This window comes from Rosa chinensis, chromosome 3 (genome assembly GCF_002994745.2).
Source record: "Rosa chinensis cultivar Old Blush chromosome 3, RchiOBHm-V2, whole genome shotgun sequence".
Classification (NCBI taxonomy): Eukaryota; Viridiplantae; Streptophyta; class Magnoliopsida; order Rosales; family Rosaceae; genus Rosa; species Rosa chinensis.
This window is the reverse complement of record NC_037090.1, coordinates 37708234-37780322: the sequence shown is the minus strand read 5'-3', so window position 1 is coordinate 37780322 and position 72089 is coordinate 37708234. Positions and strand designations below refer to the sequence as shown.

Below are 72089 nucleotides of genomic sequence, written 5' to 3'. Positions count from 1 at the left end.
ATGACATGATTGACTAGCTTTCTAGGGCTTGATTGCATGTTTGATAGAATTAATCTAGGTGCTTTCGCTTAGGTTAATTAGCATTGAAAGTAAAATATGGGAAATTGTTTGCTTTTGAACGTTTCACATGATCAACTCCTCTTGCATGACTATGATGAACAATGATGAACTTGAATCAATTTTAATCATGAGTTTCGAATTTGATCTTTGTTCTTGCATCCCATTTATATTTTTATGTTTTTGCATTTTAATTATTTTCTTAACTTAGTTTAATTTTCGAAAACCAAAAATCAAAAATCCCCCTTTTTCGTAAATATGTATATATTTTGTTATATTTTTTTGTAAATATTATACTTTGTTTTAATTTTAATTGTTTAATTGTTTGACAATGACAGGTGTACCCTCAATCCCCGGAATAGAACGATCCCTATTTACTTTATACTACTAATGACATTTCAGGGTTAAATTGGTCGCTCGATAAAAGCGACACCAATTTTTGGCGCCGTTGCCGGGGATTGAAAAATCATTTGTCATACTGTGAATATTTGTTTTGTTTATATGTGTGTTCGAAAAAAAAAAAAATTTACTTGTTAATTATTTTGTTGATAATTGTCGAAAATTAGTAGATTAATTACTTAGGTTGATTATTTATATTGTTGAATACGAATTTTAATTGTGAGTTGTAAATTAAAGAAGGAATAGGTGAAGTCGTGTTTATTAATATTGGCCTAAACCCCTTATTGGTACCTAGTCCAGGTCCCTTAAGGTTGAGGGCGGCCTTTATTAACATTCATTGAACTGTCTTCACACTTAGGACCTTTTATATCCAAGTAAGTATAGCCTATGTGGGATGGTGTCTAGGAAGGGGACAACGTTCATAACGGGTTCTTGGATTCAGAAGTGCATGCAAATGGGCGTAAACCACAATGTGGGAGTAGCCTATGCCAAAATGGATCCTACCTCTTGTGTTCGCCCTCCCCTACCTGGCCATTTCAGTAAGGTTGCCCAAAGGATGTAGGAGGGACTTTGTGTCTAGACGACTATACTTGGGCCGCACGTCCTCTTGATTTACCGCTTGGAATTTAATTCGAAATCAATGGTATTTATAACAAAAGAAAATGTTGTGATGCACCTAAGGTATATTGGATTAAACATAGTCTTGAAAAGGGTAGCTGTTTCAGCCCCATTGCACATCGAGACTCCCTGTTCCCGTACCTAAGTGTTGAAAATAATTGTAAAGAAAAGGAAAGAATAGAAGTAATTTTACTTAATTTCGTAAAAAAAAAAAAAAAAAAAAAAAAAAAAAAAAAAAAAAATTAATAATAATAATAATTAGATGTGAATAGTGACGTTTTGTTTGTTTGTGTGAAAGTTTTGTGTAAGTGGTGTCTAATCTTGTTAAACAAAGGAATTGTAAAGAATTAATTATAAATATTGTTACATTCTTGATTTATTATAAGTGTGTAAAATCGTATGAGTAGATAAGGGCCCTTTTGTTAATATTGGCCTTAACCCTTCATTAGTGCCTTTCTAAGGTCTTATGAAGTTGAGGGCGGCTTTTATTAACATTTGGAGGACTGTCTAACACATGAGTTCTTTTCAAGCTGAGTAAGGGGCATATAGGTGGTGTCTTAGGTTGAGACCCTGGGTGATGGGTTCAATTGGATCTCAGAGATACTATAGACCGTGCGTAAACCACAATGTGGGAGTAGCCAATAGGGGCCTAAACCTCAATGAGGGAGTAGCCTCCGTAGTGTCACCAAAATGAGTCCTCCCTCTCACTTACCTCTTAATCTGGCCATCTAGCCTTCTGAAACAAAGGAAAGTGACTTATGTCTAGGCGACTATCCCTAGATCGTAGCTCACCAATAGTAGTGGTTTCTATTGGGCTCGACTTACAACTTGTAATCAATTGAGATATTAACTTTATTTTGTAAAGATAATAAGATACTTGAACATAACCTCCACTTGTAAATTGTGTTGTTTTGTACATTTTATACTTGTATAAACTTCTTACGTGGTCTATTTGTGAAAAGATTGTGGATAGTTTGTAATTTGTACTTCTCTTTATACTTGTATAAATCATAAATAGTAAAGTCGTGAATAGTAACTTGTGAATAGTGACTCGTGAATAGTAAGGTTGATGTGTAAATCACTAATTTGTAATTAACTCACTTTATACTTTGCTAACTTCTTTGAATTTTGATGATGTTCAGGATTCCTATGAATGACCGAGCCTTTTAGATCCTCTACACTAAAGGAAATTGAAGCAAGGCTCGCTCGCTTGAAGGGTCCTTCACTTCTTGAGCAGACAAGCCCTTCCCCTTCGACACACAGAGGGTACATCTTTAACGAACAAGGGAAGAGGACCTACTGTTCTGAGGAGTCTACATCACCTACACCAAGTCCATCTCCTCCTTCACGTTCACCTTCACCGGTGATTTCGTCCAACCCTACACCACCACCTGAAGAAGTCGAAGAAGAGAGAATGGCATCTATTAGGGAACTTTCCACTGCAACTGTTGAAGGAGGACCCCCTACAGGCATAGTATACCCTCCCCCTGCAGCTGGAAGACAAGCAGAGTTTGAGCTAAAGAGTGGTTTGTTGCACAAGCTCCCTATCTTCCATGGACTTAATATGGAGGACGCTAACAAGCATGTTCGAGAATTTCAATCTGTTTGTGCAAACATGCAACCACAAGGGGCAGATGAGAACCTTCTGAAGATGAGAGCATTTCCATTCTCTCTAGCTGATAGAGCCAAGGATTGGCTATATGAACTTCCTGCAGGACGTATCACTTCATGGGAGACAATGAGAAAGGCCTTCTTGGAGAAATACTTCCCAGCTTCTAAGGTCATCACACTTAGAAAGAAGCTCAGTGGAATAGAGCAAGCCCATGATGAGTCCTATGCTGCTTACTATGAGAGGTTCAATTCCTTACTTGCACAATGTCCTCAACATCAGATGAAGGATGAGACCCTACTCACATGTTTCTATGAAGGACTCTTACCCTTGGAAAGGCAAATGTTGGATGCTGCAGCTGGAGGAGCTTTTGTGGATAAGTCCCCTACAGTTGGGAAGGAGCTGATAGCTAATCGTGCCTTGAACTCCCAACAATATGAGGGAGTAGGACACTCTACTCGTAGGGTGCATGAGATGAGCAAGAATACTGCAATTGAGGACCAACTGAATAAGCTTACTCTACTCATGAATCAAGTGGTAAGTTCCAAGGGACCAAGTGCAACAATAGCTTGTGGGGTATGCTCTATGCAAGGGCATGTTACAGATCAGTGCCCTCAACTTAATGAGAATGGAGGATGGGAATCTGCAAATGCTATTGGAGGATATCAAGGAGGATACCAAGGAGGACCTCAACGTCCTAGACATGATCCTTACTCCAATACGTACAACCCAGGATGGAGGGACCATCCCAACTTCAAGTGGACCAACAATGATAACGTTCAGAATCCTCTTGGTGGGAACTTCCAACGTCCTCAAGGGCCTTCATTCCAAGGATCATCTTTTCAAAGGCCCTACATGCCTCCGCCTCAACAGAACTCAGGACCTTCAATGTCTCACTATGACAAAACGTTGGAAGCCTTGACTAGTTCCACCCAGGCCTTGACAAACTCTACTCAAGCTTTGATTCAAGGACAACAGACCCACACTAAGGATATTGCAGATCTTAAGAAACAGATGGGCCAAGTTGTGGACTTCATGAGCAAGATTCATGAGACTGGGAAGCTTCCTAGTGGCACAATACCTAACCCTAAGGGTAATGTGGAGAATGCATCAGTTGTGACTACGAGGAGTGGGAGACCATTTGTGGACCCACCCAAGCAACCCAAGAAGGTCCAAATGAGCATAGAAATTGAGGAAGACCAAGAACCCACCAAGTTGGGTATTGAGAAGGACCCTGCAACGTCAAAAGAAGAGACCAAGGCATCCTCATCTTTAAAGGCAAAACCGGAAATCAAAGGTAATAATTCTAACTTATCAAATTCGGTTATTGCTAACCCTTCTTCTTCTTGCATGCCCTTCCCACGCAGGTTTGCCCAATCTAAGAAGGATGAAAGTGACCAAGCTATCTTGGAAACTTTCAAGAAGGTGCAAGTAAACCTACCCCTCCTAGAGGCCATCAAGCAAGTCCCTAAGTATGCCAAGTTCCTCAAAGAGCTTTGCACTACTAGGAGAGTAAACCGTGAAAAGGAGGTGGTAAAGGTAAGTGAGAATGTCTCTGCCCTAATTCAGAGGAAGATCCCTCCAAAGTGTAAGGATCCTGGAAGCTTTACCATTCCTTGTACTATTGGTAACTCTAGATTTAAGAATGCCATGCTAGACCTAGGTGCATCTGTTAATGTTATGCCCTACTCTGTTTATGAAACCCTAGGTCTAGGGGAACTTAAATCTGACAATGTTATCATTCAGTTAGCTGACAGATCCAATGCATACCCTAGAGGTTTGTTGGAGGATGTGCTTGTACAGGTTAACCATCTTATCTTCCCAGCTGATTTTTATGTATTGGAAATGGAGGACTCCCCTGTAAGTTCCACTCCATTGCTTTTGGGACGTCCTTTCTTAAGGACAGCTAGGACGAAGATTGATGTGTATGAAGGCTCTCTTACAATGGAGTTCGATGGTGACATTATTGGCTTTAACATCTTTGAAGCCATGAGGTATCCCCTAGAGGTTAATGATTGTTTTTCTGCTGACATTTTGGATGAACTTGCGCAGAAAATGTTTGATGTTATGCATGAGGATACCCTAGTCACTACCCTTGAGAGTGGGGTAGGCTATACAAAGGAAGGCGTCACCATCTCAGAGGACAAGTTGAAAGACACTTGTGAGAATAAAATCATTGAAAACGTCTCCTTCCTTGAGGCATCACCCTTTATAGGTAAGTCTGTTTCTCCATTGTCCATTCAGTTATCCACTAACAAGACTTTACCTTCAGTGGTCCAGGCCCCAGAACTTGAGCTAAAACCTCTTCCAGACCATTTGAAGTATGTCTACTTAGGGGACAAGGAAACCTTGCCAGTGATTGTGTCCTCTGCACTAACAACTCCACAAGAAGAGAAGTTGGTGGAAATGTTGAAGCAACACAAGACCGCCATAGGATGGACATTGGCGGATATCAAGGGAATCAGCCCTACAACTTGCGTCCACAGGATACTTCTAGAGGAGGGGTCTAAACCCACTAGAGAGGCTCAACGTCGTCTCAACCCTCCAATGATGGAAGTAGTGAAGAAGGAGGTTATCAAACTCCTTGATTGTGGGGTAATCTACCCTATTTCTGACTCCAAGTGGGTCTCTCCAGTTCAGGTCGTGCCCAAGAAGTCTGGGATCACTGTGGTAAAGAATGCTGATAACGAACTGGTGCCCCAAAGGACAGTAACAGGCCACAGAGTATGCATTGACTATAGGAGGCTCAACGCAACCACAAGGAAAGACCACTTTCCTCTGCCATTCATTGACCAGATGCTTGAGCGCCTAGCTGGACATGACTACTACTGCTTCCTGGATGGATACTCTGGTTACAACCAGATTGCAATTGCAAATGAAGATCAAGAGAAGACAACCTTCACTTGCCCCTTTGGAACGTTTGCCTATAGACGTATGCCTTTCGGACTTTGCAACGCTCCAGGTACCTTTCAGAGGTGTATGGTAAGTATCTTTTCAGATTATATTGAGAAAATCATAGAGGTATTCATGGATGACTTTTCAGTTTTTGGAAAGAATTTTGATGATTGTCTTAATAATCTGGAGATAATTCTGAAACGTTGCATGGAAACTAACCTTGTCTTAAACTGGGAAAAATGCCATTTTATGGTTAAACAAGGAATAGTTCTAGGACATATTGTCTCTGCTAGGGGTATAGAGGTTGATAAAGCCAAGGTTGATATTGTGCGTCACTTACCCTCTCCCACTTCTGTGAGAGAGATTCGTTCTTTCCTTGGCCATGCAGGTTTTTATAGAAGGTTCATCAAGGACTTCTCTCAGATTTCGAGACCCTTATGTCAACTACTCCAGAAGGATGTGCCCTTCCACTTTGACAAGGAGTGTCAAGAAGCTTTTGACAAGCTTAAGGAGTTGTTGACATCTGCCCCCATCATGTTACCTCCAGACTGGTCCTTGCCCTTTGAGTTGATGTGTGATGCCTCTGACTACGCAGTTGGAGCCGTTTTGGGACAAAGGAAGGAAAAGCTGCCCTATGCCATCTACTACGCCTCAAGGACTCTCAATGATGCACAAATGAATTACTCCACCACAGAGAAAGAGCTCCTTGCAGTTGTCTTTGCCCTTGAGAAGTTTCGCTCCTATTTACTTGGTACCAAAGTTACTATCTTTACTGACCATGCAGCTTTGAAATACTTGATGACCAAGAAGGAGGCGAAACCAAGGCTCATCAGATGGATCCTACTCTTGCAAGAATTCGACGTGGAAATCAAGGACAAGAAGGGTAGTGAGAACGTGGTAGCTGACCACTTGAGTCGTTTGGTGCACGCAGAAGACCGTCTCCCTCTGGTGGAGACGTTTCCAGATGAACAACTCTTTGGAATCCAGGTAAGTGAACCATGGTATGCAGACATTGTGAATTATATTGTGTCTAGAAAGATTCCTGATACCATGTCACGTGCTCATAGGGATAGGCTTAAGAAAACTGTTAAGCAATATGTTTGGGATGAACCTTATTTGTGGAAGTATTGCTCTGATCAATTGATTAGGAGATGTGTGCCTGAACATGAACATAATGCTATACTTTCTTTTTGCCACTCTAAAGCATGTGGGGGACACTTTGGGTCTAAGAAGACTGCGTTTAAGGTGCTAGAGTCTGGGTTCTATTGGCCAACATTATTTAGGGATGCACATGCCTATTGTTTAACTTGTGATAAGTGCCAAAGAACAGGAAATCTAGGTCCTAGAGATCAAATGCCATTGTCCAATATAATAACTGTTGAAATATTTGATGTCTGGGGTATAGATTTCATGGGACCTTTCCCTTCATCTTTTGGGTTTCTCTATATCTTACTTGCAGTGGACTATGTTTCCAAATGGGTGGAAGCAAAGGCCACTAGAACTAATGACTCTAAGGTTGTTGCAGATTTTATCAAGTCTAACATCTTTAGCAGGTTTGGAATGCCTAGAGTTCTCATTAGTGATGGAGGATCCCATTTTTGCAATCGGACGATTGAGGCTCTCTTGAAGAGATATGATGTCACACATAAGGTTTCTACACCTTATCACCCACAAACTAGTGGGCAGGCTGAGGTCTCTAATCGTCAGATTAAGGGGATATTGGAGAAGACTGTGAACCCCAACAGGAAGGACTGGTCCTTGCGTCTAGAGGATGCTTTGTGGGCCTACAGAACTGCATACAAAACTCCCATAGGTATGTCACCATATCGAATTGTCTATGGCAAACCATGCCATTTACCTGTGGAGTTGGAGCACAAAGCTTGGTGGGCTGTGAAGCAGTTCAACATGGATATGGATGCAGCTGGGCTTCATAGGAAGTTGCAATTGCAAGAGTTAGAGGAGATAAGGAATGATGCCTTTGAAAGTGCTAAAATTTACAAGGATAAGACTAAGGCATTCCATGACAAAATGATTCGAAGAAAGACTTTTGTTGTGGGTCAAAAAGTTCTTCTTTTCCATTCTCGTCTCAAACTCTTCCCAGGTAAGCTTCGTTCTCGTTGGATTGGACCTTTTGTTATCACTCATGTGTTTCCTCATGGAGCTGTGCAGATAAAGAGTGAACATACAAGCAACGAGTTCAAAGTGAACGGCCATCGCTTGAAGCCTTACTATGAGGCATTTGTGGAACATGAAGTGGAGGATGTACCCCTCCAAAACGTTCCAAACCCTGAGGATTAAATGGAGGTACAAGTCTAGGCTGAAAGACTATAAACATTAAGCGCTGCTTGGGAGGCAACCCAATTCTGAAGTAGCTGTGGAGGAGTCATCAACGCAGATTTGTTTTATCTCTCCCTTTTACTTCTCCAATTTTTCTTTATTTTGGTAGTCATTTTCGTAAATTTCATCCCTATATGCTTAAGTGTTTTATTGCATGCTTTTTATTGATTACATTGAGGACAATGCAATATTTAAGTGTGGGGGAAGGGATTTACACTTTTATCTTGAGTCATATATTGAAAAATACAAAAAAATTGAAAAATGTCAAAAATTTAAAAAATTTTTCGTTGCTTTTGTTTTTGTTTTGAGTCTTAGGATGCCCTTTCAACTGTCTAGGATGATTCTATATCTCTAAAATCATGACTAAAAGAGGATCACAAGATTGAGATGATTTTTAAACATGGTATTCTTTGGTTAATTGAGATATATGAAAAATGTGTGCCTTGTAGTGGATATGGATTCGAAAACTTTGGTACAGAATATGAGCATGTTAGGATGAGTTTTGATTCATATAAGCCCATGTGAGATAATTGAGCCATGTCCCTTTTTCTTGGAGTGAAATGAAAAATATATTCTTATTTTCTTGGCGATATTTTGATGATCTCATTATTCTTCATTTGATTGATTGCTTGCCATAGATTAAGTTTGATGGACTAGAGAATGCTAGAATTCACTCTTGTGCTTGTTGAGACGTTTGTCAATACATGGCCCTGATTCTGGAAGGGATAGAGGCATCTTAGGAATTACCACCATTGCCAAATAAACCTGTGTCCCCATTTGTGCCCGTCGTGGGACCCCCCTAGATAAGCCCCTTTGAGCCTACATTAAGCCTTTTCGTTCATCACCCTAAAATCCTTAACCATGAAGCTTAGTATAGTAACAACCCTACCCTTTGTTCTAAGAACTTAGTGGAGCTATCTTTTGAGACATACTACATGGGTTTGGTGCTAAGGATGGAAATTGAGAAGAGGTTAAAGTTCAAGTGTGGGGGTAGACTTGTCCATAAAGAAAAAAATATGTGAAAGCCGTGAAAAATGAAAAGAAAAGAAAAAATGTACGGCTAGAAAAGAAAAGAAAGAAATATTTATGGATTTTAGTCCCCCATACTTAGTGATTTTGGAGTTTACTTGGAAATGAAGGCCTATTAAAGAAAAATTTGACCTTTGTCCATTCACTATAGTTCAGGGGAAGTTTACAATGAAGATTGGGCCCAACATGAAGACACTAGGCCCCTTTTATGTTACCTCTAGGGGAAGTGACGTTTTTGCAATACCTTGGTGGATTTCTTGAGGTCTCTACATCTACATATGCTCTGCTAGGTTTTTAGGACACTTTGATAAATCCTTACCTTTCATTTCCTTAAACCTTAAGCCCTAGCCCCATTACAACCCTTGAAAAGACCTTCTTGATCCTTAAGATGGGACAGCCCTTGATGTGGAGATGAGTTACAAGAGTTGAACTTATGGCTTGGGTCCATCTGTGCAAGTAGTTGGTGTCCTTCATGAGATCTTTAAAGAAAATTATACATGTGCTTTCGTTTCTTGAATTATGTGATATACTTGCTATCTTTCACATATACTTGAGTGTATAAGCTTTTAAGCATTGCCATGATCTGAGAGAAGAAAGAGTGGATATAACTTGTGAGGAGTTGAATCATACTTGTTTGAAACATGCTTAACAGAAACCATCACCATTGTTTCAACCAAGTCCTACTTGTGTATATGTAAGTTATGTGTTTTAATTAACTCTCGAATGCCTAACATTGAATTTTGGTTAAGTGCTAATCTTGGTGTTATGAAAGTAAGAGATTGCTGAGACAAATAGTTGAAGGGCAATAGAGTCATTGTTTTTGTCAAGTCTTTAAATTTCGTTGAGTCTTAGTGTGTGTCTTAGTTTGATTTTGCTAAGGGACTAGCAAAAGCTAAGTGTGGGGGAATTTGATAGGAGCATTTTAATGCGACGTTTTAACTGCATTTCCCTACACTTTTCTGCGCCATTTCCTTGAAAAATCCCTGTTTGGGAAAGTTTCCATTCTTTGATTGGGAAAGTTCCTTATTGTAGAAAGTTTCCATTTTTGTCTTCATTTCTCATTTCTCATTTCTCATTTTTCATTTCTCATTTCTGGAAAGTTTCTATTTTTCATTTTTAGTAAGTTTCTATTTTCATTTTTTAGAAAGTTTCTATTTTAAGTATAGTTTCTATTTTCAGGACCTCCGAGCTAGAAAGTGGAAATGAACGCACGAATGGAAAGAGGAGCTTGCGAACATCAAGACGAACGAACATGAGAGAAAATGGCCCACACATTTGAGCAGAAATGAAGAAACAAGCTTTCCTAGTCCAACCAGGAAATCCTACAAAATGGAGGAAGGCTTCCCTAGCAAGTTTCCAACGCAACCATGAAAAAGAAATGGAAAAATATTGTGTTTTGCGTTGGAAAATGAGAAGGCTTGAAGATAAAGCAACGAGGCCCAAGAACTCTTTGGATTTTCGGCAATTTGGATAAAGGCCCATCAAAGCCCATGACATTAGGGTTTGTGACGCAAACCCTAACCCTTAAGATATGTTTGCCGTGAAATTGCATGAGAGAAACAAGGAAGAGGCGTCCAAAAATCAGAAAATAAAGAAGATTTTCTATGGAGATTTTCTAGGGTTATTTTTATGGAAATAAATCAAGAGATAAAACCCTAGAAGACCTAGCCGTCCAAGCCAAGAGGAAAACAAGGGGATGCCGTGCAAACCCTAGGGAATTCGGCAAAAGATAATGAAGAGAAAAACAAGGGTTTTGCCGTGAGGAAAAATCAGAAAAAATAAAGAGATTTCGTGGAGATTTCTTAGGGAGCTTTTAAAGGAAAGAGAATATGTGTTGAACACAAAAAGCTCTCAAAGGAGTCTAGGTTCGTCCCCCTTTATTCTCTAAGTATATTGTTGCCGAAATTGGTGAAGGAAATCAGAAAATATCTCTTTATATTTCGGCAAGATTATTTAGGGAATTTATATTGGAATTTTGTGATTGGTTGCACCACCTCATAGGGCTTATGTGGCACGAAATCATTGGAGAAAATTATGTGGAGGAAGCAAGAGATTGCCGTGAGCTTTGCTAGGGTTGTGGACGGATTGAAGACCTAGAAGCCGTCCCCTATATATTCCTCTCTTCTCTCAACGTCAAGGGTTCCGAATTTCCACACTTTTGCGTTTATACTTTGAGAAAATAATTCAGAAATCTCTCTAGCCTAGCCGTGTTCTTCTCCATCCTCTAGGGCAACCACGAAGTGCAAGCAAGGCCAAGGAAGAAGAAGACAAGCCGTGTACACCATCCACCCTCCACCTTGAAGATTGCTTTCGAAATTCAAGAGACCACATCATCACTTCATTCATCTCATCTCCATCACGGTGTAATCCGATTCTCCTTGTACCTTTGCTTTGTATTTTCGTTGGTTTTGCCTTAGTTGACACATATGTATGAACAAGTATTGTTTTCTGAAATTTTATGATGAATTGTTAATTTTCAGATTCATATATTGCGATTTATGGTTGCTTTTGTGTGAGTGTTTGATTAAATTTGCATGATAGAAATCTTTTGTATGATTATCTTGAATGGTTCGAAACATTTAGGGTTCTTATGTGATTGTTGCTACGAATTTGAGAACATGAATCAACTTTTTGGTTTTGTGTTCTTGAATCGATAAGTAGTAAAGGTTTTGTACAAAAACCGAATTTAATCAAAGAAGATTGCAATTAGGTGGACTTTTTCATACTAAGTTGCACATTTGAGTTGATAGCCTTTCTAGGTGTTTATTGCGTTAAATATGACATGATTGACTAGCTTTCTAGGGCTTGATTGCATGTTTGATAGAATTAATCTAGGTGCTTTCGCTTAGGTTAATTAGCATTGAAAGTAAAATATGGGAAATTGTTTGCTTTTGAACGTTTCACATGATCAACTCCTCTTGCATGACTATGATGAACAATGATGAACTTGAATCAATTTTAATCATGAGTTTCGAATTTGATCTTTGTTCTTGCATCCCATTTATATTTTTATGTTTTTGCATTTTAATTATTTTCTTAACTTAGTTTAATTTTCGAAAACCAAAAATCAAAAATCCCCCTTTTTCGTAAATATGTATATATTTTGTTATATTTTTTGTAAATATTATACTTTGTTTTAATTTTAATTGTTTAATTGTTTGACAATGACAGGTGTACCCTCAATCCCCGGAATAGAACGATCCCTATTTACTTTATACTACTAATGACATTTCAGGGTTAAATTGGTCGCTCGATAAAAGCGACACCACAAAGAAAATCTAATCTAAAATGCTAGATAATGCAAAACAATGGTAGTTGTCTAACTTATTTCGGTAATTCCAAAATAAATGTGACCAGGTGAGTAAAGAGATGTCGGTGGAGCAAGACTCGCTTAAGTACTACTAATCTCATAACCTTCCTAGACATCACACTTACTTTGGGTGAGCCTGCTTTGAAGAAAGAATAAGCCATTGGCATTTACTACAAAGTATATGAAAATTGCCTATTACATCTCTTGGAAAAATAAAGACTTAAACAGAATTGGCGATCTATTGATCCCAACCAGATTTGTAGTCTTCAACCCTTCACTCTATATCATCTTCTTGATCTTCTTGTTCCACATAGTGAGCTTCTCTTGCTTCACAATATGCTTTGTAGGCGGTGACAAGTTCTTCATGAGCTCTAAAAATGTGTGCCCAATGATCAGACACTCCACATCGAGAACATACATCTCTTTGCTCAGACTCCATTGATTGAGACGCTTTGAAAGCATCATTTAGATGGCTCTTAGTGTTTGTGGCGTCACCAACATGACCAGGGGCGTTGCCTCCTTCTTTCTTTCCACCTTAACCTCTTCGGTTCTGTGTTCGCCTATGTTGGCGATTACCTTCCCAAGTAGAGCGATTATATGGACTAGAACGTCCAGAAGTATCCTTAAGATTAGGGTTTCTCTCTTGGCGCCCTCTCTTTAAGGTGCGACTATAATTGGATTCCGGAATATGCTCTGTTTCCACGGATCTTGAATTATAGTTTTTCACAAGGATGTTGTCATGCTTTTCAGCGACATTCATAGCTCTAATGAGCTCATGAAACCTTGTGATCCGTCCTGCAGTAACCTCAATTCGATAGTTCTTAGCAACCATCAATGCAGAGACTGGGAAGGTAGAGAGAGTCTTCTCAATCAACATCGCATCTGTGATCTCTTTACCGCAGAATTCCTTAAGAATTTAATACGAAGTGTTTCCGAGTTGTAGTCAAGAACTGACTTGAAATCACAGAAGCGGAGGTTATGCCATCTCACTTCTAGGTCAGGAAGCAGGGAGTCACAGACGTTGCCAAATCTTTCTTCGAGTGAGACCCACAGCCTTCTGGGGTCTTCTTCATTCATACACTCGTATTGGAGCGAATTATCCATATGATGAGTCATTAAGATGATGGCTTTCGCCTTATTTTCCTCTAAGGCTGCTCTATTTGCTTCTAAAGCTTAAGCTTGCTCAATAGTTAGCACGTCCTGGCTAGGCTCGAGAATCGTATCCAGGATTCCATCGGCGTTGAGATGCTGGCGGACATCACGAACCCACCTGTGATATTCAGAGTCAGTTATTCCCTATGGAGCAAAGTCCAATTTGTTCAGGTTACTCATCCTGAAAGAGAACAAGAAATTATGGTTAGTTTCGGGGCGAAAAAGTCTACCACGAAAACAAATAAAATTTCTGAGCGTAGTTGCTTCCAAGAAATTAGGATTTTCCGAGCGTAGTCGCTTCCAAGAAATTCGATTCCAAGAGGGGTTGGATTAGATTGAAACAATGATGTTTGCGGTCGATCGTTTTATCTCAATAAACTCTAAGTTTGGAGGACTCTACAAGCTCTAAGCTTGGAGTGAGCACGAACCCCCATAGTTCGGCTTAATTTGATCTCCCATATAATGAAGAAAGGGGGGAGAAGAAGGGATGTTACAAATCCCCGAGAAAAGAAGAAAAAGAATGAAAAACTTCAAAAATGGGAACTTTTAGAAAAGTTTACCTTAAAAAGTTGCCTGAATCTGGTGGCCAAAGGTGGTGGCTAGGCTATGTAGGGATGCTGCTGGGTCGCTGTTGGGGCTGCTGCGGGATCGCTGTTGGGATGTCACGGGGATGCTGCGAAGATGCCGCGTGGCCTCGAGGATGCTCTGGGGATGCAGTGGGGCTGCGAGGATGCTGTGGGGATGCCGCAAGGATGCCTCGGGGCCGTGAGGATCCTGCGAAGGCAGCGAGTGAGCTTTGGGCTAGGAGGACAGCAGATGCAGGGCATGCTCGCGGGGAGCAGCGAGCGAGCGTGGGGCTGCGGGGGCAGCAGATGCAATTCGTGCTCGTGGGGTCTATGTGTCACGGGGTCGTTGGCTTGCTAGGTCGCAGGGTAGCGAGCTTGAGAACATGTTAGCGTTCGCAGGCGCTACAGGGGCAGCAAGGCTAACCAGGTAAGGTTAGTGATGAGTTGTGACGCGGGGGCAGCTGCGCGGTTTTTAGGGTTTCAGGATTAGGGCTTCATGCTGATAATGTGTTTTAGGGAAACGTTATTTGAGAGAGAATTGTTGTGTGTTCTCATTGATAATAGGAGCCTCTTTATAGAGGATTACGATGCATAGAATCTGAATTGTACAAGGAAAGGTAATCATACAATGAATGGATATCTCTAAGATATTCTCCGAGATTCTCTCTAATTAAAACTTTATTACCACTAGGTCAAGTAACCTAGAGTTTGAGTTAGACACACAAATAGAGATTTACTTAAACAATAAGTCATTTTAAAGTTTCCTTTTGGTTTTTCAAGTTTTGATGTAATAGTTCGAGTTGTTGTATGGTGGCCAACGAGGAAATATTTGAGTCATTAGGAAAAGGCTGGTGATCTGAAAAGGTAGGGTTAGTGTTTGATTTAGAATTGTTGTAGTTTAATTGGTTAGCTTAAGAGGTTGGATTACATTTTGGTAGAAAGGAAAAAGAAGAAAGGAAATATGCTTGATATGCACAAGATGTCCATTCAAATGGAATTATATACGTGACTCAAGGAACTGTCATTACTTGGCAAATTATTTTTCCTTTATAATCGAAACAATCACCATCGAGTTATTACCCCACCGAAAGTGAGATAATCAAGGTGTATCCACTTCGAAAATATGTTCATGTATCATTACTATATATACAGTTGCGTTTTTGGATACGGTTGATTCATTCTTGTTTTTTTTTGGGATGAAAAGAGAAATCATTCAATTGATTAACGATGAAGTTACTAACTTGCAATATAGTTGTTACAGTATAGTGCTTTTAGCCATATTCCAGGGAAAGTTACTAGGTTGACAAGCTGATTTTAATGTAGAATTTATTAACTAGGAAAATTATGCATATGGCATTTAGTGTGTTTTGAGGTGCGCCTTAGGCATGAGGTGTGGAGAGGCGCATTTCACCACAAGGCAACCTTTCAGAAGCATTTGCATCAAACAATGACTGAAAGGTGTTTGAGGCATTTTGAGGCGAACGAAGCGTCTGAAGTGGAACGTATATTATGTGTTTGTTTGTTTTTTTATATTGCAAAATGAGGTCGTTAGCAAAGTCAGCTTATAGGTGTAGGTTTTTCAAAGACCCTTATGTTTCTTTCACCTCACTAGAAGGCGCAATGAGGCATTATGTGATTGGTCGACATGATAAATACTTGTTGTTGATTAATTTTTTCCTGTTAGTTTTTTTTTTCCTTGTATTGAGCTCCACCGAAATGTCAATATCCTAAAAGCCCATACCAATCGTTTGGTAGACTACAAGCACCGAATAATTACTACATTAAAGATGCATGAATAAAATGTAAGTTTGCATCTAACAATCCATCCCCAATGAGCAAGACATGGAAACTTGAGTAATTTAAGATCATTATACTAAATGAAAACAATTTAGGGCTAGAAAAGAAAATCATATTTTGATTCCTTACTCTAGTGGGTAGCCTTTTACTTGATGATCATATGCCGACCTTGTACCTTAAAAAAAAAAAAAACAATTTTGACAATTAACATACCTCATGTCATCTACTAAACCTAAAAAGAAAAATCTTTGGAGACTCCAATCTAATATTATTGTTTGTGATTAAAAAAGAAACTTTTTTATTGTGTACGTAGGAAAAGATCAAATCAAACCAAGAAAGACGTGTGTGCAATCAACCCCTTTCCTTCCATGTAGATGCCCCAAAAATACCAAAATCCTAATCAAATTTCAATCCCTTAATTTCCCATTTAATCAAAATTAATAAGGCAAAACTCCCCAAAATTAATCATACTACCAAAATTAGAACCCCCAACCCCCCAAACCTATACCCTCGGGAAAGGTTCAAAAGCAAAGGTGTTCCGCCGGGCCCACTTGAAGCTTCGTTGATTGGCTTTTGATTGAAAACGTCAACCATTTTCCATAATTCTTTTTAAGAAAAGGTCAGTGGGGCTCATAATGGCCGCATTTACACCGCCAAGCACAGAATCACGGCCCCTCCTTCTCGTGATTTTTTATTACAATTTTACAACTCAGCAAACAACGCTTTTAAAAACCTTCCCATTTCTGCTTTTGCGGGGGCCTTTAATACAACGCAACTGCCACAGTCGTCCTCTTTCAACTCCTCCTCTACCCTCTTCTTCTTCTTCGTCCTACTTCTTCTTCCTTCTCTTTCTCTCAAACCTACCTAAACCACAGATTCAAATTCAAACACAGACCCACCAGACCCTTTTCTCACAGCATCACAACCCACTTTTTTGTTTTGACTATTTCCGACAGAAAAAAAAACCATGAAGCCTCCAAAACCGGCCTTCACGACCACTGTCTTGGTGGTGTTGTGTACTTGTCTCAGCTTGGCCGCCAGCTACGATCTGGCTTCCGACAGACAGGCTCTGTTGAGTTTCCGAGCTAGCGTTGGAGGCCGCTCGACGTTTTGGAATGTGACGGAGACCAACCCGTGTTCCTGGACTGGTGTGACGTGCGTGTCGGACCGAGTCACTGAGTTACGCGCTCCCGGTTGGGGACTCCATGGCCCGCTGCCTCTCGGTCTCGGCAACTTGACCAAACTCCAAGCCCTGTCTCTCCGCAAAAACGCGCTTTACGGCCCAATACCTCCCGACTTTGTTAACCTCGTCAATATGCAGAACCTCTACTTGACAGGTAACAGGTTTTCGGGTCCAATTCCTGACTTTATCTTCGGTTTGCAGAGCCTGGAGAGGTTGGATGTCTCTCAGAATAAGTTTTCCGGTGAAATTTCGACCGGGTTTAATAATTTGACGAAGTTGGTGTCCCTGCATTTGGAGGAGAACCAGCTTAATGGGTCAATCCCGGAGTTGGATATGCCCGCTCTTGGACAGTTCAATGTATCTTATAACCGGCTAAACGGGTCGGTACCCTCAAAGCTTTCCAGCTGGCCGGTGGGTGCCTTTGCAGGGAACTTGCAGCTGTGCGGGAAGCCGATGCCGGCCTGTAATGGGACTGAGATTGGGAGTGGGAGTGAGAGTGGGAGTAAGAAGAAGTTGTCAGGTGGAGCAATTGCAGGGATCGTGATAGGTTGCGTAATTGGATTTTTTATCATTGTTGCCATTTTGTACTTCTTGTGTGGAAGAAAGAAAAATGGGGAAAGGGGTGCTAATTATGTTGCGCCGCGGAGTGTTCCCGCGGTTGAAGTCCCAAAGAGATCATTGGATTCCGAGAGTTCGAATGCTGATTACTCTTCTGGCCAAAAAAGGAGCGTGAGTAGTAAGAACTTGGTGTTTTTTGGGAATGCGGTGAAGGTGTTTGATTTGGAGGATTTGTTGAGGGCATCGGCTGAGGTACTTGGGAAGGGGACTTTCGGGACGGCGTATAAGGCGGCTTTGGAAACGGGGGTGGCCATGGCAGTGAAGAGGTTGAAGGAAGTGACTGTATCGGATAATGAATTTAAGGAGAAGATTGATCAGATTGGGAATATGGATCATGTGAACTTGGTGCCACTCAGGGCTTACTATTATAGCAGAGACGAGAAGCTTCTGGTTTATGATTACATGCCTATGGGAAGCTTGTCTGCTCTTTTACATGGTGAGCATTTCTTTCTTGGCTTCCATTTGTTTCATTAAGTTTTTGCTGTTCTGTTAGTTGTTGCAGCTTTGCTTATTTCTGATTTTTTGTTTTTCTCCATATGGGATTTGGATCCTATAATGCAATTGTAGGCTATAGTCAAGCTGCCATTTTTTAGTACCAAAGTTCCTTATTCAAATTCAAAACCTGAAAACGAACTATATCTTATCAACATTGACAGCCCTGTTTCTGGATGAAACAAAAGGAACTAAAGGACTTGGATTTAAAAATAAGACTAAATTAGTTTTTAGAAAGAATGAGGAACATTAGATATATCTATTTGAAGTGGCTATATACTAAATATTTAAGATGAATTTGCATTTGTTGAACACTAGTGTTGGAAGCCATCTCTTAGGCATTTTCTTTTTTACATTGTAGAAGCATAATACCGAGTCACTTAAAGGTAATGGCTACATATTTGTAAAAAAGAATGTGTTTGGAGATGTGGCAGTAGTTCCCTGCCATGGTGCCTAATACAGTTGCAGTTAGTCCTACATCCCAGCAACAGTTCTATAAAATAAAAACCTGCTGTATGCCTTTTAATATCATATCATACTTTTAATTAGGTTGTGGTGGAGTCTTTTCATTAAAGGATTATTTTTCCGGCATGAAAAGATTGATCAGTTAAGTTGAACTTCTGGCACCTTTATTCTTAATAATATTTTGATGACATGAGTACCCTCCCTGTTTTCTGTAATGTTATTTTCATTAGAGGATCGTAAATAGTTAACATTTGCTTCTCATTAACAAATTATGACTTGTTGTATTCTTATAAAGTCATATGAACGCAACATGGTTACAGAGCACTATTGTAATTGTTCAGTTATTAATAAAGTTTCTAACTCTAGCATTGCAAAGGGTAAACAAAAGCAAAAGTTGAGATAAAAGTTCAGGGTTTTTTGCCATATAATGATAGACCCCATGTCCCATGACAAAAATGATGCTGAGGATTATTTTCTATCATTTCATTGCTTCAATTTTTCATAACAGGAAACAGAGGCTCTGGAAGAACTCCATTGAATTGGGAAACAAGGTGTGGCATTGCTGTCGGAGCTGCTCGTGCAATCACATACTTGCACTCTCATGGTCCCACAATCTCCCATGGAAACATCAAATCTTCAAACATTCTTCTCACTTCGTCTTATGAAGCTCGCGTCTCTGACTTTTGCCTTGCTCATTTTGCAAGCCCAACCGCTACTCCCAACCGCATTTCTGGTTATCGTGCTCCAGAAGTCACAGATACTAGTAAAGTAACCCAAAAGGCAGATGTTTACAGCTTTGGTGTGTTGCTATTGGAGCTGCTTACAGGGAAGCCTCCAACCCAATCCCTCATGACTGAGGAAGGAGTAGACCTTCCAAGATGGGTTCACTCTGTTGTTCGAGAGGAGTGGACTGTGGAGGTGTTTGACCTTGAGCTTCTCAGGTACCAGAGTGTCGAAGATGAAATGGTTCAGATTTTACAGATTGCACTTGAATGTACTGTTCAGTACCCTGATAAGCGGCCTTCAATGGCTGAAGTGACTAGCCAGATTGAGGAGCTTTATAGTGCCAGCTTGAAGCATGGACAAGATGAAAATCAGGTGGATGATGGGATTTCTCAGCAGTATTTCTTAACTGACACACACATCAAGTAAAGGATTGAAGAAAGTTCTGCATTCTTCCTGTGTTGCTCTACTTGTCAGGCTCAGGCATGATTAGTTATTTGTTTATTCTTGGTTTATCCTAAAACAAAATTACAGGCAGGATCCTCCTTTTCGCATTTTGGTTTTCACCTTCATACTTATTTTTCTTCTAGTAATATTCTTTAATCCTCCTTTATTTTACTCTTTATGTTGTACTTTTTTTATGCTGTATTTGGAGGGGGATATCAGTATTCTTATTTATGACGCGGTGGTCTGCGTTGCAAATTCTGAATATCAGAGTGGTGCTCTTGCCTCTATTCCATATGGCATTGTGCTCAATGCAACTTTTATATATGATTTAGAATGCTCTAGCGAGTATTTACCTTCATTGATATTTCATTTCAGCTTGTTTGAGTTTACTTGCCTCTATTTGGGTTAATGGAGGTACGGTGGTTTTTTCTTTCTTGATTTTACCTGGGACAGATATCTAAAAGTGCCTTAAATGGGATGAAAGTTTTATACTCCTTTGAAAAAAGGAAAAAAAATTAATTTTGTACCACGGCTAGTTGGAGAAAAACGAGATTGGGAGGAGATCATCTGTCCCTAAAATATTTGTGCCAATTACAACACGTTAGAGGTGGCAAACGGGCCGGCCCGGCCCATTTTAAGCGGGCCTAGTCGTGCTTCGTGCCGTGTTTGGGCCGGCCCATTTATTATCGTGCCGGGCTCGTGCCGGCCCATTTACTTAAACATTAAGCCCGGCCCGGCTCATGGCCCGAGCCCATATCGTTCCGGGCTCGTGCCGGGTCAATAACGGGCCGTGCTCGTGCCTACCCACTATAAAACACGATTTTAAAATCTTAATTTGAACAAATAAAAATAAAATTTATTTAACTATTTAGAAAATTAAAATAAATTAAGTTTTACAACGTTTTTCTTAATCTTAGCTTTTTAAGATTAGATTTCTAATAATTTTTTATATTCCACTATAAGAAAGAAAGAAAGAAAAAACTCAAAATATATTGTTTTTAGTATATTATTGTGAGATTAATCTTTATTAATATAAGGAAGATTTAATATCTATTATTTTTTCCTTCATTCTATAGTTGCATTATTATGAGATTAGTCTTTATTAATAAACATATATTTAATATTTAGAAAAAAATACTAAAAAAAATACTTATGTCAAAACAAGGATATAATGTTTTGTTTCATTATTTTGACAATATAAAAGAAAGCATTGGTGGAATTGTCATGAGATTTTAAATAAAAAGGTCTTATATTCAAATCTCATCATTGTATTTTTTTAATATTTTTAAAAACAAAATGAAATTTTGTATTTGTAACGGGCCGGCCCACAATATGTCGTGCTCGGGCCGGGCCGGGCCAATGGGCCAATATTCTTAGGCCCAGCCCGACCCATTATTTTAACGTGCTCGGGTCGTGCCGGGCCACTAACGGGCTTGGGCCGTGCCGGGCCGCTTTTAAGCGTGCCAGGCCCGTGCCGTGCTCGTGCTTTGTGGCCCGTTTGCCACCTCTACAACACGTGATTGATAATTTGACACATGCCCACTAACTTCACAAAAGGGTCATTCGGCCCTAGCCTACCCGGCCCGACTTTTGCACTTGGACGGGTTGGCTTGGCCTTTTTCCAAATAGGATAGGGTAAGGGCAATGAAACTGAAGCTCGCCTACAGAAGTCCTAATAATATATATATTTTGTTTTTCTAAATATGTTCATTTTTTTTATCCACATACAACTTATCCTTTTATTATTTTGTAATTGATTTAAGAAGCTTTATTTTCTTTATTAAACAACAAGTAATTTTGGAGATTTGAAGAGATAATTATTATATAGGGGAAATATCACCAATGGTCACTGAGTTATGACTTATTCGACACTTAACTCACTGTATTTTCAACAATATCACTTAACTCACTCAGTTTTACATTCGTCTTTCACTTAACTCACTGCCGTTAATTCTACCGTTAGAAGCCGTTAAAATTGAGGGTATATTTGTCAAAACACTTAAAAATCATTTTTAACTTAAAAAAACTACATTTATTAGATTTTTTTCAATTTTTTTAAATTTCTGAAATTTCTAATAAAAAATATTTTTTTAACTTAAATATAATTTGAAAAAAAAATCTTTTTAAAAAAAAGAAGTTAGAAATGCATTTTTTTAGTGTTTAGACAAATATACCCTCAATTTATATGTATTAGACTTTTTTCAATTTTTTAAATTTATGAGATTTCTAATAAAAAATGATTTTTTTAACTTAAATATAATTTGAAGAAAAAAAATTGTCTTTTTTTAAAAGTTAGAAATGCATTTTTTTAGTGTTTAGACAAATATACCCTCAATTTTAATAGCTTTTAACGGCAGAATTAACGACAGTGAGTTAAGTGAAAGACGGATGTAAAACTGAGTGAGTTAACTGATATTGTTGAAAATATAGTGAGTTAAGTGTCGAATAAGTCATAACTCAGCGACCATTGGTGATGTTTTCCCTTATTATATAACTACCTTAACTAATATTTATAATATTAGGCCCTTTTGACTCTGATGGGGCTTAAGGGCAGGTAAGGGCTTACATATTGAAGCCTCAATCCGGCCCTAAGGTTCGTTGACTTTGACTAGGCCCGGCCTGACCCTACCCTAAGCCCTAAAATTTGGGGTAGGTGACATCCTATAACTCTATCAACTCTTATTGAAAAGAAAAAGAAAAAAAATTGTTGCCTTCCTCAACTATTGAACATATTTTTCCCTCTTGTTGAGTCAAAACAAGTGTCATAGTCGATTCAAATCAGTTCCAAAGACTTTAGTTTTTGGCTCGACCACACCACCTTATCTCATATGAACTGGAGAATAATTAAATCGGTCTAGTTTTTAATGATTTGCAAAGACCTAGAAGTTAATCAGAAGGAAAAACTGTTGTTTTGGCTAAGGCTTTCAAATTAAGAACCATTCTTTAGTGATTAGTGAATTGATTGACATAAATACATACATAATGTCCAATTCCATTCTCAAAGAGAGAGAAGATTCATGCTTTAGATAAATACAAGTGAAACGGTTCATGGGGGAGAGAATTTGTTTTGGCCAATCACCCATGAAACTGAAGTACATCTGTGAATGAGAAAAAGTTCCAGATGAAATCATAAACTTGCTAAAAGACAAATGGGGTTTTTCTAAGCCTAATAAGACGATTGAGTTGATATTTTTTTTTTTAATGAGAGTTAATGGAGTTAGTGAGAAGTTAAGTTAGTGGACACAGATATTTTGGGGACAAGTGATCTCCTCTCTTCATTGCATTTGATTAGGTATTACAACAGGCAATCTCTTTACGTGATATCAAATAACCTCCCTGTGTAGTACGTACTATTTAAGTCATGCATTCAAATCGGATTAGGTATCCAAATGCTTAACGTAAGTGCTTAGGGCTTAGAGATGAAGGAATCATGCAAACAAACAATCCTAATTGATTTAAATTCACAACTTTCACATGCACACCTAGTGTGTTCTCATGCTCTCACTGTCCAAAATTAGCCACTCTTTAAACAATGTTCTTGTAATGACAAATGCAATATATTCAAATTAGCTAGATTTAAATACAAGCATTCACTTTTTTATCTTCAATTTATGAAAATTGCATTAACCATATATTCAAACATCAATTCAATATAAGAAGGATTAAGTACTCACTCATAATTACACACTAGCTTCCTAATAAAAATACACCAAAGTAAAATCTAGAGTAAGAGAAGAGATAATTGGTTTTGTGGTGTTAATGTTTAAAAGTCTAGCGGTAGCTGGACCTTAGTTAACGCTGATCCGGCGGGCGGATCGATACCTTTGTTGTGAGTGGTTCCCGTTACCTGTCAAATAAAATACAATGAGCGTCAGAGGGAGACCGCGCCGGGCGGTCTTCAACTCTCCGATGCCTAAGTTAGTCAATGTATTTATGTTGACAAAGTAACAGTAGGTAAGTATTGAATGTGTCATAAATGAGGAGAGAGGAGAGGACCTTTTATAGGTGAGGAAGAGGATGATCTTCTCCTTGTTTTTCGATGTGGGACTGATGTGCTTCAGTTCCCAGTTTCAGTAGCTTCTGATGCTACCTTGACACGGCGCGTCGGCGGTGCTTTGGGGTTGATCCGGGGCTCAGGCGGTAACCTGGCTAGCTGTCTTTACGCCAGTCACTCATGAGGTGGGCGTTGGTACCCCTGGCGGTACCCTGAGCGTGGCTCGTTATAGCTAATTATGCTTGCAAATGCACATGTATGTACAAGTCCCCCAAATCCCCAGTCAAGGAGGGCAATCTTGGTTGGGGAGTTGATCGGCGGTTTGAAGCGTTTCTCCCGCTAGACTTTGCAGAAGCATAATTGGCGTCAGTGCGTTGTCAGCCATGGATTTACTGAGCAAACGCTTTGTGCCCTTTCGGGTGGGCCCCTGCTAGGCCCCCCAGGGAGTCCCCCACTCCCCGGCTAAGATGGACCTCCGGATGGTCGCTGTTATTGTTTGTTGAGGGGGAGCTGCACGGAGCAGAGGGTGTTGGGTTGCGAGCCCAATCTTAGCACCCAGGTGACGGGGGTCAACGTACCTGATCAGGGTTGTCGTAGACTGTTGACTAGTCCCCGTGTCCCGTAGGGACATTCTGACCGTAACTCCGCGTGGCGGCGTTGTCAGAGAGGCGTGGCCTCGGGATCCGCCGCTGGCGGAAGTCCCCCCGCTAGATGTAGCAGGAAGCAGCGTCAAGTAGACGTGCTTGGTGGTATTTTATTGAGCGGTGTTGCGCTGAATAAAGTACGCAGCTTGTCAGAAAGGGGGTCAGCTAGCGGTGCGCTGTGTAGCGGAGGACGCCCCGTTTACCAAATGAGGAGAGAAGCTCCGCTGGCGGGGTTTTACTCAGTGGACAGTCACCTGGGAGATGACAAGTGAGGATCCGCTGGCGGGGTTTCGCTCAGCGGGGGCCCCGTCACCTGGAAGATAAGTGAGGATCCGCTGGCGGGGTTTCGCTCAGCGGAGACTCCGTCACTTGGAAGATGACAAGTGAGGATCCGCTGGCGGGGTTTCGCTCAGCGGAGACTCCGTCACTTGGGAGATGCAAGTGAGGATCCGCTGGCGGGGTTTCGCTCAGCGGAGACTCCGCCACTTGGAAGATGACAAGTGAGGATCCGCTGGCGGGGTTTCGCTCAGCGGAGACTCCGTCACTTGGGAGATGCAAGTGAGGATCCGCTGGCGGGGTTTCGCTCAGCGGAGAAGTTTGAACCCGCCAGTTATTTTTAGCGGAAACCAGTTGCCAACCTCGGATGGGCTGGAATTCCGACTTAGTCTTAAACGTCGGCCCCTCCACATTCGACCTGGTGTGGTACTCCCAGCCATCTGTGGCGACGCAGAAGGTCCCCCGCCAGTAGGACATTGAGTCCCTTAGATTCTCAATCAACTTGGGCGCTCCCTGGCGGCGGCTCAGGTTCACACACCCTCTGCAACCTCGGCGCTTCACATACACTAGCTCGTAGAAGTGAAGCACTTCCGCCACGGTAGGCCCCTCGCACCCCGACAAGCGCCACAAGGAGTTCATCGCCAACATCAACCGCCACATGTTGGGACAGATCTGCCCAAAGGCAAGGCCAAACTCGCACACAAGAATTTGGAGATTGGGCACTAGCGGGAATGTCACTCCTTGGCGGAATATGGCCTCGTGCACTGCAGCACATCCCGCTGGGAGCATCGAGGCCTTCTCATCCGCTGTCGGGGGGCGCAGCTTCACCGAGCCCGGCAACCGGAACGTCCGCTTCATCCGGTTAACAGCGGCGGCATCCATCCGCCCACCTGCCTCGTCGACGGCGGTGCCATCTGAGAGGTACCACGCCGACTCGACATTTTGGCCCGGCGCTTCCCCTTCGCCAGCGGAGCCGCTAGCAGCACTATTGCTCGCCAAGCGCTCGTCGCGCCTAGCAACCTCACCCGCCCTAGAGCTCTCTGGACGCGAACCACGATCCATAGCTATTTCCCAGGGGATGGTCCGAAGTGGCTCAACTTCAAGCGGTTCTGGCAGTGAGGTTCCTGCATGGGCAGACGGACGCAACGAGTCAATAAAAGTCATATCCGCCACGCTGAACGACACGTCAGACCCGGAATCCTCACTGCTCGAAATATCTATGACGTTGGCCATCCCAAACCCTAAAACCCACATCAGTTAGCACAAATACAGATCTAACCTACTCTCACATCAGATATAGCCAAAGATGCCAAGAACAACTACCCACAAAAATACCAAAACAAAAACAACCGCACGCTCAACCCAGATTAGACAGTCTAGCAAAACCCAAAACCCCAACTTTCTGTCAAACACCATAACCTCCCTCAAATCTCTCCCTACACCCTGCGAGAACAACACAGAAGCAATATCATACCATTAACAGAAATACCAAAACCCAGAAACCACCATTGCAGATTCAATGAAACAGGAAGAGGATCCGAAATACCAACCTCACGTCGAAGACTTTGGAGTGCAGCTCGTCTTCACTGACAGATTTCGTCCTCTCCAGTCCGACTACTCCACGCAAACCCGGGGATCTCCTTCGCAATTGGCAGACGAACAAGGCTCGAAGCAGGCAACTCAGATTTGAAGATTTTCCAGAAATGTCGAAACTCGCTCAGTTCCCCCCTTTTATGTCAACATCAAGTAATCCTGAGCCGTCCGCTACAAAACTACATCACGTACCAACCGTACACGTGTCCCACGTCTTCACTAACTCCCTGGATTAGCCGAGGCGTCGCCTCGGTTACGAAATCCATCATTACTCGCATTAATGACGAGAAGACGGCTAGGCTTAGGAGACAAGCCTCCAGACGCTAACCCTCTGGGAGTTAGCCACGTGTCAACCGTCATCATTCTTTAGCTTCCAAGGGAAGTCACCACCTGACAAGTAAACCCCCAACCATGGCAAGTCTCCGCTGAGCGAAAACCCCGCTCAGCGGATCCATCCTCACTTGCATCTCCCAAGTGACGGAGTCTCCGCTGAGCGAAACCCCGCCAGCGGATCCTCACTTGCATCTCCCAAGTGACGGAGTCTCCGCTGAGCGAAACCCCGCCAGCGGATCCTCACTTGTCATCTTCCAAGTGACGGAGTCTCCGCTGAGCGAAACCCCGCCAGCGGATCCTCACTTGCATCTCCCAAGTGACGGAGTCTCCGCTGAGCGAAACCCCGCCAGCGGATCCTCACTTGTCATCTTCCAAGTGACGGAGTCTCCGCTGAGCGAAACCCCGCCAGCGGATCCTCACTTATCTTCCAGGTGACGGGGCCCCCGCTGAGCGAAACCCCGCCAGCGGATCCTCACTTGTCATTTCCTAGGTGACTGTCCACTGAGTAAAACCCCTCCAGCGGAGCTTCTCTCCTCATTTGGTAAACGGGCCATCCTCCGCTACACAGCGCACCGCTAGCTGACCCCCTTTCTGACAAGCTGCGTACTTTATTCAGCGCAACACCGCTCAATAAAATACCACCAAGCACGTCTACTTGACGCTGCTTCCTGCTACATCTAGCGGGGGACTTCCGCCAGCGGCGGATCCCGAGGCCACGCCTCTCTGACAACGCCGCCACGCGGAGTTACGGTCAGAATGTCCCTACGGGACACGGGGACTAGTCAACAGTCTACGACAACCCTGATCAGGTACGTTGACCCCCGTCACCTGGGTGCTAAGATTGGGCTCGCAACCCAACACCCTCTGCTCCGTGCAGCTCCCCCTCAACAAACAATAACAGCGACCATCCGGAGGTCTATCTTAGCCGGGGAGTGGGGGACTCCCTGGGGGGCCTAGCAGGGGCCCACCCGAAAGGGCACAAAGCGTTTGCTCAGTAAATCCATGGCTGACAACGCACTGACGCCAATTATGCTTCTGCAAAGTCTAGCGGGAGAAACGCTTCAAACCGCCGATCAACTCCCCAACCAAGATTGCCCTCCTTGACTGGGGATTTGGGGGACTTGTACATACATGTGCATTTGCAAGCATAATTAGCTATAACGAGCCACGCTCAGGGTACCGCCAGGGGTACCAACGCCCACCTCATGAGTGACTGGCGTAAAGACAGCTAGCCAAGTTACCGCCTGAGCCCCGGATCAACCCCAAAGCACCGCCGACGCGCCGCCACGCGCCGTGTCAAGGTAGCATCAGAAGCTACTGAAAATGGGAACTGAAGCACATCAGTCCCACATCGAAAAACAAGGAGAAGATCATCCTCTTCCTCACCTATAAAAGGTCCTCTCCTCTCTCCTCATTTATGACACATTCAATACTTACCTACTGTTACTTTGTCAACATAAATGCATTGACTAACTTAGGCATCGGAGAGTTGAAGACCGCCCGGCGCGGTCTCCCTCTGACGCTCATTGTATTTTATTTGACAGGTAACGGGAACCACTCACAACAAAGGTATCGATCCGCCCGCCGGATCAGCGTTAACTAAGGTCCAGCTACCGCTAGACTTTTAAACATTAACATGTGGTATGCCGGATGGATGATGGTGGTGATGCTCTAAGGTGGTGGAAGTGGTGGTGATGCTCCTTCTTGCTCTTGATGCTTTTGATGATGATAGGAAATGATGATTGAGTAATTTGTTAGGGGTTGAGTAGGTGGAGTAGATGGACAATTTGATGAGATAAACGAAGATGTAGAAATTGGTGTAGTGGTGGTGGTGTTAATGGAGGTAGAGGATGAGAAATAGTGGCGGTGATGGAAGAATTTGAGTATAGGATATAGTAGATTATGTAGAGAATGATATCTTATAGGACTTGTATGTGGGAAGATGAATATGGATGTGCTTTCTCAAAGAATGTATTAACTTTTTCTTTAGACAAAGATGGATAGGTGAAGGAAACAAGGCATGGCCTTGATTGCATGTAATACTAGCAAAATAATTATAGTATATGCTATAGAATTCCATGTAAAATTTAAATTATACAGATATCAGTGTGAAATGAGCTTGACTAGGCCTACAAAAAAAGTCATTATGATTATGTCCACTGACTACAATTGACAGAACCCGCCCCGGATTTCACCCCGAAATCCGGAGTGGCCCTGCGGGGCCCACCTTAGTGATAACTCTACCGAGAACTGGTCGAGTCACCCCTAAAGTGGACTACCCAAAACAGTAACCCACAATAGATTAGAGCCAAACAAAGAAGTGCGGAAGCTATTCGTCAACTATGCCTCGAACCCTGTACGCACGACCTCAACTAATAACGCCTGCAAACTGGGCTTTAGAAACCGAAAGGCCCAGGGGAAAGTAGATGAAAAACGTTAGCGTGAGTGGACAAAAATAAACAAATTATCAAGAAAAAGATTTCATACTTTCCCACATTTATTTCTTAAAAAAAAATTTCCCGATGCATGCAACATTTATAAAACGTATGTCTTTAAAACTCGGAGTCTCGTGAAAACATACCAGTCCCCGCTGGCTAAAAGAATCGGACTAGCCCCGCTAGTCAAGTAACAAATAGTAGAATATGGGGAAGGGACGTCACCATACGGGTAAAGGAGCCCCTTAGGCTCAACCTACCCTCGACTACCACTCACACATAGATTGTGTGAGGAGGAGAACTAATAACCTCGACTGCCACCCACGTGAGGAGGAGAATAAATCACCTCGACTGCCACTCACAAACACAAAGTAAGTGAGGAGGAGAATAAGCTACCTCAACTGCCACTCACAAACGCAAAGTAAGTGAGGAGGAGACCTAATCGAATGACCCGAGTATGGTGAGGAAATCATTCAAAATCCATAAAATCCGAAAGGCTTTCCCAATATCTCACGAGAAAACAAATAAATATTCCAATGACGTGACCCCGCACGCCAAATACTCTCAAATTCAGAACCAAACCCGGAAATTAGTACGAGCCCAAATTCCTTCGGAAAAATCTCATTTCCAATAATATTCCAGAATATCTCTAACTTGACTACTAAATATGATATGTAATCCAAAATCATCTCGGTAAAATAAGTCGTCGAAAAATCTCGTAAATCATATTTCCAAATAATAATCATATATTCCAAAACCAATTCCGAAAGTCATACCGAAATAAATCATAATTAAATTCCAAAAATCAATTCATATGCTCGGAAAGTGATAGGTTAATTAAATAGAACGTAGTTTAGTAAATAAATGCATGCATCACTTATTTAAAAAAAACAAAAGTCCACTCACAGTACTATTGGGCGACCACGCAAACGAGTTCCTTCATCGAGCAATAGCTCGGTACGTCGTCCTGTACACAATTATGTTTCCGTAAACGGCAATCCGATAAAATAAATACGAACCTAAACTAAACTCGAAAATCCCTATCTCCATTACTTCTCAAATTCCACCCAAATCTCTTCCACAACACTACTTCCTCAATTAACATATTCCACAATGAAAACGAGGGAAATCCGACGGCCGGATTTCCCACAATTCCATCACAAAACTTCAAACTTCGGAAATTCACAAACAATTCCAAACTCCTCCAAAATTCACCAAACTTCACATACAAGCTCTACAACAATATACACTTTAATGAGCTAAAAACTGAAATTAAAACACTGACATATAAGCCTCCACGCGCCACCAACAGTGGCAGCGCGTGGGCCCCACGCGCTGGCGGCCACCACCTCCGATGGCCACCAAACTCCGGCACTAGCATCTACACAACAAGCCCAACCAACTTTCCAACTACAACATCATCCAATATTACCTCGAAGTGGTCGAATCAAGCTGGTGAAGGAAAGCCCCGAAGCCTCAAGAACCCTAGAAATGAAAAATCATCAATTCGATATCTACACTGCAAATTGGATTGAACAACCTTAGGGGAAATGATCACCATCAAAAACCGAACCTTCGATGCTAACCTGGTGGCCGGAGGTGGCCGGAATGGCCGGAAATCGGCGAAACCCCTAAACTGCAGCCGGAGCAAACCTAGCTTCGATCCGAGCTTTTCCGGACAAATCGTCGAAAACTAAGGGCACCAGCGTGACCAGGGGGAGGAGGCGACCCTGTGGTGGCCGGCTTTCTGCCGGGTGATGGCCGGACGACGGCCAATCGAAGGGAAGAAGAAGGATCCGAAAGGGAGAGAAGAGAGGTCGGGGGAGAGGAGAGAGAAGGTAGATTTCCGGAAATGGAAATCTACCACAGTAACTTTCTATATATATAGAAAGTTACCATGAACAGTAACATTCACATTTTCGCTTATAACTTTCGCATACGAGCTCCGATTTTTACGTACCACATATGCACGCGCTCGGTTTAACGTTCTCTACAACTTTCATGAAGAACATTTTCTCAAATTTTGACCCGAACAAAAAGTCAACTTTTAGGGCCACTAAAAGTATCGAAACAAAGTAAAAAGTGAAAGTAATTGTCGTTTACCGTCCAAATGACTAGTAAACTGGTAAATTGAGGTACGGGACGTTACAACAATATCCGGCCACTGACGCATCGTTTGATCAGCAATATCCACCAGGTGGCATGAGATGGTTAGATGGCAATACCCTCCAGATAGCATGAAATGACTAGTCGATAGTACCTTCTAGTCCCCGCTCATTTCATATGTGTTATTCAGATACTTCAAATAGAGTGAGAAGAGTATTTCGATCGGCAATACCCTCTGACTCGTCATCTGGTCGGCAGTACCCTCCATATGACATGAGACGATTAGTCGGCAGTACCATCTAGTCATAAACCATTTCCATGAATTAGTCAGCAGTAGAACATAGATATTCCTATTATGGCGACTGGTTGTGAGTTGTAATCCGCCCTTTGCAAAATCTTTCTTTAGTGGCTGCCTAGTGAGTACTACTAGTGAGCTGGTCCTAGTGGCTGCCTAGTGAGTACTACTAGTGAGCTGGTCCTAGTGGTCGTCTGGTGAGAGCTATTGGTGAGGTGATCTTAGTGGCCGCCGGGTGAATGTTGCTGGCGAGACGATCCTAGTAACCGCTTAGTGAGAGTTACAGGTGAGTTAATGCTTATAATTTTTAGCATCCTCTATTAGTGTTCGCCTAGTGAGTACTACAGGTGTGTTGATCCTAGTGGTCGCCTGGTGAACGCTACTGGTGAGATGATCCTAATGGCTGCGTGGCGAGTAGTCGCTTAGTAAGATGATCCTAGTAGCCACTTGGTGAGAGCTACGTTAAAGTGATAGTCATTTAATTTCTATTATTGATTTCTGGTTTAAAATAGATTATCTTGAGTAGCAATATTGAATTTGTATCGTCATATGATGATTGAGATCTAAGGGCTGTGAACCATAATTAGTTTTCTAGTTTGAAGTTGGTTGTTATTATAGGGAGCATGTAGGCTCAAGAAGTTGAGGTTGAATTTATATTATTAGAAGTGATTAGTTTGCTTTGCAAGTTTGGGTAGTACATTTTTAGGTGAAGTTTTGCCAAATTTTCGGTAGAATTTCTTCTAAGGTGGACCCTTACATGGCCACTTCAAATTTCAGGGTGAAATCAAAGGCGGGTCCTGTCTGTGATTGGGCCATGGCCGAAAGAACGTCACTCTATGGTCATTTGTAAGTGTTTGAATAGGAAAGCTTACATACTTAAGTCCCTGGCACAAGCAATTGTAGTGATTAAAACACTAAACCTATAGCAAAAGTATCAGATTTTGCAAAAAATTGAATGATCCAAAAGCTCAATTACCTCTTACTGACATGTAGTGATTAGTATTGTTCATACCACCTCGCTTTCAGATGTAAATACCAAAGATTAAGGCTCTCGAACCCTTAAAAGCAAGGGCCAAACGCCGAAAAAATGATCAAGTGCGCCCAGATTGAGGATGTCGAGCCATCTCCGCATGTCGCCAACCCGCACACGCTCAGAGTGTGGGGCCCCTTTTACAGACTCCAACTCTCATTTCTCAAAACGTGCAAAACACATTTGCCACTTTTGGGGAATGCACATTCTCCCACATCGAAAATGAGTAAATCTCCAATCCCAAAACAGGCAATATAAGACGCCTCCACTTCCATATCAAGTAAGTCAGCACTATCTCTCTCCCCTAATTGTCAACATCAAACCTGATATTGACTTAGGTATCGAAGGGTTATTCGTCGGCTCACCCGGTCTATCCCCTGATGCCACTTGGTTTTGCAGGATATTTGACACTTGGGAATTTAGTGGAGAGGCTCGAGACTAGACTTTGGGATTCAGTTGACCCCATCGGACCCTTGAAGACCAACCGAAACAAGTATATTGGTAATTGATACAAGGCTGTATTTGTAAATCGATGCTACTGGATTCAAAGCCTTTTTACTTGATATTAAAGCTCTTGTAGAGATGGCTGACATTGTGATTCGATTGCAGAGAACTAAAAATAATGATTACTTGAAAAAGGCATGGTCTTCCCCATAAGGAACTCTCATGATCCTCTTCTGCATTGAAGAAAAGCAACCAAAGATATTAGCTTTTCAAAATAGGGGATTTGGGTCAATCATTTGGTCAAATGTGAGAGAAATCTGAACCTGTAGAACGTAATAGGTGACAAGCGTGGGGCCACGGCGAAAACCCTTTTCCATAGCTTGTTGTGCTCTCGGGGATCGTCGAGCAACACTATTTTGTCCATGGCCTGATCACGGCAGTAATTATGATTCGAGACCAAAACGGGAACTCTCTCATGTGTGCAGAAACATCGGTGTTCTTAGGGCTCGACCAGTGAAGGTTGAAGGTTTCCAGGAGTTAATGGGCGGAGATGCTTCATCGAAGCATGATTCCCACAGATGGTCGAGAGGAGGATCATAGGAAGAAGAAGATTCTGAGTTCTTTTGTCGTGGGGGCCTTTTGTCTTGAAATGACCATTTCAACCATTAAAGTGGGCCCCAATGCCGAAGTTAGCGTCGAATTTGAAGAGATCGAGTGAAATTGGACACGACTAATGAAATTAGAAAAATTTATAGATATTACTAATTAAATTAAAACCACGGGAATTAACATTATATTAAATTCAAATCTTGAAGAGTTTATTTGATATACCGGTACATAAATATAACGATGCTAACTTCTAAATTTTTTTATTTCAAGAGCTATGAAAGAGAGGAAAACTATGAAACACTGTTGGCATCTCGTGCGTTGCACAGTTGTTGTTTTCCTTTTTTAAGCGGTAGACAGCGAAGCCGTTTATTACAATTACACCACCAGGAAGCACAAAACAAACAGATATTCTAAAAACAAAGAATCACAGTAGTCGGCGAAGTTTCCTTCTTTGGTTTCGCTACCTTCCCTCAGTGTCCCGCTTGCTCCAAATTCTCAGGCTTCCCATTAAGAGTTAACCCAGAACCACACACGCCCACACCCAAACTCATTTCCTGGACATGGGTTTGTTGGATACCTTCCTCAATTGGCTTCGCAGGTAACCACTTCTCCTTCGTTTTTCCTGTTCTTTAGTTTGTGGCTTTGTTTCAGTATAGGTCTAATGTTTAGTTCCCAAATCTTTTGAAGTATAAGCTAATCCATTAGAGGTTTAACGTCTACGTTAGAAATGGTTATCTTGATGTGCTGTTGGGGTGTTTAGTCTACTTTACAGAATACTGTTTTGATTTTCCGGCTGGGTATTTTATCAGTTTGAGCTGCAAAAGTTCATTACTTTAATACATTGTTTTTTAGTAATTGCATGATTGGATGGTCTTTCTTTCTGAAATTTGTAATTGCAGTGAGCTCTGCCCAATCGATAAATCTATGCTTTGTTTTCAGCGCTATTTTAGATAATCTAAAAGGATCGGAGATTTCATGTGTTACAAAAGTAGGTTAGTTGCAGATTAAAATTAACATGCTTTTCTTACTGCCTAATTAGTTGCCAGAAAATTGTCGACGGAAAATTCTAGGAACTTGATTTTCTCAGTCACATGAAATTCGCAACAATGCGCTATTCTGCTTGAAGCTATTATCATTCTCATGTAACATAACGATAAAAATGATGAAGCTGCATCTTGGTTTTGGAGATTAGAGCCCATTGAACAATTAAACCATTTCCTGAAATTTCTAGCAACTATGTTCTCCTATCTGGTCTAGAGGAAAGCAGAACCAAACTTTTGCAGCTAATAAAGACATGAGTTCCTCAACTTCTCGGTCATCAAGTTCCTTAGAAAACAAATTTCCCAAATTTTAGGAAGGCCAGAAGAATTAGCACTAAATCTGGCTTTATTTAGAAGTTGAGATAACTTATAAACAAGGAAAAGAATGGGAAAGAGCTATCTACCAACCCAACTGTATTCCGAAAGCCTCACTCATTTTCCCATTCCCCATGACAAAACCATATATATAATACAGGCGCGCCCTGCACACACACACATCCATCTAGATATAGCAACATAGAAACAATCATCTATGGAGGTGATCGAACAGACTGATCAGCAGAAGATTGTCACCCCCTCAATCCCTGAAGCATGTCATTCCCAAAGAGCAGCTAGATATGTCTATGTCATTCACACTAGACATCAGATTCCCATATAAGGCAACAGTTGGGCGTCTGTGGCTATCCATCTGCTGAGCTCTTGTGCGACTTCCTCCATGAACGTAGTAAGCCTTAATGGAAGCTATGCTGAAGTAGAGGTACTGGGATCAGCATGTGCAACAGATTTGGCCAGGAGAAGGAGACATAGCGTGAATCACCATTCTGTTATTCTGCTGGTGCAGTAGGAGGAACAAGAACAATACTGATGCTCTTCATAGAGGTGGCTTCAATAGAAGTCTTGGGTATTATACTCATCGCTCATCAGTTTAAAGGATTCCAACATGACTGCATGAAAATAGTGTGCAAGACATTCCAAAAATTGGAAACCACAAAAGTTGTTGTTGTTGTTGTTTTTTTTCCCCCCTTAGGAATCAATCGAGATGCCACAATCTATAGCATAGATGAAGCGAGCCTGATGCCAACTATGTAGTAATTTGTATAGGAGGTATGATAATATAAAAATGTAGAAATATACTTTTCGAAAATAAAATGAAATAAATGAGTAGATGGGTTTGAGCTCATTCTAAAGGGAAGACTAGGTGAAGTAGCAAGAGGAGATCAGAGGGTAGAGTTCTGCAAGTATATTCTCATTGGAAATCTGTATTATTAAGAGGAGCCCAGAATAACAATGTATTATTAAGAGGATCAACGAAGAGAAACCAAGCCCGAGTGTAAAGTAAAATAGTGAAGCCTCTATCTAGGAGAGGTGAGTTGAACTTTTCTGATGAGTTCTAGTATGTTAAGAAATATACTTCTTCTAATTGTCCAATATTTTCTAGCCTAGAGAGTTTTTGTCAATTCTTTCAAGTTCGGACGAGGCAAAGAGGAAGCACCAGCCTCTTGATTGCAGTTTGGCAAACATATCAAAGAAAAGCTGACTTTGGGAAGCAATATGAATCTTTGAAAACTGGAACCTAGGGAATGGACAATTAAATTCCTGGACGGATTTGAGATGGAAAAATCATAGTTCCAACGTATACAAAGGGTAGTCAGACCTATAAATACTAAACTGTGTGATATCAAGATAACAAATAGTAACCCCCTATGAAATGTTATGATTGTTACCTCTAGTCTGTGAAATAAAATTAACTTGGATTTGAGCCCTGAAGCAAGATCAGATTGGCTTTGCAAGAATTTGTTTTTAATGGATCCACTTTGAGAGAAAATAGGGCAATTTAGGTTCATTTGCAAAATTACTTGAACAGTTTGACAATATGTAGTCAGATTTGAGGATGCTTGATGGTCGGGATGAGTCTCAATCATTGACACCATATGAGAACCGAAGCTCCATCCTCCAGACAAATTAATCTGAAAGGAAGTAGATTCATTTGGATCAAATCTTTGAACAACAACAGCTTTTATCCTAATCAGCTAGAAAACATAACTCATTGACATTTTCATTGAAAATCATGAAATGCATGCATGAACTCTAAAGTGCATGCTATGCTCTTATTCTCATATTGGTATTGTTAGCTATGGCGTTGTCGGCATCATTCTTTAATTACTATTAAATTGGCTGGGATCGTTGACTAAAATTGCCAAAAATACTGCTTATCGTGTTATATGGGTCTATATAATATTATATGTGTGTGCGTGCGCGCCTGTGTGTAAATGATTATATGTAATCATGTATATTAAATTGGCTGGGATCGTTGACTAAAATTGCTAAAAATACTGCTTATCTTGTTATATGGGTCTATATAATATTATATGTGTGTGCGTGCGCGCCCGTGTGTAAATGATTATATGTAATCATGTATATCATCAATGGTTCTTGGTTTTCTTTTCCAACATATATTTAATAGTTATAAGGTTAAGAAGTTATTTTATTAACATCCATAACAGAATAGTTGAAAGCTCTTTTTGTTATAATCTGAGGTAGTGTAGAGCTTTGGAGAGAAAACCCAGGACATGAAGTATCTTGACAGAATGCTTTTACCCCAGAATATTGTCATAGGATCTGTTGAACCATGTAATTTTGCACTCATGTTGTGGGAAGGTGTGATAACTATTAGTATTTGTATTTTCACTTTTACTCATTCCTTAAATTCTTGGCAGTTAGTTGTACTCTAATTTCCTAGTTTTATATCTATGACCTGTTCAGCTAACTTTGTGCTATCTTGATGTCTGTCTACGTGTCAGCTTATTCTTCAAACAGGAAATGGAACTTTCACTAGTCGGGCTTCAGAATGCAGGAAAGACATCTCTTTTAAATGCCATTGCTGTGAGTCAATGCGAACCTTTTCATATAATTGCTGTTATGTATAGTGCCTTACCCTTCAAATTGAATGTTCTATGTTTTATCAGACAGGAGGGTACAGTGAGGACATGATTCCAACAGTAAGCATCTGCTCCTTAAACAAATAGTTAAGTAGATGATGTGAATTTATTTTGTTATAGTATTGTAATTATTCATTCTATGACACCAGGTTGGATTCAACATGCGGAAAGTAACCAAGGGAAACGTGACAATTAAGGTTTGGGACCTTGGAGGGCAACGCAGGTTCCGCACAATGTGGGAGCGTTACTGTCGTGGGGTCTCCGTGATTGTGTAATTACTTCATGTCTCTTCATATTTTCTTTATTTAGTATTTTTATTTTTATTTTTATCTTTTTGCTGTCAAGCCTTTTCAGATGGTTATGTCTATTTTAACCAGGAAATGGCTATCAGTATGCGACCCAGAATATGATTCACTGGGGGAAAAAAAAAAAAGATTTGCTTTGATTAAAGTAGGCTGTCTATCATTTCCATTAAAGAATTTCTCTGAGGCAGCTAGTCATGTTTATTTATTTATTTTTTTCTGTTATTTATGATTCATTAGACAGCTTCAGAGAAAATATTGATATTTGCATGCCCTTAACCAACATATTAGATTACTTTAAATCCAAGAGTCGTGGCATTCATTCTCATATGTGAGTGTTTAGATTCGTGCCTGTCAATTGGATTCACTTCTAATTCTTCCATGATGATGGATGTCATCACAGGTATGTAGTTGATGCTGCTGACAGGGACAGCGTTCCAATATCTCGAAGTGAGCTACATGACCTCTTGATGAAACCTTCCTTAAATGGAATTCCTTTACTTGTTCTTGGTAACAAAATCGACAAGTCTGAGGCTCTTTCAAAGCAAGCATTGGTTGAACAGCTGTGAGTACCAGTATTGTACATGTTATTACTTTAGCCATCATTTTGGAAATTATCTTAGGAGTATTCTTTCTCATCGAAATTTTGATGTTTCTGTTCGGTATTTTCAGGGGCCTTGATTCAATCACGGACAAAGAGGTATGTTGCTACATGATCTCATGCAAGGATTCCATAAACATAGATGTTGTGATTGATTGGCTTATCAAACACTCCAAAGCAGCAACCTGATCTTTGAGTGATCCTTTCCTGGCGTTTGAAGAACATAGTTTGTAAGGTGGTTTGATGAAACATTGAGATTCTGTCCATGATATTAGGATTTAGCTGTTCTCCAAAAAGATTGATCTGTATATTCAAGTCTTTGTCATGTTTTTTTCTTTTCCTTTTCCGTATCTATTGAAGTCTGCTGTACCTGGATGGTTTTATCTTAAAAGTCCCCTAGCTTATTGGTTTCAGATTATGTTTGTACTTCATGTTGTAGCCAGGTTGCAAAATTTAAGAGACGTGACTTATAACGGCTTTTGTGCCAGGGGAGTGTTTTGGAATTGAGCTCATTTTATGGAATCCTTTTATCACGAAGAAACTATGTATATTTGCTCCTAATCGGCATAGGAATTCTATGTGGTATATACCAGCAATTTTGATTTAACATTTGCTTGGTGGAGAACATTGATTATGTCTTGAGCCATATCTATCAATAAAATTTTCTCAGAACATCAGTTAACCAGAATCCTGGGGTTAAACTTTTGGAAGCCTGGTAATTTATTCTATAACGTAAAGTTCGAATATTGCCATTATGTGATGATGTCAAACAACTGTACTACTTTTTTTTTATATTTTATTTTATTTTTACCAACGGGCGAGGGGGAATTCGAGTATTCGACTGGACAATGGTCCAACAAAATTTCTAGCGTGGTTTTATCTTTTCAACCTTTCTAGCCTCTTCCTTCAGAAATTGAAAGACTTTCAGGACAGAAACTATTCTTGTTCAGAGTTCAGACTGCATATTTTCAATGGATACCTCAAAACATCTTTTCAAGAAAAATGCACACTTGAACAGAAAGTAAGGGTTTTTTTGGGTACATTGGGGGCCAAAGGCCGAGAAAGAAAAGCAACAAAGAGCCTAGCTCAGACTGCTAGAAAATATTCTAGGGTGAGCTACAACAGCAATGTCATCAAGATACTGGTAACCATAGCAGGAGGTCTTTGGAGAGACAAATTCCAGAGACACTGGCCTTGGCAAGAATATCAGCTGCCATATTTCTTTCTCTATGAACATGTTAGACTTGAGAGTAGTTGAAATATTGCATAAACTGTTTGCAATTAATCAAGATGGTGCCCAAAGGGTGATAATCAATGTCATCTTGCTTGAGAAGGTTCACCGAAACAGCAGAGTTAGACTCAATTTCCAAAATGAGTGATTGACAAGTCCAAGGCAACCTTCATCCCACTTCAGCTTGCAAAACTTCTCCAAACCCAATATTGCACATGAAGCCACTAATCCAGTTACCAGAGGAGTCTCTAATGAGACCACCAGCGCCAATTAATGCTACATTTCTTGATTTTGAACCATCAACATTAAGTTTGAAATGACCAGCCATAGGTTTGTTCCAAGATAGCAACTCCATGTGAACTCTTCTAGAGGGAATAGACTTTTGACTTGCTTTAAACCATTCATAGGTATATCCAAGGATCACACCAGGAAATTTAAAGGGCACACAAAAACTTAGTTCAAAAATTGCCTTGCAGCGCCATTTCCAAATGAACCAACAGTAGAAAGTAAGTTTGATGTTACATTTTCAGTGTTACTGTGTAACGATTTGAAAAGAAAAGATTATGTTGTTTTTTTTTAAACGGGAAGATTCTGTTGTTTATTCACGTACAATTTTCCCTGAAAGGAAGTCTTCTATAAACAGTATATATATCGACTTTATTTGATTCCATCATATATATATATATATATATATATATATATATATTTTGAAGCATGTACCTTGCAGTGTAACATAGCAACACTATTGGCAAAGTCCAATGGCTATTTCGAAGCTAGTATTTGGTGATCCATCTCTGAGTACAGAATATGAAATATGGACTTGGTAAATATATTTTGAATGTCGCCTTTTTTGTTATTGTGTTTAAAAGTTTTTACGTTAAAATAAATCACGGAAACATGTTAAATTTTAACATATTCTTCTATTCTAACATTATCCGCCTACTTTGAGCGTGAAAAAATACACTTGTTTTCTAACATCAGATCGATGGAAATAACAGAAATTTTGTTGTTAAAAGAGAATGACTAATGGTTAAAATCATAGTAGAGTAATTATTCCACCTTCACGTCCATCTCGTGCACTTCTGTATGGGCAGTCCTGCCGTTCTCGGTTTGCAGCTTTTGTCTTGTCCGTGGCATGGCGTTGCTCGGCTCTTAGTCATTGCTTTTTCCCATGTATTTACAAAGTAATTAACGCGTCTATATGACTTCAAATTAATTCTAGAAGAAGTAGTACAATAATGATCCTGCATGCATGCGAAAAGGAATTGTCCAAGGAACAAAGAACACTAGAAGTCTATATCAATTTAATCAAAGGACACTTGATTGTTGGATATGAAGCATGCGTCGATCTGGTACCTGCATTATTCCATTCCCAAATATGAAAATCCAAAGACTTCGATGGCGCATTGTTATGTAGAAAATTAAGAAATGGCTTTTTCTGTGCAGCTGTTTTATACTAATGCATTGGTAAGATCCGTAAGGACTTGAAATTCCAAGCAAAATAACCAATAAAGACGTCAAAGTTATGTTTGGGAATTCGGAAAGTAACTAAGAAGTAGACAAAAGATTCTTGCTGTCAAATCTGAAATTCCAAGTTGACTTGGAAAGTGCAAATATAGGCTGCAAAACTCACTAATATCGACATTTGCATGCAGCGAGCGAGGTTCTAGATCGAAAACAAAATAGAGGACGTGGAGTGGGATGCTTCCTGCAAAAAAATTCTTCATCAGTGTCTTGTGAGACAAATAGACACATACCTTTCACATCTACTTTGACCCAAGCAAGATATTCATGATAGCGACAATTTTTTTTGTACTATTATTATGTTTTTTGTTTTATATTTTGTTTTGAACTGGATATATTATGACTTCTTATGACTATTAATAATTATATAATTTCACTGTAATGTTTTTAATTATAAAATAAAAAAACAATGCTACAAAGAAGAGCTCCTAACACAACCAAAACTTAATAAATTGTTAAAGAAAAGAACATTAGAAGAAGCAGAGGAAGAGAGTGATTCTAAGTTGACATTCCCACTCATGATCTGTAATTAGCTAGAGCACATGCAACAAACAATTTTGTCTTCATACATTCTTAAATTGAATACCTGGACAACTTTGAATAAAATTTTGATATCTCGAACCAGCTGCTTAAGGCTTAGTTTGGGATTGCTGTGCTGTGAGCGGAAGCACTTTCAAATTTGCTATGAGAGGAAACACTTCTGATTTTGCTGTGACAAGAAGCAGCTGAGTGTTTAGTAAACTGTTTTTGAAAGTGCTGTGAGAACGAAAAGCAATTTCAGAGTGTTTGGTAAACAATGAGTAAAAAGTGCTTTGATAGTTTATAATTACTAAAAAGGACATAAATGTTAAAAATACCCAAATAAATACCACTAAATAAAAAAAATTATGTTCATCTAATTCTTCTTATATTTTCTATTGATTTTTCCTTTTGTTCTTGTGGAGTGCATTTTTCTATTGATTTTTTCCTTTTGTTTTTTTTTTTTTGGAGTGCATTTGGGACCAGCCCAAAGAAACAACAAATTACCAAAAAAAAAAACAATCAAATAAGCTTATAAACAAGAAGTCCATAATCGAACATTAAACAAAAACAGAAGAAGACCATTATCTCTCCTCAACCACAACGATCAGGGCAGAAGGAAAAAAAGCCACATAGCCAAATTCTTGTTGATTTTTACTTGTGATCTACCTTTCCACTCCGTTTCTTCGCTCAATTTCATTTACCCATATTCATTTCCCCTTTTTTTTCACTCTCTCTTCACTTTCATGAATTCTGCATCTATGCTTTGTTTTGGGTTCTGAAATTTAACCATGGTGAGATGCTGTGATGATTATGTCGAGTTTGTTCCCAGATGGGAAGGGGATTTTGAGTTGGCTTTTAATCTTGCAGGTGCCGTTATGAGTTTCTTTTCTGGGAATTTTGAGATTGTTTTCTGGGTTTCAATTCAATGTTGATGAGCTCTTGAGATATGGAGATGGGTCTGACTGTCTGAGTCTACTTTGCTGATTGATTTTGAGAGTTTGGAATTATGGGTCAGATGTTTTACCTCTTCAAAATTGGGGGATGTTGCTCTCTTGAATTTTAGTGAAGAGGAAGAGGAAGAGGCGGAGGTGCTGTAGATGAGGTTGTCGAGATCTTTGCAGAGGGAAGAGAACGAGAGAGAAGGATGTAAAAGTGAGAAAAGCATGAGGCCAATTCGGATATTCATCAAAATTTCATTTAATCTTCCGTGTCCAGAGTTGATTCCCGCAGAAGTTGAAATCAAAAGCTACGAATTGTAGCTTCTTCAATTCGGTGGTTGGGAGAAGCGCTTCGGGTCAGAAACTGATTCTCCATGGTTTACCAAACACCACCAAACAATATCAGAAGCGCTTTTGAGATCAAAAGCAGTTTCAAAATCAATCCCAAACTAAGCCTAATTCTCCATGGGGTTGAAATGCTTCCTTTGATACTATTAATTAGAATCTTTGAGTCACCTTCAACTTGTAAGTGGCGGTAAGCTTGCGTAATAACTAGCACATCAACAAAGTCAATGTTCTTGGTAAATGCTAAAATTGGTAGGCTTAGGTACGAGGAGGCCCAACTTGATTTTTACTAGGCCCGAGATTAGGCCGAAATATAAAGTTCGGGCCCAAAACCTGCGTTTGTCTCAACAAGGACTGGCCCGTTTTATTTCCGGACCCAAATTTAGGGCTTTCAAGCCCAAAAAAACTGTTTTACTATTTTTACAAATTTCACTAGTCTGTGGCTTCTGCTCCTACTTTATTTTTGAAACTTTCGTACTTCAAGTTTTAAAATTATCAGAATGGTACCTGAAGTTCTGACCTCGATCCAATAGTAGTATCTCTGGAGCTACTAGCTCCGTTACGGCTTTAGCCAATTGACATATATTGAAGGGTATATGGGTAATTTTAGTCTCTGATGTTATCTGTTTTTTTTTTTCTTCACTCTCTAGTTTCGATTCAAATCTGATCCGCTGAATCACTTCTTCACTGAACACCGTACGTCGGCCATCCTCACCCATATGTTCTCTTTCTTTCTCCACCAAAAGCAGTTAAACGAAAAAAAAAATTAGAGAACGAAAAGGTAAAATAGAGAGAGGAAAATTGAAAAAAAAAAAATTCCAACTTAAGATATAATTTTCCAATTTGGTTGAAATTGAGTTATCAAGTGTTGGATGGTATGAAGAGGCTCATCTCTTCTTCATCATCTTCATCTCTCTATTCTTTCCCTCTGAGCTTAATAAACTGACAGAAATGGCGGAAATTCCCAAGTTGGTGAGCACTAGTTTTCTTGGTTTCCTTCATTTTTAAATTTCATTTCATGTGAGAAGTCCTCTCCACCGTCCTCTCTGCCCCTCCCAAGGCTCTTTTTCTTTCTCTCTCCACTCCTTCGCCTCTGGTTCGATTATCAGCATTACCATTACGTACATCATCTTCCTCAATAGGGAAGGTAGTCATCCATCGAGACAAAGAATGAGTATTTAGCGGCCATGTCTTCAGTGATGAAGAATTAACAAATCAAATAAAATCAATAGAAACCAAATCTCTAGACAATAATTCAGACAAGTTGAATCAATATCTAATTCTTATGGGAATACATTATTATCCCTGGGCCTCTGCTCCAACTCTGTTAGGTCCATAATTACCTAGTAATTATTCCCCTAATATTGCACTTTTGCTTAACTTTTGTGTTTATATATATATATATATATATATATATATATATATTATGTTTTCCTTATCATGATAGGAAATAATGGAAAAACTTGGAAATGCCCTAAAAACTCAACTTTAGCACATTTTCCTACTCCGGTTAGGAGAAACCGAGCTAGGCAAGGAAGGAGGAGCGGCAGACTGACCAAATGAACTCCAAATGAGTTGAAACTTTCTAGATCCATTCTAGACATCCTAAGAGCAAGTTCACTCGTTGGGTCACCAGGTCACCCACTATTCACTGCTTTTTAGTGTTAATTTCACCCTCTGGGTCACAAGCACAGTGTATTTCTTGCCCTGGGTCACCCTGTACAGTGTTCTGGGTCACCATGGTGACCTGCACAGTGTATTTCGTGCCTTGGGTCACGGGCACAGTGTATTTCGTGACCCAGAGAATGAAAATATACACTAAAAAGTAGTGAATAGTAGGTGACCCGGTGACCCAACGGGTGAACTTGCTCTAAGGATAATTTATTATGAAGAGTATAAGAGATATTTCAGAATGCAAGGCCTTCAAAAGATTGGTGCAAATTTCTGCACTAAAAGACAAAAACTGCAAAACTGGACCTGTGCGAATTCCGACAGCATTTCCGGTCACACCACAGTGAACTAAGCTCTGAATTTTTACGAGTATGATGTGCATCATGGAGGAACATTTGGTATGAAGAAGTCAAAGGCCAATTCTGAACTCTCTATGGAGATTCAATTAAATGAACAAAGGAGAAGAATGCGCAAACTGATAAAAAAATAGGTCAACGGTGGTCAACGCTGGATTTTGGACATTTCTGGTCGAGTTGGCCGGCCGAGAACATGTGTGGAGGACAAGGAAGAGTTGACTAGGGTTAGAGATTTTAGGCGGGAAGAGTTTAGGTCTAGGTTATGTTGAAATTCAAAATTTGAAAGATGACAAATGGTCTCATTCTTACACCTTTGTCTCTCATTTATTACATTGTTCCCTTACACAATGACCCTTCTACCCTTACTTTTTATCATCCACCAAAATATCTATGGGCTTTCTAGGTCATTTCTATGTAGAGTTAAAGACTAGATCCACATTTTGTGTTTACACATTTGTCAATCACATCTAGCCCTTCATTTCCTTTGATCTCCACCCTCCATTCATCACTTTTGGCCTATAAAAACACCCTCCCCTCACTTTGGACATTTTTCATGTATTCCTTCATCCATTTCATCTTCTTCCTCTCTCCATTTCCTCTCCATTTTTCCTTTGTTCTTCATCTTTTAGGTAGTTTATTAGGTAGTTTTCTTTAGCCTTTGTGTAGAGAGAGAGGTATAGTATCTTTGGTTGATAATCAAAACTGGAGATTCTATACCTTTTGATCAATCACACTTGTGGATAGATTCATAAAATCTTGTTCTTCATCTTCTCTTTGTGTTTGTAGATTTATATAGTGTTTTGGGTTTGAGGAAACTGAAAATACTATACTTTGAAGCATCACATATTCTTGGTTTGCATCTAGAAAGATTGTGGGGGGATTGATTCATCTCGGTTTGGTATTGACACACCAAACCCGTGGGTATTGTGACTTTTTCTCAGCATCTTCTCTTTGTTTTTATGATGTATTACTCTTTTAAGGCTTTTATGTATATTTCCATGAGTTGTGAGTAGAATAAATTTAGGGCTAGGGTTTAGCCCTAGCCGAATTTGTGTACAAACTATGTAGTTAAATTTAATATCGATCAAGCCATGAATTTCTACTTTGCTAGTTTAATTGTTCATCATTTATGCATCTTAGATTTGTCACCTAAGGTTGGTAAGTGTTGATAATTTCATGGAAGTATGCTAGGCTTGACAAACTTAGTAAACTAAAGCATGTTGCAAATGTAGAAATGGTAATCTTGTGATAATCAAATAAGGTTGCTTGGGTCCTTACAATTGGGCTTATCATGTGGATGTGGCTTAAGTGTCCGATAATCAAAGGATCTTAGCTTGCATTTACATAGGTCTACTTGTGTCCAATAATCAAGGAATAGGTAGAAACTAACAGGTTTGTAAGAGAGTTATGTCCAATAATCAAGGTGTAGCTTAAATACATTCTCTAGTATAATTGTTTCTTGGTTACTCGATAATTGATGCGCTAAAAACAAGTGCATAATTTAACCCTGAAATTATCGTTAGTAGTATAAGCAAATAGGGATCGTTCTATTCCGGGGATTGAGGGTACACCTGTAATTGCAAAAACAATTAATTAATTAGTAAAAGTAAAAAGTATTATTTACAAAAAGAATATATACAAATAACGAAATAAAAGGGGGGTTTAAGAATTATAAAATCAAAAGTTAAAGTAAATCAAATAAAGAAAACGTAAAAACATATATACAAGGGTGGAACGCAAGGAACAAAGATCAAAACCAATTCCATGTAATCAAATTCGATTCAAACCCTATAATTGTTCATCTAAGTCATGAGAAAGGAGTTGATCATGTGAAACATTCGAAAGCAAATGATTTCCCATATTTTACTTTTCAATGCTAATTAACCTAAGCGAAAGCACCTAGATCAATCCTATCAAACATGCATTCAAGCACTAGAAAGCTAGTTAATCATAACATGTTTAACGCATTACACATAGAGAAAGGTTATCAACTCAAGTGTACAACTTAGTTATGGAAAAGTCCACCTAATTGCAATCCTCTTCAATTAAATTCGATTCTTGTCCAGAACCTTTACTACTTTTGATTCAAGTTACACAAAGAAAAAAGTTGATTCATGTTCTTAAACCTAGCACCAATTACATGCAAATCCTATAAGTGTCGACCCAAATAAGATAAACATATAAAAATTTTCTGTAAAGCAAATTTAATCGAACAAACTCACATAAGCAACTTAGAATCTCAATTATAGAATTTGAAAACTTTATTTAAACATAGAAATTGGGCTTAAACTTTGCCCTAAACGTTATTGTTAACTAGAAACAAGTTCATACGAAATCAAACAAGGAAACCAAAAAGGTTACAAGGAAAAGGAACGAATTACACCGTGAGTGGAGATGGAGATGGAGAGCTAGATGGTTGGATCTTGAATCTTGGAAGCAAGCCTTCAAGGTGGATGATGGAGGATATGATCTTCATGGCTCATTCTTCTTCTCCATTTATTTCAATGTACCTATAAAATAAAAACTAAATTAAAAATGATTAAATAAAGGAAATAACTAAGAAAAATATGAGGAAATAATTATTAAAACGTCGCATAAAAATGCTCCTATCAATAATCAAGAGAACCGAGGGGGATTCCATCTTGGCATGTGCATGTTAGATTTGGTTACTTAGATTTGGCACAAAGGAGGTTAGGTGTGATGCCTTACAACCTATTTATCTCATTGATCAAAGTCTCTATTATATTTTGTATTTATTAGCTTAGTTTATTTTTGTGCAACTTAGTTTACTTTATAAATAATTAAAATAAACCAAGCAGATTCACCACTTTACCATTGTAAATATCATTATTGATAGTTTTGGCTTCCAAAGGGCCGAGACTATTAATTTGTAAAAAGATAGACTCACATGTGTTTTCTAGGTTTTATTTTCACGGTGATCTAGTTAGGGTAGAGTTACTCAATCCCTTGGGTACGATACTCTCACTTTCCCTTTACTAAAACTTGACCTCCTATACTTGGGAGTAGGAGATATCATATTTGCACATATTTTTCTACTCAATGATGTCCCTAACAAACTCAAAGAGCAAGAGCCCTTAACTCCCTAACCCAAGAGACCATTAAATTAAGATTTTCAATGGAACAAGGCGAACCCATACTATCCGATTCTCTATTAGGTCCATCTCTATCACAAAACATTTTTTTTAGGGATCTTGATCCAAAGCACCAAAATGAAGCAAAATTATCCCACTTACCCCAGTAACAAATTTTTATTCCTATTAACCCAATTTAAATTAAAATGACTATTCTGACCTCAACATAACTAAATAACTACTATCATGCCACACTCTCTCTCTCTCTCTCTCTCTCTCTCTCTCTCTCTCTCTCTCTCTCTCCCCCCAGCACGACGCCTGCACTGCTGCGCCATGGAGGCTCCAAACCCGTCAGCTCTATGGCGGCAAGTCAGCTTTTGGTGTGGAATTTAGGTCCTTGAGCTCTGACTCCATTTTTTTTTAGAAGGGAGCTCCGACTCCATTATTTTAATCCAATTAGGGAATGAGGTTTTATTTGCACAGTTTTCTCTTCTCTATCTCTCTTTTTCTTTTTCTTTTTTAATAAAATGAGGGCAGAAGGCCCAGAAAGAGAGAGAGAGAGAGAGAGAGAGAGAGAGAGAGAGAGAGAGAGAGAGAGAGAGAGAGAGAGAGAGAGAGAGAGAGAGAGAGAGAGAGTTTTATTTGGGGCTAATACACGTTTATTGCTCCTCAATAGACGTCTGATAAAAGTCTACTGGGGGGCAATAGACGTCTATTGGGGGGCAACAAATGTTTTGGATTGATGTAATCTCCTCCTTTTTTTCTTTAATTAAAGTTTTATTTGTCTAATTTTATGGAGATTAGTTTCCATTCTGGAGACATAAAGTTCTATTGGGGGGCAATACAGATTTATTTAGGGAGGCAATAAACCTCTCCGGCCCCATATGAGATCTACAACAACCTCTTTGAAAACTTCTGACGAGGTTTCATAAACCTCTATTGCCTCCTAATAGACGTCTATTTGGGGGCAATAAACATTTCCAGTGACCTATGAGATCTTCAACAATCTCTTTGAGGACCTCCAGCGAGGTTTTCGGAGAAGTCCGGTGGGTGGCAGCCGGTGATCGGAATCCGGCAAAAGTTGGTCGGAATCTGACGATAGGATTCCTACTATCGATGACCGAATTCCCGCGACCGATGATAGGAATCCGACGGCCGGTGACCTGTGATCGGAATCCGACGGCCGGTGATCGGGCTCCAGCGAAGTCTCCTATGGTTTCTCTCTCTTCCATTTTTTTTCTCTCTCTCTCTCTAAGTAACAAAAGGGTGAGGGTAAAATAGTCTAAAAAATAATAATAATAATAATAATAATAATAATAATAATAATAATGGGGTATTAGGGGAGATTTCCTTAGAGTGTTTTGGGGAAGGGATAATTAAAAAAACTTAATGGGGTAAGTGGGAAAAAAAATATCTAGAAATGGGGTAAATGGACAAAATCCTTTTTTTTAGCCATATATATGTCCAGGCCCCTAAGTTCGTCCCTAATTAGAGCCCCACCGCTGCAGACACACTGGTACCATCTCTTGTGGCTCAGGTCCATGTCTACTCCGCCTTCGACGCCTTACCATGCATGTTTGAATCCAGGTGATGCCTCCTCCGCCTCCTCACGTGGTGTCGGTCCATCATGGTCATTAGTTGCCGGTTCAGTACCATCATCATTAGTATTACGTTGCTGGATTTGCCGGAGACCAAGAGCAGCAGCCCTCAGAGGAACAACCTCAGGCGGATCATGCTGCTTCCTCCAAGACTCACCAGCTTTCCAATGAAGCTACTTCCAAGATTTTGAATCAGGTACGGTGGAGTATTATTTCAACGATCTGAACTTAGCTACAACTAATCATCTTATGAGGTTCAGAAACAAAGACCCTGAAGGATTTTTGCCAATATATGTTGTTTCATCTTTCAAGAAGATTAAGGCCCTCATAAATAGTCATTCCCAACTTGCAACTGTTCAGCTTTGGAGGAGAGGAACAGAAGAAGGACGAAATTACCCTTCAAAATTTGTCAGCTGGTAGCCTGTGTAACGGAGCTAACGGCTTCAGATGGTATTGTTGGGTCAGAGTCAGAACCTCAGGTACCATTCTAATATTTTTAAAACTTGAGATACAAAAGTTTAGAATTGACCAAAAGTTAGATACTGTACATATGATTTTTCCTTTAAATAATTAGTAGTTTTGTTCAAGTGTATAAACTTAGTTTCTCTCAAATAATTAGTGCGGTTTATCAGAAAATGGGATGTGCATATGCCGGTTTATCGGACTGTATGGTGTGACATTATTTTCAATGGAGAATAGTGAAAACATTAATGATACTATATGCATTCATTCCTTTCTTTTATCATTTGTGTTGTACGGGAAGAATAGGGTTATGAGCAGTAATTAGGGAAAATTTTGCTTAAAACAAAAGTATGTGGGGTCGTACGTATACTCCTCCTACACATAAGTAAGTGTAAACTGTGTGCTTCATATATTACTCCTTAATTAATCAACCAATAAAATCAAAAGGAACTTTTCAATCATAACTTGAATTGATTTAATTAAATTTCTCTAATTATCAATTCCATCACTTGCTTTCATTCTCGTTATGATAATGAATGATCAACGAGCTCAAATTAATTATTCTCTTGTGCTCTCTAATTATCTGTTAATTAGTCATAAGGTTTTGCTTCGTGCAGAAGACTAATTAAAGACAGAGAGGGAGACAGAGATACACCATAATCTTTAGTAGAAAAGCAGTTATTGTTATTAGTATTTCCAAAGTTCCAAACTCTAAAGTACTTCTTCACTAAAATTTGGAGCGGCGTCGTTTTGGATCCATCAAGACCACGCTTGAAACGCAAGCAACGGAGGGTCGATGAGGTGGAGCTATCTGATGAAGACGCCAGCACGTGTGCTACGCGTTTAGCCCTTATTTTGACACATGTACAGAGTTTGACAAAAGCTAACAAGCACCCGGAAAAATAAAAATGATTCAATTTGTGATAAAATTATTTGAAAGCAAAGGAAAATGAATTGAATATAATTGTTTTTTTATATCCTAACAGCCAGGCAGAGCCAAGTCCATATATAGAAGTCTTTGGGTGCTTGGATTTATTTATTTTTCTGTGTATATATATGTGGGTGGTGGAGCTAGCTAAGGTGTGTAGCTAGCTTGGCTTGTTTATCTGCTCAAGCATATAACACTGTTTGTCTCAAATCCTAGCTTGGCTTTGAGACAAGGGAAGAATTTTTGGTGCGCTAGCTGAGAGATTAGCTTGGTGGGGGAAGAAAGAAAGAGATAATGGGGAGGCAACCATGTTGTGATAAGGTTGGGTTGAAGAAGGGGCCTTGGACAGCCGAAGAGGACAAGAAGCTCATTAACTTCATCCTCACCAATGGCCAATGCTGTTGGAGAGCTGTACCTAAGCTTGCAGGTCTCATATTTATTCATATACTTGTGTTATGCCATGCACCACATTCTAGAGAGAGAGGGGTTTTTGAATTTTTTATTTTTCCTTTTCTTTCTTCAGGGGGAGAGGGGTGGCAGTACTTATACACGTTCACTATGTTTGAGTTTTATACGTCTGAAAACCTGGTGCTTGTTTTCAGAAACTGGGTTTGTTTTGTATCTTCTTTATTTTTCACAGAAAAATGAAACAGGGTGGCTCTGTTTTTTTTTTTTTTTCACTGTATTTTTTTTTTCTCTGGGAAAAGGAAGTGAGCTTAATAATTTGAAAAGATTAACCAGCAAAAGTTTTTTTCAGAATTGCAGCTGGAAATTTGTATGCCCAAATGAAGATAATATTAATCAGTTTATTGATTATAGTTCTGGCTGGTGGTTGTCATTGCAGGATTGTTAAGGTGTGGAAAAAGCTGCAGGCTGAGATGGACCAACTATCTCAGGCCAGACTTGAAGAGAGGTCTGTTATCTGAACATGAAGAGAAGATGGTCATTGATCTTCATGCCCAACTTGGAAACAGGTAAAAATTATTAGACATTTATTTCTTTATAATTGGGTAATAATAAGACCATGCTAAGCTGAAGTTCAGATATAATCTGTATGCACTTCACCTTCTGGGAAATGAGAGCTTGCTCACCAAGACCTATATAATTTTTCTTTTGACTTGTGATCAAATAAGCAACACTCCTGATTATGCAGTCTTTGTCCTTCTGCGCATTCTTTTTTCTGGTTTTTAATTTGTAGGACAGCTAGATATACTTGGACCCTTTCTGGGGGCCATAAAGTCTTTTTATTTTTTACCAAATCCAATTTTTTTATTTTATATTATTACTGATTTTTCATTATTTTCTTGTAGATGGTCTAAGATTGCTTCTCATCTCCCTGGAAGAACTGATAATGAGATCAAAAATCACTGGAATACCCACATCAAGAAGAAGCTGAAAAAAATGGGGATTGATCCTCTCACTCACAAACCACTTCCCATTGGCAATGAGATTGAAAACCAATCCCAACAAAAGCAACATGTACAAAATGATCAAGAGCAACAGCAGCAACAAGAAGAACAATCTTGTACAGCTACTGATGACACATTCGAAATTGACCAAATCAATGAGGGGGCCAAAGTCGAAGACAAAGTTGAATTTGTGACAATGGATCATGATGAACATGAGCTCTTGAATGGGTTCTGCATAGATGAAGTTCCACTTATTGAGCCGCATGAGATTCATCTTGTTCCTAATTGTGCTCCTTCTTCATCAACTTCATCTTCTTCATCTTGTTCAAATTCATCCTCCAACTTTCTCGAAGACTTGCAATATCTACCAGATTTTGGATGGCCAAATTGTGATTACAGCAGCAGCAACAACAACAACAACCACATCATTATCAACAATGACACCATGGGCTTGTGGGATGATGACTTCAGCAGTTGGGGCCAAGAATCCTGGGCATTTGGGGTTTTGTAAAAAGGGGAAAAAGAATTCCACTTTGATTATTTGTAATTTAATTGCTTGTTAATTACATTTCAAAGAGTATGAATAAATAAAGAATAGACAGAATACCAATTTGTTCTGCAACAAGCAAAATCCCATCCAGACTGGATGGAGTGAACGAGGAAAATCCTGGGCACTTGTGTTAGAAAATAAAAGAAAATCCGAGGCACTTGTGTTAGAAAATAAAAACAAGCTTGTATAGCACCTTTTAGTCTTTTACTACTTAGAATCTTGATCTTGGACCATTAATTAAGTACAGATGAGAAAGAGGTTGGATCGTGTCATTTGCTTTGAGAAGCTTTTTTGTCATATAAGAGTTCATTACTTACATGGGCAATTTCATGTGTGACATGAATCAATTAGTAAAGTCCATGTGTTGTAATTTTTATAGCTTATTAGAAAATTTTAGTTTTAGACTTAAAATTAGGGATGACAATGAGGCGGGTTGAGAATGAGGATCACAATACCATCCTCATCTCCGAGGTCATTCTCCACCCACATCTTCGTCCGAATCCCCAATAAAAATATATTGGGGATTCCCCGTCTCCATCCCCACTAGGGGCAAGGCCTCCAAACCGGCCCCAAATCCTCAACAAGAATTTAATACATAAAATAATTTTTTTTCTCATATTGTCTTTTTTATGATCTTAGGGTTTATATGATGCCTTCTATATTATAAAAGTGTAATCATTAAAGTAATATATATATATATATATATATATTTGTGATTTATATTATAAAAAATAAATTAATATATATAAATTATATATATGTATATATTATTATGGCAGGTTTGGAGATGGAGAGCACAATATCCTATTTGTCCTCAAATCCTCCTCCCATTGGAGGCAAGTATCTAATAAAACTCCGCCCTGCTTTGACAAAAGTCATTCCTACTTAAAACCATTATTTATTCACTATAAATAAAGAAAAGTTAAAAATAGCCGTCATACTGACCATAAGAATTTTTTTGAAAGATATATTGCTCGAGACCAAATTTCTTTTTTGTGTTTTGGTAATTTCATTATCTACGAGACGGAATGAGAGTAGCTTGTTACAGACTGGAAAATAATTGTGGTATTCCCGGCACTAGTAATGTAAGAAGGGTGACACGTACAGGATTGGTCAGAGCCAATGAACCCTGTTGGCCATGCCATGGCTTAGCACTATAACCTCCATACTCTCTCTCTCTCTCTCTCAATTAGGCTGGCTTTTATAATTTCGTGGGTCCACATCACACCAAAACCTCCCTCTCTTTCTATCAAGTTAGTTTCCCCTAATTACTAGGTTCAAGTTGAAGAGGAGAATGTTAAAGAGACGACACCACTTGTTCCCATATATTCTTCTTTTCTTCTCATTCTTGTATAATGCAGAATCCCTGTCATAGGAAACACCATACATGGAACAAAAGCCAGCCTTGAAAACCCTCGTACCTAGCGGCTGCTATTCACACTCTCAGTTGTCATCATCTATTATAATTGTACATGATAACAAATCAAAAGCCGGAATAAATTAGAATATATATTTACAAAACTTATATTGGCTAGTCTTTTTTTTTTTTTCACTTTCTTTTTTTGAAGAATATTGTATGTTCTGTTTTTTAGCCAACAAATCATGAAAGGTTCGTAGTAAGGTTTATATAGTGGTCAACCATTTAGATTATACATACTGGTAAACTTTGTTGCCTTATTTATTTGAAAAATGAAGTTTTACGAGCCTGCCTTGTTCAAGTGGGAAAGAAATTGTCTTTAAGTTACAAAGTCATTATCTCCTTTAATTTTGATTATTTCTTGTTTAATTACTTGACGCTTTCACTAAAGCTTTGAAAATATCAGATAGAACAAACTGTTTAAGGTGATTATTGTATATGGCTCAATTGAAAATGATGTATGAATAGGAATGTATTCCAAAGCCAACACAACAATTGCTAACGCAGTGTAAACCTCTCCACTGAGGAAACTTCACTGTGTGGCTTGTAACATAGCCAACACGAGAAAATAAATCCAATATGAATCAATAAGTTTACATAACTCAAGTAGTGATGTTCATAACAATCACATTCACTAGCAACACAGCTAACTTGATTTACAACTTATCTGACTTTCTTTACAATCAAAACAATTATCCAAACAAGTCAATCTTCCAATAATCCTTGGTATTCACGTCCCACTGATCTTGAGACTTAGATACGCAAATGAGCACAGTATGGTGGACTGGGTATCAAAGATCGAGCAGGCGGTGGTGCTGGGTCAATGGTCTGGGATCTCGCCGCTGCGATGCAGTAGGATCCGGATCTGGGATCCAAGTGGTCTTTGCAAACGGGTCCGGGTCTGGGATCTGGGTGGAGACTGGGCTTGGAGTACGGCCCATTATTTTGGTGGGTTGTTTATCAGCTGCTAGATTGGCTTGGGGCTCTTGTGCATTGGTATTAGATTCAAGACCCATGTCTTTGGTATTTGTTTGTGAAAGATCGTCTGCCAACATGGCCATGTTCTGACACCCTTGGCTGGCTTCGATCTTTAGGTGGGAGAGTGCCCTCATTCCAGCGCCAATTTGGTTTTGGTCAAGTTGTGCGTCGGGATTGCATGGGTAGTCAAACCACTGACTACTCATTTCACTACACGGCTTGCAATCCATAGTGTAAAATCAGCGTTGTGTTTCAGCGTTGCTACTCTTGCATTTTTAAGTTTTTGTATTTCACATGCAATTTTTGCATCTTTTCCTTTCGGTTTTATTTTCTTTTCTTTTTTATGCCTTTTGGCATCGTATCTTTGTAATCTTTCAATTTCAATAAATGGCTAACCTCCTTAGATTCAAAAAAAAAAGTTTAACCTATGCTCTTATATTATCACTCAAGTCCTTTTCTAATTAAAAAATTGGGGAAAATGGTTTGCGTCTCTTTTTGCTCTGTTAGGGTTTTACCTAGCCATCAAACTGAAGGTGCATGGGTTTGGGATTGCCGGGCTCTTGGGTCACCTTGTCCATCGTCACCTTTTCTTGATGGTATGGGTTGGCTTTGGCCTCCTCCTTTCTATCATTTTTCTGTCTGGCCAAGATGCTGTGGTTTGAGGCGACGGGGCTGTTGTGGAAGATGGTGGTGGATTGGTGCAGGTTGTCCGCTCTAGTGGCTTCTCCCTCTCGCTTAGGTCGGGGTCAGTTCTTGATTGGGGGGACATCGTCTGATGCTAGTTGTGATGCTTCGGTCGTAAGCAATACGAAGATTGTGTCTAGCGGTGATGCATCTGAGGCGGGTCTAGATCCATTGATCGTAGTTTTGGGTCCTGATGGTGGCTGTGAGCTTTCTAGCTCAGCTTTAGGTAAGGAGGACGGCGGGTATGTGGGCTTTGTCTTTGACGGCAGAATTGTGTTAGACCATGTTGCTAGTAAAGGTGGGGCTATAGGCATTGGCGGCGGTCCGTTAGCGTTGGCGTGGCCTGCATGTACCATTGGCAAAGGGACAGTGCTTGGTTTGGGGCTTCCTCTTGGGCCTGTTTGTCTTGGACTTGTCACTAAGCCTTGGACTTTTTTTTTTTTTTTGAATAATTTAATCTACCTTTTACTTGAACTCGAGGAAACCCCCTCTATGTAGGATGGTCTTGGGTTTGCCAAATAAGTTAGGGATTTTTTTTTCTTTTCTTTACCCTAACATTGTCTAGGTTCTTGTGACAAGGCCCGCCCCGGATTCCACCCTGAAATCTGAAGTGGCCATGCGGGACCCACTTTTAAATAAGGTTTACCAAAAATTTCGGCATAACCTCCCTTAAAAATGGACAACCCAAAAACTTGTGGAAAACAAATTTCACTTCCAAAAAAAAAATCCAACCAAATACTCCTGGAGCCACCTTGCTCCCATAATTCAACAACTCAAACTCAAAGATAATAATGGTATATCAAATATTTCAAGTCTAAGAAACTCCAAGATTTAAGATACCACAATTCACCAAAATTAGGTCGTAGACCTCAAATATAATTCATTACAAGTCTGGGTCACAAATCCCATAGTAATCAGAGCAATTCTAAGAATGTAAATTAACATAGGGTACAGTAGGTTAAACAGGTAACCTACGGAATGTGATGACGGAAGCGGATGCGGTCACTATGGCTCACTCCTGAACGCCGAGCAGCAATTCTGTAAACTGGGCATTTAAAACCAAAGGGCCCAGAGGAAAAGTAATTTAAAACACGTTAGCGTGAGTGGACAAAAATAAACAATTTTAAACAAAAGGAATTTTATACTTTCCCCAATTATTTCTCTATAAACTCCCGATGCATGCAATGTTTAAGGAAAACAAAACAAGAGAAGTTTTGTACAAGAAAAACCGACTAGCCCCGCTAGTCACAAACTAAATGAAAAGATTGAAACTCCGGTACTCATGAAAAAAAACCAGCCCCGCTGGTTAAACGGAAATCGAACTAGCCCCGCTAGTCAAAAATAGTAAAGTGAGTAGGGGAAGACGATAGCTATACAAGTGAGCCTCCCAGGCTCGGGTGATAGCCTCCCAGGCTAAAATACTCCCATTACTCTCGTAATATACCCTTATGCCACTAAGTGTAGCGATAGGATACTGGGCTTCAGAATTACCGTCACAGAGATAGTAACCAGCGCCACAAAGGCGGAGGGCTTCGGTGATCCCATCACCTCGCCACAAAGGCGGAAGATCAAAGCTAGCAATGCTAAGTCACCCAAAGTATGGCAAAAGAAAATCCGAAAACCACAGTAAAATCATAAATACATAAGACTTCCCCAACTCTCGCAAAAGAATCCCATGACGTGTCCCACACGCCAAGATAAACTCAAATTCAAAAAATAAATTAGAGAAAATAAGCATATTCCAATGACGTGACCCCGCACGCCATGAAAATCTTCAAATAATCAAATATCTAAAACCATTTCCAAAAATAACCATATGCTCGAGAAAGTAATACGATAAACAAATTATCATCTCAGAAACAAATAAATAAATGCATGCATCATTCTTTCAAAATAAAAGTCCACTCACAGTATGATCAATCCTGACGTCGCTCAGTATTTTCCTCGTACGAATACTCCTCTCGTCCTGTATGAATAGCACTCGTAAAAATATATTTACAGGACGGAAATTAACTTTACGAATATTAGAAATTGAAATTTAAAACGCCCCCTTTCAAACTCTAACTCCTTAATTCACATCGAAACCATCCGTAATTCTCCAATAATATTCATTCATCGATATATAAATTCTAAAGTGAATTCGAAAGAAAATAGGCAATCGAATTCACGTAAATCGATAATCAACAATTCATGCTCAATCGTAATTTCCTCCAATTTCCACCAAACTTCATGTATAAACTTCTACAATCATTAAAGGATTTATGGAACCAAAACGGTAATTAAAACGCAGCTCTACGCGCCACCCATAGTGGCCGCGCATGGGGCCCACGCGCCACAGGCAACCACCACCAATGGCCACCAAATTTTGGCAGCACCACCTACTCAACATACCCAATACTTACAACTACAACAAGTTCCAATTTGACCTTGAAGAGCTCCAATTCGGCTGGTGAAAAAATTTCCAGAAAATTCAAAACCCTAGGATCGAGTTTTGTTCGATTCTCCCTCCACACTTCAAATCGTGACTTGAGACTAGGGGGAAAATGATCCTTGACGAAAACCTCATCTTCAACGCCGGTTTGGTGGCCGGAGACGGCCGGAATCGCCGGAAATTGACCAAATTCCCAAACTGCTACTGTGAACTTCACTGCTCAAATCTGAGCTCCTCCGATTGAGCCACTGCAAAACACCACCACAGGAGTGACAAGGAGGAGGAGACGAGCTTGCCGGTGCCCGGATTCCGTCGTGGGTCTGCCGGAAAAGGGAGAAATCAGAGGAAGAAGAAATTGGTGAAAATGAGGAAGAGGTCGGGGGAGAGGAGAGAGAGAGTTACCGTGGGTTTCCGAAAATGGAAACCTACAGTGGTAACTTTCCATATATATATTTTTATTACCACGAACAGTAACTTCCACATTTTAAGCTATAACTTTCACATACGAACTCCGATTTAAGTGTACCACATGTCCACGGACTCGGTTTAACGTCCCCTACAACTTACATGAAGGAAATTTTCTCAAATTGTTAACCCATAAAAAGTCAACTTCTAGCAACCCCTTAATTGATAAAAAAAACTGAAATCAAAGACGGTAAAACGTATAATAATTCCTTTAGACTCAGAAAAAAGTAATTGGATACGAGGTGTAACATCTTGGTTCTTGGTCCTATTATATATCATAGTGATTTCATTTGGTTGCTTTAGGATAGCCTGCATCTCTTGATATGACGTGGCCATTTCAAGGGTAGGTCATGTTGTGTAATCACTTATATTGAACATATGAAAGGCTTGACGTCCTCCCAATCATATTGCAACTTGAACACCTATTGATGGAGATGTCTAATTTTTTTTTTCCTTATATTCAAATTTGAAGTAGTGTAAACTAGGAATTTTCTTAGGTGGGTGTTAGCCATACACTAATTTTTGTCAAATATTTTGGACTATTGGATTAGTAATATATCCAATGGTCCAAAATATTTAAAATTTGGTTACATGTTTGGCCCTTAGCCAATTAGCGTTTGACAATTGAGAATTACATTTTTTTGCTTTATTTTTTCTTTAAAAAAATATTGAATCTTTATTTAATTAAAAATATAAAATAAGTTTGCCAAAAAAAAATTATTGAATCTGTGTCATGTTGCTCAACTTTTTCTCTCGACCTGTACATTATAAATTGAGCCCGGGGTGCTCGACACTACTTTAGATTTAGGTTAAAGAAATGTCAAAACAACTTTTGGAGATGTCCAAATTTTGTATGGTTGAAACTTGAACGTGTATACCCAACTCAAAATTAATCGAAATAGATAGAAGAGCTGAAGATTTTATATATTACTTTGTAAGATTTAGATTTTCGATGCAAAACTCCACATATTGTAATTTATTGACAATGCTATTTTTTGGTTAATTTTACACAATATTCTCAAATTTCAATTTAGATATTCGTGGAAGATCACTTATTACAAAAGTAAAACAACATCCTTCAATTTAATCAATCAAGTATCTTATAAGCTTATAATATCATAAGGAATCTCAAAATCAAAATGATTAATTTGAATCGATAACTAACGTTTTCTAGAATGATCAAAGTCAAGGTTGTTCAAGCTTAGCTAGTTGCCATGCATGCAGTTGAATGGATATGTGTGGTTGCCCTCACTAAATGTCAACTCCTTTGAGGTATGAGTTCCTAGTCAACCTATCAATAGCTAGCAAAATTTCAACTCCGATATATATATATAATTGAGCATGTATTGAATCAAGACAAGTTAATCCTTATTGAAATGACCTGTACCTAATCAGATAGGGTTTAATTGGTTATATATCCAACAGTCTAAGACATTATATTTGGTTGATCCATCACATAGTAATTGCTTTCCCAATACTATGATACAATGCCATTGGTCAATACTTTTCAACTATGAACCCTGTGATTTTATATAACCAGGACTCAGCCGTTGGTCCAATATATGGTATAGTTTTCTAAATACTTTGATGATTGATTATGGCTCCAACCATTTTAAATTTCTGTTAAAAAGACAATAATTACAACTAACTGACAATGACAATAAGAACGAGTAAAATCGTTAAATCAAATGTATTTTAAAAATGAGCAGCAACAAACCACAATAATGCCCTAAACAATAGTTATCATGTAAACAACTATCTCTGAAGAAAAACAATAATTTCTGCTTTTCTGCGAACAAGAATAGAGAAGTATGAGATATGAGATTTGGGTTCCAGTGTTAACAGAACGTATCTTTGTACTACCTTTAAATTACTGTTGTATTAAAACTCAATATGTTAGCTCATTAATGTATATCTAAACTAAGTTGTTAATACAGCAACATGGTTTAGGAAAATGGCTAAATACTAGCTACTACCCTGTGTTTTAAGTCCAAAATCAATTCAATTCCTGAACTTCTAATTTCATCAAAAACAACCATGTACTTTTAATTTTGATCTAATAAGCCAAATCCGTTAGTCTTCCGTTAAGTGAGTCCAAGTTATGGTTAAGTTATTTGTTGAAAAATATTTTATTTGATAGATTTTTAATAGTGAGACTCACTCCTAAACTGACTATGCATGCTATTTCAACATCACATCATAAAACATAGGCCCCACATGAGTCACGTCAGCGAGTTAATTGGCTCATTTAACGTAAGACTAACGGATTAGACCTATTAGATCAAAATTAAAAGCATAGTGGTGTTTTTGATTAAATTAGAAGTTTAAGGACTGAATTGACTTTAGACCCAAACCACATGGTAGTAACTAGTATTTACCCCTTAGAAGAAAAAAAATGGTTTTTATGATGTTAACTGGATCAGTAGGAAACTTGATAATGAAATAGAACAATCCAAATGGCATGAACTATTCTTCTGCCAACTTCTTTTAAATACGCATATATGCAATCTTAAACCAAAGCTCAAAGTTGCCCTAAAGAAACTGACGCGTTCGTACACTAGAAAAAATAATTTAAAATGGTCCTGTTTAATGTATGAATATGCAGTACGTAGACCCTAAAAATAATAATGAAATACTGGTGTGTATATTCATATATCCAATTAATTATGTTCAGTGACTTTACTTGGCAATGAGTACAAGAGATTTTTGTTTGCTGTCAATGACAATGACAATGGTATGTCCAATCATATGACTTGATCAACATTTCTTCTCTTGACATAGAGCAAAAGTATGATAAGATTTTGCTATGTTATCCGTTCAGAACTATGTTTTTGAGTTATGTTATTCCTTGTTCATCTTTTAGGTCCTCAATGGTGTAATTCCTTGTACAATTTTAAGCAAAAGTATGATAATATTTTCTACTTGATCGTATGTTTGAATAAATATGTACCTTGTATAAGAAGAGTAAAACCCTCAAAAAAAAAAAATTGTATACGTATATGACCTGGTATTAGAGCTGAATCCTATGATTCTAAATTTTTTTTTTTTTTGAATAAAGGGCTGGTGCTGCCAGGGGCGGAGCCAGAAATTTAATCTAAGTGGGGCACTTAATTTATTTTTTTTGTTAAACTTATAATATTAAATAAAATTGTTTATCATTCTATTTTAGTTCATGAACACTTTTAACCACTTTTGTGGAAATTGAACTCCCCACAATTATACAAAGCTAATTGAATCAATAATACATGCATACAATAAAACTCTAGTTAGCTAACATGCAAAATAATTTACTTGCAGGAAAAAAGAAGAAACAATAAAGATAAAGAACTTGAGGATAGGTAGGTGACAATTGATAGTTGAGTGGTTGTGATATATATACAGAACCAAATACATATGTAGTTAGAAACCACAATTTGACTGGGGCACAGGACCCAGTAGGTCCTTACATAGCTCCGCCATTAGGTGCGGCTACCCTCAAGCCTTAATTAATGAAATTGTTGAATATAAAGGAGGGACATTAAGCCTAAACCCTTAATTACAATAAGCATCTAGAGAACGTCCTTCAAACCTGGTACTTTTTTTTCTTCATTAAAAGAAGAATAAGAAGAAAGAAATCAATTAGATATCATGTTACAAGCAAATGTCTATGCAAGAACTCTACATGACTTGGGGAAATAAAATACGTTATTACTTGTAATCGATCACTCCCATCATTCTATGGTCTCGAATGCCTTGATTATATGTAACAGTTTTTTTTGGTCTTGCGAAAAAGTAAACGGGTGATTAGAATAGCTGTCTTGAAACTAGTCCGCACACCTTTTTTTTTGGTCTGAAAACAAGTTCGTACACCTAGTCAAAGTACGTAGGAACAAAGACAGTGGTGTTCACTAAACAATTTATATTCAATAATCCTTAGATTTACATCCAATGATGGAAAACAAAATACCTCAACTTAATAATAAAAAATAAAATAAAATAATAAAAAGAACCTAATGTGAATTGGGATTAACCAAGATATACGGTAGCTTCTATGAAGTTCTTGTTGCGTCATTGACTTCAGGAAATTTAGACAACATTCAAACAATTATTCTATACTTTTAGTAAAGATTGCAATAAAAATTGTGAGTTTTACTTACCAAACTCATTCATAATTAAATTGAAATATGTATATCTCATTCTAGTTGGGAAGAAGGTTCTTTTTTGAGAATAGGGGAGAAGATTCTTTAGAAATGTGTTTAGTGAAAAAATAAAAATAAAACAAAAAAAAAACCTAAGCAGCATCTCTCTCTTAGCCCTAGAGCCGCAGGAGAGCACCAACACCTCCAAACATTTTCTGTTCGGCAGCGGCCATGGGTTGCGCCGCGTTGTCCCTGTGCTGGCTGCCGGATGGGTACTTCATTGCCTTGGGTTGAGGTCTGAAGAGAAGGGGTTTGGTTCGAGGTTTTTGGCAGGATAGTTGGTGACGAGTATTGAGCAGCATCTCTCGGCGTTTTGTGGTCGTTTTCCTATGCAGATCCAGTTGGGCGAGCTCATGGAGGACTTCCAGATCCAACGGTGGGTTTTGGAGCGTCTGGGTGGCGGTGCGGGCTTCATGGGGCTCCGGGTAGGGCGCTGCATCTGTGGAGGCTTGTGGGCTTGGGGCAACACAGGCTCGGGGTAGAGCTCGATCGACAACTCGTTTCTAGTGGGCGGCTTGTGGCGAGGCTGGTGGTGTTGGTTCGTGGTGGGGCTCATAGGCGGCGGATCAGCACCGGCACTGTACAGGTGGCTGAGGGCATGGAGGAGATGTGGTATGGCCTTAGGTCAACCTTATTTTGTTGGGCCTTGAGTTGGTCCTCTTTCTCTTAGGGCTGCCCTATTGGGCTTTCTATTTTAGGCTGGGGTTTTTTTAGCCCTAAGCCCATTCATATGTCTTTTAGTTTGTCTAAATTACAATAATTCCTTGTATTAGGAAACTAAGCACCAATGTGCACTCTTATGTATCTCTAGCGTCTCTGGAGCAGTACTAAAAGAGGGCCTCTACTACATCTACGTATTTGAATGTATAATGAGTGGGTCTATTTCTATGTACCACTGGTGGGTACTACTTCCAATGAGCTCAAGAATCCTTGTGATCTGTCTTGCATTAACTTTAATTTGATAGTTCTTAGAAATCATCAATGCAGAAACAACGAAAATGCAGAAAGTCATCTCAATCAATATAATATTTGTGATGTCTCTACCATAAATTTCATCAAAGATTTAATGCATAAAGCTTCCGAATTGTGGTCAAGAATGGAATTGAAATCACAGAAGCAGAGATTATGTCATCTCACTTCTAAATCCGAGAGCATGGAGTCACGAACATCCCAAAACTCTCTTCGAGTGAGACCCACAGCTTTATAGGATTTTCTTCATTCAGATACTCAAACTGAAGTGATTCATCCATTTAACGTATCATCAAAATGATAGCTTTGGAACAATTTTTCTTTAAAGTATCAGAAGCAGTTTTGGTCAGCACGTCGGTGGTGCGATCTTGGAACGCAGATAGGATCCCTTGGGCCTTAAGGTGATTTCAGACATCACAAACCCACTTGTGATATCCAATACCCGTTGCCTCCAATGGAGAAAAGTCAAGCTTACCCAAGTTGGACATCCTAAAAGGAAAACAAGAACATGGTTAGTTTCGGAGTTTAAAAGCTAACACGAAAACTATATGAATATTGTAGCGTAAATCGCTACCAAGAAATTCTATTTTCAAGAGATATTGGATTAGATTGAAATGATGATATATAATGGTCGATCGTAAAAATATTCTCAACAAGTCAATGCTCAGAGATAGCACGAACTCCCACAATTGGGCTCAATCTCACCTTGTAAGAAAGGTGGGAGGTAGAAAAATGGATATTAGAATCCCCGAGTACAAGAAAGGAGGAATTTAAATAAAATGAGCAAGTTTTAGAACAGGTTACCTTGAAAAGTCGCTTGCGAGGCTAACTTGCTTGGAGGTTAAGTGGAGACTGAGCCTAGCAAGGCTGACAAGTGCAGCACAGCTCTTGTAGACGGTGGAGTTGGCCAGGCTAATGTTGGCAAGCTGGTGTGCTGGCGAGGCTAGCAAGCTAAGTTGGGTGCTTCCTGGCGCGAAGGCATTGGCTAGCGAGGCTAACCGATATGGAGGGTCAGCGAGGCTAGCAGCGTGTTGGGCTTTCAGCGCAGAGCACTACTAGGCTAGCATTGGGCTAGGTGCTGCTAGGCTAATCCAGTGAGGCTAACCAAAAGGATTTTCATGATTTTCTAGGTTTTTGGCTATTGATTCAAAGTTATGGCTTCGTGCTGATAACATGTTTAAATAAAAGATAATTCGGGAGAATACTAAGAAACATTCATTGATAATAGGGGCATCTTTATATAGAGGATTACATGTACAATTTCTTGAACTACAAGTTATCCTAACCAAATATGGATTAAGAGATCTGAATATTCTATCTTATTACAACCAGAAGAAGTAATGATGTTTGAGCAAGGCACATACAAATTGGGTTTCCTTGAACACCCTTTTTAGAAATGATTTATTTGTTTCTTAGTTTTAATAAGAATAAAGTTCATTTTCTTATGAGTATACTATACTCTTTGAAAAAGGGTCGCTAAAATTTTCTCCATTACTGTGATTGCTACAGCCTTGGTCAACAAAACAAATTGATGTATTGTCAATTAATTGATTGCAAGGATTCGCTTGTTGTTGACGGCTGGTTTTAGCCAATTGTGATTTCCAAAATTGGTGTACGGTAGTAGACTGTAGACTCAAATGTATGAATATATATGCACAAAATATATGGATTTGTGGTGGATCATCGCAACTGTTTGAATGAAACAAGGTCGATCATGCGCATTACATAGATATTCTCAATCAACATCGATCACTCACAGATTCTTCAATTAATTTTGGTTCACACTCAAATTTCCAAGTCATAGAACGATAGAATGAACTTCACGACTTTAACTAGTCCTCTTTCCAAAGTGTCATATAAATGATTTGTACTATATCAAATATTAACCAAGTGTGTCATCTGAACTTGAAGAATCTGTGACTCCTGAGTCATAGAACCACAGTGACTAAACAATAGGAGTTTACATTAACGTTTCAGTTTTTTCTTTCGCTACAAGTAGCAAAACCAGCACGATGGAAATTGCAAGATATACTCCCAATTTTTTTAAAGGGATTGTGTTAATTGTATCTTTAATGGAGCGATAATATAAACCTCATCTCATACATGTCATAAAAAAATAAAAAATAAAAATCTTTATCTTAAATACACATATACTATCACTCCCAAGTCACAACACAAGTATATCTAAATATCTATTACGGGTAACCACTACAAGTGGTCTAGTGATTTTTGCCTAGTTGGGTGTACTCCCCAACTTAGGTTTGAACCTCGAAGCTGTCAATGTGCTGCAATCACATGCGCCGAAGGGGTTTATCTTGGACCTAGAAAGTCTTTAGGTTCCCCTTGACAAAATCAAAAAAAAAAAAAAAATCTATTACAGGTAAATATCAGTTATATATTAGTTTAATTACATCCTATAGAGAGCAATTGTTTGAAACGAGAAGCGATGGTTATTGGGGTTTGACGACACTACCATATAGAGGCAGTTGTGCCTCAGGGTGGGGAAATTTTTGCGATCCTATATGGACTACACTGTTGTTAATATGATAGTTTTAGACAAATTAGTGGTCGAATGGGGTGTCCAAAATATGATTTGCGAGACATGCCGATTTAAATTATGATAGAGTGATCATTTAAATTTACCACCTTAATGATTTAGCTTTTCATTTTGTTAAGTAGCAATGAGATTTGCTATTTTGATATTAGGAGAAAAAAAAAAAGTTGAAAATATGACACAATGATGACGAAGAGATGATGCATTGTATGTTTGGAGCAGAGCGGGAGGAGATGATAACATAGTCGAGATCAGTCGCATGGAATATCGCCACAACAAGTCGCTTTCTCAGTTCCTCCCGTCTCTCCCTGCGCCACTCAAATTGACGCGTCTGTATCTGAGATTCCTGCGCGTGGGGTACAAATCCGGAGGGTCATAATGCGGCTCTGACTTTGAACCAAAAAACCCAAAAAAGCTTGAAAACGCGGTTAGCGCCAGCACGTCAGTCCACTCGCCGACGACAAGTGCGTGCAGAAAATGACTCTTTGGTCGAGGCTTCTTCCTTCTCCCGGGTCCTCGTGTCGGTTTCAGAATCGGCTAGCTGGAGTAAACCCTAGCTAGCGCTAGTCAACCTCCTAAATGAAAAGTAGCACTCATCCAGTCTGAACTGATGAATATCTCTGCTGCTCCATCGAAGATATCCTTGTCACCAAACCACATCACGATCACTCAAACACCACTCATTGATCCAATTATTATTGGATCGGATATGCTAGTTTTATTATTACTTATTTGAATCATACATCATACCATGCAATAAATAACCTTACAGTTTATTAAGTTACGATAATGAACATACAGATTTTGGTCCAAAATGGTGGTGTTGATCAGAGCCGGCTTAGAGCAAGTGCAACATGAGCGACAGAACAGGGCCCCCAAATTTTGGGGCCCTACTTCAAGTTCTAAGAAACTTTAAGACATATAAAGAAGGCCCTCAACGCATAATCTAGTTGTTGTTCATATGGTACTTAACCTTTGTTTTTCCTCCTCTTTAGGAGTTCGATCCCCCCATTGCATGTCTATTGCTTCAATTTTTTTTTCTTTCCTTCTCCCCCTTACCGTTTTTTTTTTTCCTTCTCCCCCTCCCTTGCCATACTTTCCTGGTTTTATTTTTTGGTGGATACTGCAAGGCCCATACTGTATTTATCTTTGATAATTCAATTGTCATGTTGCTTCTTTTAATGAAATTTTTGTAACAAGCTTTAGACTGAATTTTTCTTTTCAAGAAGTGAAAAGGTAAGAGAAGGTAATATAAGATAAAAGATTTTTTTAATCTAAAAAATAATTTTGTATAATATTTTCTCTATATGACAAAAATTTTCAATGGCATATTCATACACGACCGCAAAAAGAGAGCCTCACTTTTTAATTTTGCACAGGGCCTCGAAAACTTTTGAGACGGCTCTGGTGTTGATGTTGTTTGCAGGACTATAATATGGGGATTTTGCGGTGGCAAAAGCCCTTTCACTAGTTGTGCGCTCGCACCATTACTCCCAAGTATGGTATAAAATGTCAATTTCTTTAACTAAAACTATACCCGAAATTCATGGCCAAACCATTTGACAGCCCCCAGATTGTTTATTCACGTTTGATCAGAAAAAAGAAAAAGAAAAAAGGTTGTTCATTCGAGGTACGCGGTGGATAAGGTATGATAACAAAAACAGAAAACAAATAGAGAGCAATCAAAATCAAAATAAACAGAAAATAAACAAGCTAAAAAGAGTATAAAGTGTCGGATAAAAAAATTGCACACGTAAAAAGGCTTCAACAATGATTGCCATGGACACATAGGAGTAGTGGAAGAGTGAATGGATTGCGTCATTGCGAAGAAAGCAACCAAGCTTGCTAAAGCCATTTGATTGTTTTTATTATAAATGAGGCAGATCGAAGTTGAAGTTGGCAGATTAGTTATTGTTTCTTTTTCGCATTCAGGAACAGAAAGGACATGATATATTTTATATAATCCATCTGTCAGCATTGATCGGGTTATAGCTAGCTTGAACGCCAAACTCAGTGCTTCGGATCAAAAGCTCCATGACTGGGGCGGTCGATAACAGAATGGAATCATAGGGGCGGTTTGCTCATGCACATGAGATTGGTGCATGTGTTTCCTTAGTGGATTTTGGGTCCCCAGCCCCTTGAAAAATGAAAAATGAATATCAATGATCCAATGAATGCTCATATATTGAGTACCTAATTTATACTTTCAAGCTCATTATGGGATGCTCTCATGCATCAATAGTACATGCCAAAACTGAATTCAGATCATCAATTAACCATTGTTAACATGACACTTGTCACTGAGCGATAGTGGAAAAGGTTCAAAGCTAATGTTGCATATATTATACCCCTACTTTTGCACTGAGTAGGATCTAACCAACCGACCACTATTAAGAAGATGATGCAATGCTTACTGATAATATATGTCAAACATTGATACTCTACCCGATCTGTATTAAGTAGGGAGTCATTCCAATGAAAACCACAAAAATGAAGATCTGTGTGAGACTCGCTTTTTTATTACATTTTCACAAATCAATTGTTAAATATTTAGATATTTAGATATTTTTGTGTAGATCATTTATGTAATTTTTCAACTAAATTGAAAATCATTAAGACATTCATAATCGTGATTTATCAGTTATGAATATGAACGGTTCATGTTTGACAGATTTGGTTTGTCCATTAATTTGATCTAGTTCGGTACCTTAACGATTAGTAATTTGGAAGAAAATTTTCATAATGATCTACTCATGCATACATATTAAACATCTAACGGTTGATTTACGGTAATGTAATCGAAAAATGGGTCTCCCAAACCATTAATAGAAATTCCTCAATTAGTCCTCATTTTAGTGGTCCTCATTAGAAGGGCTCCCTATTAAATATATCAACTCAAACTTTTTGGATCAAAGAGGTTTGTTGGGGTCGAGGATTTATATTATCTTCAGTTAATCATGGGGTTAACACCCCTCTATTTATGAATAATTATGATTTTTTCTGACTTGGAAAATTAGGGGCACAAGGAAATGCCCTCAACAATTACTGGCCCTGATAGTACGTAGATACTTCATCTTATGTATCATAGGTTAATGTTCTTGGTTTGGTATATTAATTAGTAATGGATAGTTGGATACCCATTTATTTATCCAAATTGTTAGAATTTCTAGGATTTGATGTGAGACTACTAGTATACACTAGCTTCAATAACGTTTTGGAGTGAGTCACATAATCAGAACAGTCAACATAGTATTGTAGATACATCACTTCGAGTTTGGTGGAAGAATTGGTTACTTTTCTAGCTTTCCTTTTCAAATATATTACCACTATATATGTAGACACAGACTCTTTCATTGTTAAGGTCACATTAATTAGTAGCTAGCTAGGGCAAAGCTTAGCGCGGTTGGTGGTCCTGTTGACTTTGATGTGCTGCTGGGTCTAAGATATATATTGCCATATTGAGGAGTGGAATAATAAATAAATGGAGTATATGCGCGCATTTGATGAGTATGTTCCAACACATCAGAAAATGAGAGGAGAGCAGACAAATATTACAGACCACACAAGTTCAGTTGGAAATGGCAAACTTGAGGTGTAAATCCACACAAGTTCGATCCCCGCTATCAATAATCTCTCATTTGGTAAGCAATCTAGAAAATGTCATGTATAATTCCATACCAATGGGTTGGGTTAGGACACTGGCCAGTTTCGTAAGTCCTGTTGGATTGAGGTCGTAGGTTTGCCCTGACCCTAGTAGTGTAGGGAAGACTCTCTCTTACTTAAACTTTTTGTAACCAAAATATATATATATATATATATATATATATATATATATATCAGATCCTATCTAGAGCGGAGCTCCGCTTTGAAAATTAACGTGTGAAGTTCGAGTTTTCGGTCACATTTCGGTCGCATATCCACATCTCGACCGTTCAGTTTTTAGGTACTAGTGTATAGATCGTCTCTGAAAATTTTCAGCGAAAATGATGATCGTTAAGGCATTGATAAGTTCCTTAAAGCTAGTACGGTTTAGGTTGACAGATTCAGTCCGTCCATTGATTTAAATGAGTTAGATGCCTTAATGATCATCAATTTGGCTGAAAATTTGCAGAGATGATCTATACAGTAGTACCTAAAAACTGAACGGTTGAGATGTGGATATGCGACCGAAAAGTGACTGAAAACTCGAACTTCACATGTTAATTTCAAAGCGGAGCTCCGCTCTGGATTGGATCTGTATATATATATATATATATATATATATATATATATATATATATATATATTACAGACGGCAGTATAGTCTGAAACACCCCATTCGCATTACTTTTCTCATTTCCCAGCCAAATATATATTTTGTAAACCATCACTTTCTCTTGGGATGATGATGAATATTCAAAAAGGGTTTTGTGCATTTGATTCTCTTCCGGGCTTGAAATAATGAATGGTCCATCCAATATCTGAAAAAACCTTATCATCTACCTGCAACCACATTATATATGCACTAGCTAACTAATATATATATATGCTTCTACATTGTTCTGGGGAAGGTGTGTGTCATTTTGAATCAAACATTAGAATATGAAAGGAAGCTATACAGACAATTTGTTTTGGAGGGTACCCAGTTTATCATTTTGTTTTCCATTTATAAAAGAGTTGGATCAGTCACATTTCGACACATGATCCCTAGAAGTTTGTATTGGAAATTTTCATAGTCTTGGAGATTATCAATTAGATTTGTCGGTGTACTACCTGTATCACTTGTTTTTGGACACCTCAGTCGATCTGTAGGTAGCTTTCGAGTTTGTTAGGGTGTAAAGCTAATGACTTGGTTGGATTAGTTCTTTTTCGTGTTGAAACCAAAAATAGAAATACGTGCTACATAACATTTTTAAAGTAGGTGATCGAATCATCTTTGTTCTTGCAATCATACTCCAGTTTACAGAAGATTTATTTCTAATTTCTCAACAGTTATATCTTACATGGATTTGTCTGACTAGAAAAGATATAAATTAGGTGTGTTATAATGATAATTTCAGTTTATGTTTCTGGCGGATGAAACAATTAGTACATTAATAATACGACAAACAGCTAGAATAATACAATATATTACAGAGAGTATTGACGCTTATCTAATAAGCCTAAAGAAGCAGGGGCAGCCCTGAGGTGGTGCCGGCGGTGCAACCGCACTTGGCCTCCGACTCGGGGAGGCCTCCGATCAAGTAAAGTATGAATGTTTATATAATATATAATACCTATATATAAGATAGAAAAAATTTATTCTTTTGAAAAAAATTAAACATTATGAATTTTGTTTTCTATGGCATTTTTACTCTTTAATTTTTATTAATAAAGACAATAATTATAAGTTTAAACTTTCGCACAAGGCCTTTTAAAATTCAAGACCGGCCTATATATAAAGAAGTATATTGGCTTCAAAGGGAAAATC

The 72089-nt window shown here is 39.1% G+C and overlaps 3 protein-coding genes across 3 annotated transcripts; all 3 read left to right on the top strand.

The window, feature by feature from the left end:
- The first annotated feature begins 16511 nt into the window (after positions 1 to 16511).
- On the top strand, positions 16512 to 19991 carry LOC112193351 (probable inactive receptor kinase RLK902). The gene is made up of 2 exons (XM_024333452.2): positions 16512 to 18006; positions 19036 to 19991. Exons 1-2 carry the CDS (start codon positions 16737 to 16739, stop codon positions 19677 to 19679), a joined length of 1914 nt encoding a protein of 637 aa, XP_024189220.1. The 5' UTR covers positions 16512 to 16736; the 3' UTR covers positions 19680 to 19991.
- Positions 19992 to 33827: 13836 nt separating this feature from the next.
- LOC112195030 (ADP-ribosylation factor-like protein 8c) lies at positions 33828 to 38945 on the top strand. Its single transcript, XM_024335342.2, has 6 exons — positions 33828 to 34054; positions 37298 to 37379; positions 37463 to 37495; positions 37585 to 37706; positions 38141 to 38302; positions 38410 to 38945. Exons 1-6 carry the CDS (start codon positions 34017 to 34019, stop codon positions 38525 to 38527), a joined length of 555 nt encoding a protein of 184 aa, XP_024191110.1. The 5' UTR covers positions 33828 to 34016; the 3' UTR covers positions 38528 to 38945.
- A 12154-nt stretch (positions 38946 to 51099) lies between these two features.
- LOC112191352 (transcription factor MYB20) lies at positions 51100 to 53018 on the top strand. The gene is made up of 3 exons (XM_024330666.2): positions 51100 to 51432; positions 51850 to 51979; positions 52316 to 53018. Exons 1-3 carry the CDS (start codon positions 51300 to 51302, stop codon positions 52923 to 52925), a joined length of 873 nt encoding a protein of 290 aa, XP_024186434.1. The 5' UTR covers positions 51100 to 51299; the 3' UTR covers positions 52926 to 53018.
- Positions 53019 to 72089: the final 19071 nt, after the last annotated feature.

Excerpts from the sequence above, each read along its gene's own strand:
- LOC112191352 (XM_024330666.2), top strand. The coding sequence starts at position 51,300 with ATGGGGAGGCAACCATGTTGTGATAAGGTTGGGTTGAAGAAGGGGCCT. Across the intron at positions 51,433-51,849 it reads AGCTGTACCTAAGCTTGCAG|GATTGTTAAGGTGTGGAAAA; the intron begins GTCTCATATTTA and ends TTGTCATTGCAG. Across the intron at positions 51,980-52,315 it reads CATGCCCAACTTGGAAACAG|ATGGTCTAAGATTGCTTCTC; the intron begins GTAAAAATTATT and ends ATTTTCTTGTAG.
- LOC112195030 (XM_024335342.2), top strand. The coding sequence starts at position 34,017 with ATGGGTTTGTTGGATACCTTCCTCAATTGGCTTCGCAG. Across the intron at positions 37,380-37,462 it reads CTCTTTTAAATGCCATTGCT|ACAGGAGGGTACAGTGAGGA; the intron begins GTGAGTCAATGC and ends ATGTTTTATCAG. Across the intron at positions 37,707-38,140 it reads CGTGGGGTCTCCGTGATTGT|GTATGTAGTTGATGCTGCTG; the intron begins GTAATTACTTCA and ends ATGTCATCACAG.
- LOC112193351 (XM_024333452.2), top strand. The coding sequence starts at position 16,737 with ATGAAGCCTCCAAAACCGGCCTTCACGACCACTGTCTTGGTGGTGTTG. Across the intron at positions 18,007-19,035 it reads CTTGTCTGCTCTTTTACATG|GAAACAGAGGCTCTGGAAGA; the intron begins GTGAGCATTTCT and ends TTTTCATAACAG.